This window comes from Equus asinus, chromosome 5, assembly GCF_041296235.1.
Source record: "Equus asinus isolate D_3611 breed Donkey chromosome 5, EquAss-T2T_v2, whole genome shotgun sequence".
Classification (NCBI taxonomy): domain Eukaryota; kingdom Metazoa; phylum Chordata; class Mammalia; order Perissodactyla; family Equidae; genus Equus; species Equus asinus.
In genome coordinates, this window is record NC_091794.1 from 14,500,289 (window position 1) to 14,555,696 (window position 55,408).

The 55,408-nt window shown below is 44.3% G+C and overlaps 2 protein-coding genes across 3 annotated transcripts; one reads left to right on the forward strand and one right to left on the reverse strand.

The window, feature by feature from the left end:
• Positions 1–4,859: 4,859 nt before the first annotated feature.
• Positions 4,860–30,523, forward strand: C5H3orf52 (chromosome 5 C3orf52 homolog). Its single transcript, XM_044771605.2, has 6 exons — positions 4,860–5,148; positions 10,915–11,044; positions 17,962–18,089; positions 22,053–22,123; positions 25,067–25,248; positions 29,667–30,523. The coding sequence occupies exons 1-6, from the start codon at positions 5,014–5,016 to the stop codon at positions 29,771–29,773; spliced, it is 753 nt and encodes a 250-aa protein (XP_044627540.2). The 5' UTR covers positions 4,860–5,013; the 3' UTR covers positions 29,774–30,523.
• A 2,988-nt stretch (positions 30,524–33,511) lies between these two features.
• GCSAM (germinal center associated signaling and motility) lies at positions 33,512–45,495 on the reverse strand. 2 transcript variants are annotated; one of them, XM_014842195.3, is made up of 6 exons: positions 45,310–45,495; positions 42,455–42,523; positions 39,851–39,895; positions 38,764–38,810; positions 36,999–37,027; positions 33,512–36,108 (listed from the first exon to the last, which is right to left on the reverse strand). In XM_014842195.3, the coding sequence occupies exons 1-6, from the start codon at positions 45,336–45,338 to the stop codon at positions 35,797–35,799; spliced, it is 531 nt and encodes a 176-aa protein (XP_014697681.1). In that variant the 5' UTR covers positions 45,339–45,495; the 3' UTR covers positions 33,512–35,796. The 2 variants fall into 2 exon arrangements, with proteins under 2 accessions (XP_014697681.1, XP_014697672.1); XM_014842186.3 differs by having other exon boundaries at positions 33,512–36,111; positions 45,310–45,465.
• Between the last annotated feature and the right edge of the window lie 9,913 nt (positions 45,496–55,408).

The window sequence follows — 55,408 nt, forward strand, 5'->3', positions numbered from 1 at the left end:
GAAACACCAACCTAACTTACTTGGTTATTTCATCCAAAGATGGCTTTAGAACCTGAATGATATGGGAATATCATTTTGTTCTTGCAAAGGGGTGAATGGAGGCAAATGCTAAGACTGGTTCAGTTGGCAGAGTGGAATGGCTTCCATAAACCCAGACAGGAGTCCTTCCATGTGCCAAGCTATTGGGAAGAATGGGTAGGGACTCCTGCTGTCCTTCACAGTGCCTTGAAAACTCCAAAATGAAACATCACAAGCCAACCAACTATTTCTCAGTTGTTTTCTGCTTGATTAGCCTGAGTGGCTGACCCAATCACTGATGTTCAGAGTAGCACTGCTTGCCATCTGACAATGTATGGGTACAAACTGTGTTTTCAAGAGGCACAGACCTATTTGAAGATAATGAGATGCCTTGGTGCTTTGGTGATGTTACTTTGATGATGTTACTTTATTCTTTGGTTTATACACTAACCATTTGGGAAATCATTTGCTCTTAAAGGAGATGAAGAAAGAAGAGCAAGTACTATGACAAGAAAAGCAAAATTGAAAATCTCACACAGTAATGTGTCACTTAAAGATGGAGATATGTTCTGAGAAATGCGTTGTTAGGTGACTTTGTCATTGCGTGAACATCATAGAGTGTACTTACACAAACCTGGATGACACAGCCTTCTACACACCTAGGCTATACGATATTAATCTTATATGCATTCTGTAGTTGACCGAAATGTCATTACGTGGTTCGTGACTGTACTGGTCAGCTACACCAAGGACATTTGGTAACAAGAATGTTTCAATTTTTTAATGTTACTTAAATTTGGCTCTTTGAACAAACTAAACAATTGAGTTGATAATAATTCTAAATTATATTAAAAATAAATATTTGTGCAAGAACAGTACACTTTTAAAAAAGCATGTTTAAAGAACTATTTATGAAAGAATAATGCACTTTAAAAAGCTACCCCTACAGAAATGGATTTTGAAAAAATTACAAAAACAAATCTAGGTAGAATTTGGTTCCTCATTCACAAATCCTTAACTTTCCTCAGGAGTTGATTCATCTAAATCTGGTTCTACCTCCAGAGAGAAGCACTTTTTCTCTAACTCATTCTGAATCCTTAGTTTGGAGTCAGACTGGCAGGATGAAGAAACTTCTCAAGTAGAGGTTGGAACATTCATCTCCATTCTAGGTCAGCTGTATGGAGATTAAGAAATTTACAGTTACCAGAAATTAGGAACAGGTTGCAGGTAAGAATTTAAGTAGTTCAGGTAACATTGGGAGGTGTCAGCAAGCGTCAGTGATCAAGAAAATGTGACAGGACAGGAAGACAAATCAATATCAAAAGAAAATATATTGAATCAAAGCTTATCACTGGGTGCAAAGGGTTGGGGTAGTTGGGTATTAGTTATAAGACACTGATAGTCATTGAAAACATGGGGATACTTATTGAGATTCTGCTTTGTCAGGCACAGAAATAAATAAAAATACATTTGCTTTAATTACTTTACCTAATCCTCCTAACTCCACTGAGTAGGAATCATTTTACAATAAGGAAAGAAGCTCATGGACAGTAAACAACTTGCCCAAGAACACACAGATAGTGAGAGTCTAAATTTGATCCTAACTCTGCTTGTCTTCAAAACCTATTCTGCCATAGGCATGTCAACAGTGTACAACGGCTGAGCTTATGGAATTCTGGAAATGCATCCGAATCCAGATTAAAGGATGCATCGACCTTGCTTTATGGTGCTCAGAGGGCACCAGGAGAGCTGGTGTAGAATGTGCTTGCGACAGGAAACAGTAGCTTTTTGGTCCTCTGGAGAGTGAAGGAGATTTTGGACATCTGTTCATGGAGAAACCAGGCTGGAACATAGCTGCAACCCATCTGACTTGACGAGGGACTCTCTCAGTGAGACTGAGCTCCTGCAGTCCAACGAGGGCACTATGGGAAAGGTTGTCTGGGCTCTGGGTAAGGGTGGAGTCAGATTCTGAGAGGTCTTGGTGCATCTAGTCGGGGTCTCAGGCCCTGGGCCTGCCAAACCGTCATTGCTGAGAACATCATTGGAGTTCATCAGCACTCACAGAGGGCACTGGGCTAAACGCAGAGCTAAGTACCGGGAATACAGAACTACCTCAAGGAGTTTAAAGAAATAATGACAGACAAAGACAAAGATTACTGCTCATCCTCCGCTTCAGCCGTTCTGGCCTCTTTATGGATTCTCAGACAGTAAAAGTCAAGCAGGCTCCACTCTCAGGTCCTCTGTCCGGGAGTTCCCTCTTCTTTCAGAGATCTGTACAGCCAGTTGCCTCCTACCTTTAAATCCTTGCTCAAATTTCACCTTCTTAATGAGGCCTAAGTTGGTCCTTCTACTAATAATTGCAACTTCCCCCCTCCCCCACCCTTTACCACTCAGCACTCCGTCCTCCCTGTCTCGGCTTTACGTTTTTTTCTACAGCACACGTCCCCTTCTAATATTTTGGAAATGTTGTTTATTAAGTTTCTTCCCCTCATTAAATGTAAGCCACCCAATGGCAGTGGTTCTTTTTTATTCGGTGCCTCTTTAGACATATCTCAAGCGCCCAGAAGAATGCCTAAGACGTAGCAAGCACTCAGTACTACTTTTTGGATGAAACTGGACTGAATAAGTGATGTATGTAGCACAGATACAACATGCACCAGTAGCAGGGAAGAGTGTGGATAACTTCCGGTGGAGGAGGGGAGTCTGGGAAGGTTTAGTAGGAAAAATCTGCTTCTATTAGAATTTAAAGGATGAATGGGAGTTGTCCATGCAGAAGGTGGGGTGGGAGGAAAAACATTCCAAGCAGAGGGAACAGCATATACAAAGCAGTGGGGGGCCATACAATGGGACTGGTCAGGTCCAGTCAGGAAGAGGAATGTGGTCAGACCAGAGGGGTCTCCCGACTAGGGAACACCTGAGAAAGAAGACTAGATGTCAGTTATTGCAGGGAATGGTCTGTGTGCAGGTTCCTCCTCTTTGCAACCCAGATTCGTTCTCTGCTCTGCTCTGAGCCCCGGGAGGCTGACCCCCAGTCCCCATCACCAGTTTCCAATGGGAGTGATGGGCAGGAGACTGGCAGGTCGGGAGAGAGGTCAGAGTACGTCTTCCTCTCTGCTTCCTCCCTGCTGGGCCACAGTCTTGGCAGTGGCTGCATCTTTTTGTGACTACAGAGCCTGTCAGGGGGCCCATCCTGAGAGGCTCCAGTTTTTACTCATGCTCCAGTCCCATTTAGATGCAGAAAGCAGATGGCCTTCTGCTGTTGCTAGTCTTTGGGTGCCTTAGCACCCCTTCTTGCTTCTCTTAACCCTTACTCCTTCATTTAAAAGCCTCTTAAAAATTTCAGCCAAAGGGCCAGCCCGGTGGTGCAGTGAGTGGTAAGTTCACACGTTCTGCTTTGGCGGCTCAGGCTTCGCCGGTTTGGATCCCAGGCGGGACCTGTGAACCATTTGTCAAACCATGCTGTGGCAGGCATCCCACATATAAAGTAGAGGAAGATGGGCATGGACGTTAGCTCAGGGCCAGTCTTCCTCAGCAAAAAGAGGAGGATTTGTGGCAGATGTTAGCTCAGGGCTAATCTTCCTCAAAAAAAAAAAAGAAAAAAAGAAACAAACAAACAAAAAAGAGAGAAAAAAAATTCCAGCCGAAAGTGGAGCGTGATTCCTACAGGATCTGCCTGTGGAAGCAGAGAAAGCAGAAGTCAGTGCAGGCAGGCGGTTGAGTGGCTGCAGTGAGCACAACCCCATCCAGCATGTAGGAGGAGTCCAAAGGCCAGATGATCTGGCAGCAGGCAAGAGACAACTAGAGATCCTACATCTAGGCAGTATCTGAACAGTAGGCATTGATGGGCCGGACTTTTGGACACAAGTCAACATGTTCTGAAGTGGAGCTTATTTATATGCACCCTATCCACACTTCAGACTGGTCTCAATATATGTGTGTGTTGGGAGCAGGGGTGAGAAGCAGGGGCAAGGCTGCTCTGAGCAGAAGCTTGAGATGGTCAGACACACTGTGCTTAGCAAACAACGCTGGGCTCATGAAACTAGAAATTCTGAACTCTGGATTGTGTGGGGGTCGACGTGCTTTTTCCTCAGGTTGCGCAGTGAGGGTCTATGACTCCTCCCCCTAAAGGTAAACAATAATAGCCAACATATATGAACGTTGGCTAGCTGTCAGTCACCATTCTGAGTGTTTTACTGACATCCACTCTTTTAATCCTGGCAACAAGTCCATTAGGTGGGTACTAACATTATGCCAACTTTTCAGATGAGGAAACTCTGGCACAGAGAGATGAAGCCCAAGGTCCCACAGTTAGGAACCCTCCGAGAGAGGATTAAACTGGGCAGCGTGCTTCTAGAGCCTGCTGTGTCCTCCACCATTCAATACTGTCTTTTTGCCTGACGCTTGACTTGTAAAAGGAAGGAGTGTGTTCGTGGGTATTATTCATCTTCAGATGCTCAAAATCTCGCACAATGCCTGGCATGCAGGAGACGCATAATTATTTGTTGATTATATGCAAGCTGGGGCAAGCCCTGGCAACAGACAGCTCCTTGGGGTGGAATGCCAACTTTCTACCGTGGCATGGCTCTGCTGGGCCCATCCAAGCCTCAGCCCGTCACCCATCTAGGCCCCCGGCTCAGCTTCTGCTTTGTATCTGCACCGACAGGGAAAGGCAGAGCAGACGGTTCCCAGAACAAACCAGAAAAACAGCCCTCATCTGCTTTGCTCTGGAGCCCACGACCGGCGACCGGCCGGGCACTGCGGCCGTACCCTGCACGAGCCCGGGCTGCCTCCCCCGCCCCACCCCGCCCCGCTCGCCCCGCCTCCCCGCCCCGCCCCCCATCGGCCCGCTCTGCCCCTCCCGCCTCGGGAGGTCTCCCCCGCCCCGCCCTCCTCACAGTTGAAGGGTGAGCCACCCGGGAGGCCAGTTTGGACTCTGCACCCTCGGGTGCGTTCGTTCTGCTGCCCGCGGGCTGGCTAGTCCTCCTCTGCCCCGTCATGGAAGGGGCCAGACCCCCATCGCCGGGCGATGAATTGGAGCTTTCGGTGCTCGAGGGGCAGCCGGACGAGCAGACCCCTCTCAATGGAGCCGTAGGGAAGATCACTTCACCCGAGGAGCCCTACCCAGCCCAGGTAAGGTCTCCTTGGCGCTGGCGGCGTGATCCGAGCGCACTCTGAGCCAGGCTGCCGGCCAGGACCCGGGCCTGGCACTCGGAGTTGCGGGTTCCAGCCAGCGCTCCGCGCGCGCCGACGCCAGGCGCGGGTGCAGGTGCGCGCTGGAAGATTCGGAGTGGAGCGCTCCAGCCTGAGCCTGCCCGAGCTTCTCGGCCCCTCTGGCCCCCAGGGAGCGTGGGGAATCCTACTTGTGAGGTGTGCCGCTCCCCTCTTCAGAGAGAGAACTCTCAGAGGTAGAAGTGATTTTAAAAAGTTCTGTAACTTTCAGTTTTTCTAAGTAGGGAGGACTAGAGTGATCGCTGGAGGCTTCTCCTTTTCTTCGGAATCTCTTTACCGCCTTGCTACTTCCACCCATCCTCCACCCTATCCTACCCCTCGCTCACCGACCCCCCTCTCTCTCGCCCCTCCCCCCCACGTCCCCATCCCGGCTCACCATCCCCTAGACACACACTTTCTTTTTCCAACCTGGTCATTTGATTTTGCAGGAAAAGAGACGGGAGAGGGGAGAAGGCAGCAAGAACGAGAAGGGCTGCTGGGTGAACTTCCCCTACTCAACTGAAGGGAAATAATTTCAAAGTTCTTGTCCCAAAGAGCTAGCTACGCATGGTCTCAGTCTCTAAAGAAGATGATGTTTAGGCTAAGCTCTTTTCTGATTCAGCCCTAGCAGTGACAGGAGCATTATCCGTTTTCGTCAAATGCTTGTAGAACACTAGAGACTTTGAATTCTGAGCCGTCTACCTTCTGATTAACCCCTGAGACTGGCCAGAGGTTTACTGGTACATGGAACTCCCCATATATGTAGGGTTCCATCCTGATCTTTCTAGGTCATCTCCCACCCCTTTGGTTGCTCAACTGTTAATGTCAGGGCTAAGCGGGAAATTCAAAAGTTGGGAGCATTGCTTTTGCCTCTGCATTGATTCCTGTGTGCTTTTATGGGTACCTACAGGTACTTGGAGAGTAGTTGAGGGCCTTATATTTGAATAAAAGATGAACCCCACAGAAGAACAGAAGTTGGAGGGAGATGGTCTGATCCCTGTGCAAGCGGCCACAACCGTGGACTTGCTGTGTGGCTCCTCCAAGGCAGTGTCTAGGAGTGGGAATTGGGAATACCTACCTCATGTTAGACAAGCCCAGGACACCCCAAAGACTCCACGGTTTAGGACGGAACCCAGAGATCTGAGTTCTGGTGATGCTTTTCACTGCTAAAACGTGGGTCCTGGCACAAGGCACTAAGGTCTGTATTTTCTGAGCCGTCAAATGTTGCTGATGCAAAGTGGCCGGGGAATGCCTCCTCTAAAACAGTGAGGAGTGGAGCCTGCCAAGCACACGTAGGGTATCAGTATTTTGTCATTGTTTAGCACCTGCCCAGGAGAGATTGCTCTTTCATGTTCTAATGACTTCCTCCTTGGTCAGCTGTGTACAGATGTCCTAGACTTCCTTGTGAACTCGCTTTGTAGGTCACCCGGTAGGAAAGCTGTGGTGACTAACAGAATGGCATGAAGGTAAAAGGTTACATTCTAGAAAGGCTTGAACAGGAAAAACTTTAAGAAAGAGGAAAAAACCCCTCATCTGAGGTGTTAATCATTCTCTTTGGTTCCACAGAATAAGTAGAAGTGTATTTTAAATTGAAAAGCCCATTAACGTAGCATCCTTCAAAGCGTTGGCTAGCACAATTACAGATTCAGACTCAAGCATTTTGTGTGTAGGTCGCCTTTATCTGTTAAGATTTCCAATTTTGAAATGTAGCTTAAGTCCCTGGTTTTTATTAGCCACGTGTTTTGTACCTATCATGTGCCAAATATTTCTCATACATAAATGCATTTCATTATCACCACAAACTTAAGAGGAAGGTGTCGGTATTCTGAGCTGACAGAAGAAGAAACTGAGTGAAGAAGCTGAGGCTCAGAGGAGTTACCAGAATACTCAGGTTCCCTCAGGGGTGGCTCTGAGATTTGAACTTAGGCTTTTTAGGTTTCAAACCTATGGTGTTTTTCTTGATTTAGTTTATATGTATTAACATATCATTTAAATATATAAATATATAATTTATACTCATTTATGTATAATTGTCTAAGTTATGTGTTACTAATTTCTGTAAGTTGAGGAACTGAAGTGAATATGAGGCGCTGAGTGGTGTATCTGAAATGGTGAGAGAGTGGCAGGTGGATGGGTGGACAGCTGAGAGTTTTGGATCATTGGGAAGAAGACATGCCATCTCCTGGGTCTCTTCCTGCTTGGAAGGGCCATCATGGCAGTGGAAAGAACTTCTTTCTCTTTCTTTATCTGGGTTTGGTGCTTGAGGGACAGGAATGTAAGCCAGTGAACTTCACTTGCTTTCCGTTATTGTAAACATGGCAGTATAGATGGGTCAAAAGTGAAAAAGGAATTGAGCATAATAGAGTGAGACTGGTTTTCTTTTTTATGGCTCATTACACGGGCTCAGACCTCAGTTTCCAAACAGAAGTCACAGAGACATGGTAGCATCATTATAATAATAATCATCCAGTACATTGATAGTTTTGAGGCAGGCCAAGACTTATATGAATGGGCTGGCTAAAAATTAGCCCCATTGCCACTTGTTGTTCAGAATTTAGGACAAGAGTCAACTGCCTTTTTTGTGCTTGGACCAAGAAGTGGATTAAACCCCACAATGAATATTACAAAGTCTTCATTGTAAGAAGCTTTTACTACATGCTTACAAATTTTTCCGTGATCTGTGTAGTATCTGCTCATGATTGAGCCAAAGCGAAGAAGACCTTTTTGTATCTAAGAGATGGGTAGTCCTGTCATTGTTGTAGGACTTTGTGTTGTGTATTTAGATCTTTATCTGAGGAGGGATGTGAATACCTGGGGGATTGTTTAGAGAAAAGCCACAAAAATTCTTGAGCCATATGATGCAGTCATAGAATGAAAGATGCAGTTTGCAAAACTCTTTGGAAGGCACCCTGAAGGAGACCCCCTGTGGCTTCTCCTCATGACCTGGAATTTGGGCAAGAGAGAACGAGGAAACCAGTGGAGGAGGCCGTGTGTGTTCATGACCCAGTGTGCACAGGTAGCAGACATCTGCTGTATTAGAGGCTCCCCACCCTGAAGGCACAGTGAGGCAAAGCACTCCTGGGGCGCTTCTAAAAAATGCTGAGTCCTCGGTTGACTCTAATGTACAGACAACTGAGGAGCCCTGTAGTCTATCGTTAGGTTGAGAGGACAGACTGCTTACAATGACTAAAGTCTGGGAAGAGTAATCATGCAAAGGACAGTGGTCTCTGCAATTGGGCTGATGACAGGACAGTGAAGGGAGCCAGGGTGTAGGGTGGGAGCTTGGCGCTGGACAGGAAGAGGCATTTCCTACAGATGAGGGCTGTGTGATTCTGAGCTCAGTTCCCCCAGGAAGTCACAGAGTGGGGGTCTCCTCAAACCACCAGGGTCCCAGTTTATGGTCTGTGAGGGTCAACGTATATGAAGGCACAAGAGGCCAAAGAGTCCGGTGGACCCTCATTCTGCGGCTCATTTGAGACTCCAGACCTTTTCATTTTGTACTCATTTTAATCGTCCCCACTGTCTCTTGTATAAGGACTGAAAATGGCACGTGTCTTGGGAGCTCTGTAAATAGGAAGCTCTGTTTCTGTCCCGAGAAGTTAAAGCGTCCTTGTACTGAGACTTTCCCCCATGTGCCTTCTTAAGCCCCTGGCTTTGGTGACTTTGGAGCAGTTCTCAGTCTTCAGCTGTGGGTGAGAGGTGGCTCCAACCCTGGACTCCAGAGACACTTACTTGAGAGGGTTTCCTCTGTCCAGATATTTCTGGGGCCTTCACCGTGCCCCCCACACCCAACCTGAAGGGCTAGTGTAAGGTGCATGCAGGGGCTCCAGTGTGACCTCTACTCTAGATTTTCTCACAGTACATTCTTAAAATTTTTGGAGTCCTCTGTAACTAAGCAACACGCATTCATTAATTGCCTATTATCTGTATGAGGCCCAAGTGTGGGATATAAGAATGGGAAGTTTAAGAACCGCCCTTCTGCCTATGCTGTCACTTTGCCTGGGAAGATAAGGCCAGTATCAGTTTCTATTTGAACATGAAACCAGATAAGGCAGGGGGGTGGTTGGGGGCCCCCACAAAAGGAGAGATTGGACATGGCTTCTGAAGAGTGAAAGGCTTCCGACCAGAGGTCGCAGCTCTGGGCAAGCAATTGATTTACTTTGGGAGGCTGAAAATGACAGGCTGGGCCTGTCCCCACCTCCCCTCCAATCTGGTCCCCGCCGTCCAAGTAGGGCCTAGGTATGTGGAGTTCACGTTCCTCCCTGGGTGATTCTGATAGGCGGCCAGCCTTGGGAACGTCTCACTGAGAAAGTCTGAACCGTAGTCCTTTGCACTGTGGACAGTTTCCTTTTCTGATGGCCACCACCAGCGTCACGTTAGGAGAGAAAGTAAACTAGGTGTCGATGCAGGGGTGAGCCTTGGGAACTGCCTGTTCCTGCTTTGTGGGACAAGTGAACACTCTGAGTAACGATTGCTCCCGTTTCTTGAGTTCCTAGTATTTGTTTAGCAAGTGGTTCGTGCACCTGATCTCTGGTTTTTACCACAGCCCTGTGAGCTAGATTTGTTATTTAGATGTTGTACAGTTGAGGACTTTGGGGCTGGTGAATTTCGGTGGCTTGCTGATAGTCACCCTACTTTTAAGTGGTATAACTGGAATTGGAATCCTGATACAGAAACACGCTTTTCCCCATCGTAGTCTGTTGTTTCCCATGGTCTCCATGTTGGAATTGCCTAACAGCTCAGTGGGAAACAGGAGAAGAGTCATGGAACCTTTTAGGGGCAGGTGGTGGCACTGAGAGTGGAGGCCCCCCACGGCAGCCAGGCATGTTTGTAACCTGGAGCTGTGCACAGTGATGCCAGAGGCTGTGGACAAGAGGGAGAGTGCTCTAGCTTTGCTGCGATGCACAGCTGGTATTAGTTCTGGCTAAGCTCTCTGAACTGCGTCTTTGAAATAGACAAATGGCTCCCTTGCAGGGCAGTCAGAATGAGGTGAAATGGTGTTGGTGTTCAATAAACCATGGTGGTTGTAATTACTTCCTCTAACTCCACACTCCGCCTCACTATGCCCCTTGCAGCTTGTTTCCTGGTGTCTCTACCGTCCTTCCCTTCATTTCCCTTCCCAGGCCCTTATTACATAGAGTGTGGGCCACAGCAGTAGGTTCTTAGCTTTTTCTTGGTGTGTCCATTCTAAACTGCACATCGTTTTTCTGTTAATCTTCAGTTTAGCTCCTGTGTTCCAGAACCTTCAACAGGTTCCCAGTACACACCAAATTAAGCCCAAACTGCTCTGGCAACATTCAGAACTCTCAAATATGCTCCAATCTTCCACTCTCTCTAATCCTAACTCTCATTACTTGCTTCTGAAACCCAGATTCCCATCAGACCAGTCTCTTGGCCAATTCCATTGTGAGTTAACATTGAGGATGCTCTTTCCCAGGTTTGGAATGCCTTTCTCTGTCCATCCTTAAATCTTGCCTATTCTTCCCACCTCAGAGCCCCCAGAGCATTTTCTGGCTAACTCCTTTGTGGGGTTCCATTTTGCTCCTTTGTAAACCTGACTCAGTAGACTGTGGCCTCTTGAGGTCAGGATCCTGCTGCCCTCATTTCTGTATCACTGGCCCGTAGTAAGTATTCAGAAATGCTTGTTGAAAGCAAATGACTGCCTCACCATCTCCCTCTGCTCTCTAGGCTAACAAGGAAAGCCCTTGGAGCTCCTGTAATAAGAATTTGATTGGAAGGTGCAAACTGTGGATGGTCATCACCTCTATTTTCCTAGGTCTCATTTTAGTAATCATCGTAAGCTTATGTCTTATTGGAGGTAAGAGGATTTAAACATGGCTAAGTTGATGCATTTTAAGAATTTGTTTAACGCTTATGGCTTACACTGAAATGGAAGATGTACTCATTACTATTTCACTATTTATAATATGAATTTAAAACTGGTTTGGAATATGTTGTATGGGTGGGAGGTATACATAATTCTTGTTTTTTGGTTTTATTTCATTTTTTATTTGTTTGTTTTATAAACTCTAGAAGAAGTATGGACACTATTGGTTTCCTTTAAATTCTACCCATTGGATCTTGAAGGTTTCTTAAAATTTTTAATTTACTTAAATGCTAATTTATGTTGTATTGTATCTCTACACCTGCTTGTTTGAAAAATTGTCTTGTAGAATTTGTTTACTAAAGATAATTATTGTGCATCATCTGATATACATGGTATATTATCATAATGATAATATGAATAATGTATTTGAAAGAGTTTTTAAAACTTTACGGAACATGTATCTGTAAGCTGTCATTATTTTAACTTATTTTAGAAATAACTATTATATTTATGTTGTATGTGTGTACAAAACAAAAACTTACATGGTGCTAAGTATACACTTTAATTATTATCTCATTTTATTTATTTTTTATTATGAATATGAAAATAATACATGTTCAGTTACTCAGAAAGCCCATACATATTATTAATGTTTTGCTATGTTTTCCTCTAGTCTTTTACTTACTTGCATTTTAAAAATAATTTGAGATCCCGGGTGCGGACATGGCACCGCTTGGCAAGCCATGCTGTGGTAGGCGTCCCACATATAAAGTAGAGGAAGATGGGCTTGGATGTTAGCTCAGCGCCGGTCTTCCTCAGCAAAAAGAGGAGGATTGGCAATAGTTAGCTCAGGGCTAATCTTCCTCAAAAAAATAAAAAATAAATAAATAAAATAATTTGAAATCAGATTTTTTTAATTGTCTTGTGGCTTACCTTTTGGATTTTAATGGTATATTGAGACCATTTTGCCAATTTATTAAAAATTATTTGTGGATATCTTTTTAATACTACATGATGTATTCTTCCACACCATTTTAAAGCTTTTTAGGTCGTTGCTAATTTTTTATCATTTTCAGTATTATTAAGGTTTTTATGATGCATAACTATAGCACCCTCCTGTGGGCAATCATTTCAATTTCAAAACAGGAAAGAAAAAAATTGTTCTTATTTGTATGTTGGGGTGATTGCAGGGAGGGCTCTTCTGGACCTGGGATAGTCTTGAGGGTGGTCTGGTCTTCATAAGAATTTGGGTTGAGTCGGGCTTTCCATAACAAACCCAGTCATTGGATGAGAGCAAGAATGGGGAGTCCTTGAGTCTCTCCAGAGGGGGTCCTGGGAATTTTCCTCAGGAGCTAAATTTGCCATTCGCTTCGTGTTCCTCCATCACCCCACCCCTTCATCTCCTGTCTCAAGATTTTATAGTCTCTGAAGGAACAGTAAAACTTTGAAGACAGGTGCCAACCTCCAGCGTGAGTGTCTCGGACGGGCACCATGTTCACTTAGTGACTTAGGGCATTGTTGAGGTGGCCTGGGTGATTCTTTGAGGCCATGGGCTGGTTTTGAGGTAGGGAGAAGTTAATAAGAGGTGCTGCACCTCCTCGATCTTGCTGAGGACAGTAGTTTTGTTGTGAGCATTGATAACTTCCTCTTCCCATCAACTCCCACGTCTGGATGTTGAAAGTGAAGTTGAGTCACACAGTCTTGTCCTATCATAGCTACTTGGTGCTTTCCTCCTCCCCTTCCTCCCAACTCCTCGCTCTCCTGTCTCAGGCTCTGTAGTCCCCAGACTGAGGCTTGGGGACGGGGGCTTGAATAACTGTGGAGTTGGAGTGGACGTAGAAGGGAACAGTAAACACGTCTCAGAACAGAAAGGGTAACTAGTTGGGGACAGGAAAATGGGGCATCCAGGGCGAGGTGCCCTGTGGGGAGGTGTATCATGTCACTGACATCGTTAAGAACTGCTGCCACTTGATAATTTGAGCAGACCAACCTGTGGTTGGTTTTCTTATTGTCAATTTTCTACAGACTGTGCACCTTTGTTGCCTGCACTGGGGGTGGGCTCTCCCCCTACTCTGCCCTTAGTGTGCCACTGAAGTGATGACAAATTCAGGATCATGGCTCAGCTGAAGTCATTGAACTGGGGCTGCCTACACTCTATGGGGAAGAGGCTAGTACTCAGCCAGTCTCACAGGAGACAATGAAATCTTTTTAAAATGGACAATTCTGTGGGCAGAGTCCGGGGAATCCTGTTGAGTCTGGAGGCCTGGTTTTGTCCCAGCTTTTTAGGAAAAGGTATTAATGAATTCTCTCCTTCTCCTTAAGGAATTATAAATTCCTTGGTGTGAAGGGTAGTGGGAAAGAAGCCTTCCTCTCTCTCTCAAAGTTGTTTTCTTTCTGGATAATTTGGCGAATCAGTTAAGCATCCTCAAGGGTTCGACTTTCTTTACTAATTTGCCCCAACCAGGGAGGGGAGAGACCCTGAGTAACACCTTACTAATGAAACCCTTCCTTGGTTTGGGCAAAATATTTGAAATGTTACAAAGATCAAACTGTGACAAGTAGGTGGGTGATTAGAAATATGATTTAAAAGTGGTCAGTTTTAACACTCTAGGGACCCCTATATGATTTGCCCCAGCCTTATGGATATCTACCTGACCACTTAGCTGTCTTAATACACAGGCTTTTCCATGAGTAGGGAAAGTAGCAAGGTGTAAGTGGGGACTTCCTAAGTAATGCTGTATTGTATGGATTTGTTTTGCCTTTGAATTGAGAATAAGAGCTACGTCTTAGGATATCACATGGTCCTGGCAGACAGACAGGTTGCACAGGGCAATGCTCTCTGGTGTAGGATGACTCATGGGAAAATCCTGGGCAGACAGCATGAACAAGCTACAAGCTACCAAGGTCCTTGAGAGCAGGAAGTTAATAGCAAATCTGTAGGCCCAGGACCTTCAAATTTCTTTGCATTTTCACTTGTTTCTCTTTCCCTCAAGTCTCCTGTGTTTCTCCACCTTCCGAAGACTGACTTCTTCACCTGTGTTCTCCACAGAATCCTCTCCAGCTTCCTCTGACCCAAGGACCTTCAGATAGCTCCATCTCTCTCTAAATATCCTCAGGCTCTTCTCAACTTGGGCCTCTTGAAATGTGTCGGCGTTCTCTCTCCTTCAAAACAATCTTCTGTCAGAATCTGCTCCTTCATTTAGATAATTTTTCTCTCTTTCACTGGCAGATTTCTAGAAAGAGAAGTCTACATTTGGATCTTACCTCCTGCTCACTCCTAAACCATTGGTCCCAAATTGTTCTTCCCAAGGTCACCACCAATTGCTTGATCATGAAACCCAATGGCCTTTCTCCGTCCCCTGCAAATAGGAGGAAGGCTTCGGCTCTGTTACTCTCGTGTGCTCTTCTCCATCTACAGAACCCCTGGACTTTAGGTCTCTTGCTATTTTAGCCTTCAGCCTCTCATTGTGGTGCGTGAGGCTTGTCTTCAGCCTTCTTACTTTTCACGTTCTTCATTGTTTCCCTTGAGAAAGTCATTTAGTCCCAAAGCAGCAGCCATCCCCTCCAGGAGGTGACTCCTAGATCTGCTTCTACACATTTTTCCTGAGTTTTAGTCATAGTCTGCTAGAGAGCTCTGCCTGGAAATAACTCATCTTCTCAATCATTATCTATGTGAAACTACGATTTGTGTGTGTCCCTTCCCCAGTTAGCTTACCTGTTATAGTTTCATGGGGAGTCATGAGACCAGATTAATTCCAGCTCTGCCACCATCCTGTTGTGTAACTTTAGGCAAATTCTTCAACCCTCTTGGCCTCAGTTTCCACATTTGTAAAATATAAATGATTTCTGAGTCTGAGTCGATAAATGTATCCTTACCCTACTACTTACTAGCTCAATTCTTGTGAACAAATTCCGCATGTTCTCTAAACTTCAATGTCTTCATTTTAAGCTCAGGTCGCATGGCTAATATTGGCCAAAACTTGGGTTCAACCTAAGTCTGCCTCCCTTTAAAGCCAGCTTTGTTTCCACTGTCCTGGGCTTTCTCCCTCCCACCTTCCTTCCAGTTCCCACTGCTGTCTGTCAAAATTGGTCTCTCCCAATCTCATGTCCAGTGGGCTCTCTGCCGCCCCTTCTGCCCGTCCACCATCAGCAGATTCACCTCCACCTCCTTCCCGTGAGACACTTAACAACCCTCCATTAACTTCTGAAGACATCTGGCATTTAAGGCCTCCCTCTCCAGTCACATGTCTTATATTCCAGCCAAAAAGCAGTTTTCATGTACCTCCAATGTTCTTTGTATGTATTGCGATTTTTTTAAACCCGTTTTTTCTACATGGAAAATACTGCCCAGTTGAAGTCTCATTAGTGACATAAAAACTTCGGACTGGGTAAACTCATTTTTATTGTTATTTTAACAAATACAGCTATTTAGCCAGGTCTGGGTTCAGATTCGTTATTCAGATGATTCAAGTTAAGTACATGTCATTAGAGCTGATTGTAGAGACCTCTTTTAGAACTTGGCGTCTGTTCTCAGGGCCCTTGAGCTCAGCAGTCGTGTGAACCCTGTATCCATCCTCCGGCATCCCCTCTTCCTTTCCAAGGCCCTGATATCTGCTATGGAAATGTACCTAGTGGGTGTAACACTCAAAGATGTATCCATTGCAGCATCATTACAGTGGAAAGCTCAAAACACTGAAAGTGAGATTTAAGTAAATGGAGCCAATTATGAACATTTATGTAGCCGTTAAAATAATCTTTGCAAGGAATTTCAAACATGTGGGGAATGGCTTCTGATATGTTAACAACAACAACAACAACAGAACCAAGACAAATAAGCAATGACAACAACAAACAACAAAAAGTAGGGTACAAATTATCTGCTCATTAAGACCTCAACTATATGATATAACATGTGGGGGAAAATCCTTTTGATTAAAGGATTATTGGTATTTTTTTCTTGCTTTGCTACAATTTCCTGTACTTTGCAAGTTTTCTGCTATGAGGGCTTAACTTTTATTGTCAGACAGCGTAATGTAGTGATTTACAACAAATAAGGAGGCAGGGATAATTCCCTGCGTTTGGGGTCCCCAGGATCACCCCTAGATTCAGTGATTTGCTGGGTGAACTCACAGGATGCAGCATATAGTCACTGAGATGACGATGACTTATTACAGCCAAAAGATATAAAGCGAAATCTGGAGGAAACCAGGCACAAATTTCAGGACACGATTCCTCCAGCAATGAATTGCGACATCACACGTGAAATGTTATCTACAAGAAGCTCATTAGAGACTCAGTACCCAGGGTTTTTACTGGTGCTGGTCACATAGGCAGCCTCTGCCTGGCACATAATAAAATTGCAGACTGAGAAGGAAAAGAGATGTTCGCATAAGCCACGTTGTTTGTACAAACACTTGAGGCACAGTGAGCCACTCTTATCAGGGAATGGTGGAACCCTCCGGAAATCCCAGTTCCGGGAGGCCAGCCCCAGCGCCAGCCTCGAGCAGGCCTTTCTAAGCCAGCAGTCTCAGGCCTGCTCTGTACCTCTTTATTTATTTATTTATTTTTATTTTTAAAGATTTTATTTTTTCCTTTTTCTCCCCAAAGCCCCCCCGGTACATAGTTGTATATTCTTCGTTGTGGGTCCTTCCAGTTGTGGTATGTGGGACGCCGCCACAGCGTGGTTTGATGAGCAGTGTCATGTCCGCGCCCAGGACTCGAACCAATGAAACACTGGGCCGCCTGCAGCGGAGCGCGTGAACTTAACCACTCGGCCACGGGGCCAGCCCCTGCTCTGTACCTCTTTCCTGCACCTTCCCTTGCTCCTAATGCCTCACATTTCCAGACTTTCTCCGGGAATGCTTCTCAGGATTCTTACTTCTTTTCACCTGCCCTTCTTTCATAAACTGAAATTATTCCATTCTGGCCTTTTCAGAGTCCAATAAAAGAGGCTGATTATGTTACATTTGAAGCATGGGCTTTGAGAGAAAAGTCTACCGCAACATGAGCACCTGGTTCTGTCCACCCACGCCTTTCTCAGGGCCAGGGAGCTGGTCCCTGTGTGGGCCCAGTGGTGAGGCTGGCAGCCAGCCGGGGGAGCAGAGTTAGCACCGTGAGTGCCAGCTCCCAGCGTCTGGCTCCTGACTTTGTGTGCTTTTCCATGAGCTCTAACTGCTTACACATCAATTAGCTCACAGTCGTTAGAACACACGCAGCCACACGGAACTCAGTGACCCAGGAATGTAAGTCCTGTGTGCCCTGGGGATCCTGGTGCAGTTTGGTCTCCCTTCCTCAAACAGTGTGTCAACATTCCTCTCCTGTGGGAAATACTCCAGAGTGATGGCTTCCAGCCTGTCCCCATCCTCCTGGGGAGATTTCAAGACATGGGCTCACGTGTTCATTTCTTGTCCCCTCTCTGTTCTGATGGATGATGACACTTCCTCATCATATGCACAGAACTGAAGGTGATTCAGTGAGGTCGCTTGCTCTCTCTCTGTTCCCCATCACCCACTGTTCACCCCCTAGACTGTCTCCCAGCGCTTTTCTCGACACCCGTGTACATAGCTAAGCTGCACGTTCAGTTTAACAAAGAAATTCATGTTCTCCCTACTCCCTGCTGACAGCCCTTCCCCAAGTCTGTATTCAGTGGAGTCTGAGACCTCTTATGGCATAAAGCAAACAATCAAAATTTTTATCATGATGGGGGCAACACTGGGTCTTTATTTGGTCTTACTGAGAGCAGAAAGCATTTCTGCTTGTCCTTGCTTATTGTGTCCAGGCTTTAACCTCGATAAATGCTCATTGTATTTTTTTTAATGTATAGCAGCCAATGAAAGGAATAAATTTATTATTTTATACATGCATTTACTTTACTTTTGCTTTCTATTCCCACCCCTCATTCTCTTTAGTAACTTACATCGATGAAGATGAAAACGAAATACTTGAATTATCATCAAATAAAACATTCTTGGTCAGGCTAAAGATTCCAGAAGAGTGTGTTCCTGAAGAGGAGCTGCCTCACTTGCTCACCAAAAGGGTAATGGTGTCTTACACATCGTTTACTGATTTCTTCACATTGGAATATGAATTCTGCTAGAACAGTTGGCTTAGAACAATGGAGCAAGTAGCTTCAAGTTCAGATTCTGTGTGGATTTCGGCAGGAACCGATGCTTCGAAATGTGTTTTCTGTAGCACAAAGCCAGAGGGAAGAATTCTGGCCTCTGGCTACCCACATCCTGGAGGACACCATTCTGTTCCCTCACTCTGGTCTTCTATTTCATTCACCCTGTAGCTTCACTGAGGATCTAGGGTGCACTAAATAACACACCGAGTGCCAGGGCCACAAAGTCTGTGCCCTCACTGGGGCTCACTGTCCAAGTAGGGGAAGCAATTAAATAGATAGTTATGAACCGGAGCGACATGTTCCATCATTGAGATACGTACAGTGTGTTTTACAATCACAAAGGAGGGGCATCTAAACAATCTGAGGTGGGTTGGAGTGGCATCTAAACAAGCCGGGGTGGAGGCTTGGAGGGCCTCTTTGAGGAAGTGGTATTCAGGATGAGTCTTGAAGTCTGAGGTGGGAGTGTTCTAGATAAGACAGCAGAGAAGGGGATCTGCTTGCAGTGTCCTGTGGCCTCAGCTCTCTGTGTGGTGGGGACTTGCGGAGGTGAGGCTGAACAGGAAGGGAGGAGTCAGATCATGAAGGTTTCCCCACTCTTTGGTAAGGGATTCAAAGACTTTAATGTGCAGGTGGACGTGGTCAGCTTTTCGTTTTAGGCTTTCTGTGCGATGATGGAGAAACCCTGGAGGCAGAGAGCTGAGTTAGAAGGTATTGTAGTAGCTTAGGTGAGGGGGCCTTGAACTCGGGCAGCACCAGGGGGAATAAGGAGGAGCCAAGTGAGATTTCAGAGGTCTTCTCACTCAAAAGGACTTAATGGCTGGGTGGATGTTGGGGTGAGGGAGAGCGTGGCGCCAGTGTCCTGGTTGGGTGGCCGCGGCGTGGGTGGATGATGACATCATTCATGGAGTGGGAAATGCAGGAGAATGTTCTCTGTGCAATGTAAGCACTCTGTAGCCAGACCATGAGAATTGGTTTGGACAGTCTAGTCATCCTGTCAAGGTGGTTCACAGGCAGTAAAGTTTTGATAATATCTGAGCAAGACCAACCTGCTGTCCATTCCACTCTTCTCTGCAGCTGGTAGGTTGAATGGGGTGAGTCCTCTTCATTTGGCTTTCATTTGATTCCTACAAAAGCTTCTGAAGGAGGCAATTCCATCTAGGTCACTCCAGGGTCAGTTTCTGGGTCCCCAAATGCAAGACATTTCATGGCTCCTTTGATCACAGAAGTTTGTACTCTGGGATGATTATTCCAGGTTTTCTGTGAGTGGCTGAGTGAGTAGCCTCTGGCTACTTCTCTCTTGGCTGCTTTTTGAATCGGGGGATTTGCATTTGCTGAGCACAAATGAAATGAGTTAACATCCACATGGGTGAGCTGTTACAGACTGGACTCTCCATGTCCAAGAGAAGTGGGTGTTAATCATTCATCTTCAGGCCTTAGCTCTTGCACAGAGCTGGACATGGGCAGATTCCGCAGGTGTTTTTAGCTCATCACTGTGCCCTGATATCAGTTTCCTCTAACGATCTCAGCAATAATGACAAGATTTGGGGAGTATAAGCTGTAGGTGCCCTCATCCTCTTGGCTCTACCTTTGAGAGACTGAATTGTCACCAGGTGGATTAAGTTGGGGTGTGTTGTGGAAATGCAACCTCCTTGAGATTCCATTTGGAGTCTGGTGGGAGACAAGATGGGCAGAGCTCCCTCAGGGCACTGCTGTTTTGGGTATTTGCTGCTGCTTGCTCCTGGATAAAATCATGGGGCACTGAGCTGTAATGGCTGCAGCTGAGCACACTGGTCTCAGCACAAGGGTGCCCTTGGATGCTGTGAGGTTTCCAGAACAACGTCAGGGCTGAGGCTTCAGGCTGGGAAGGAGTGGGTCTGGCTGGGCTCTATTTTTTTTTTTTAAGATTGGCACCTGAGCTAACAACCGTTGCCAATCTTTTGTTTTTCTGCTTTTTTCTCCCCGAATCTCCCCAGTATATAGTTGTATATTTTAGTTGTGGGTCCTTCTAGTTGTGGCATGTGGGACGCCGCCTCAATGTGGCCTGACGAGCGGTGGCACGTCCGCGCCCAGGATCGGAATCAGCAAAACCCTGGGCCGCTGAAGCGGAGTGAGTGAACTTAACAACTCGGACACGGGGCTGGCCCCCTGGCTGGGCTCTTGAAGGCCTGGCCATGGGCTCACTCCAGCCCCAGAGCTGTGTCCGTTTGGAAGAGTATGACAAGATCCCAGCGCAGTCCTTCTGCTTTATGCTACAACCTGTCTGCTAAAGAACAAGCCATTTAGCCTACAAATGTAAATTTAAAAGAAGTACAACATAAATATGTTCAGCCCCATGGTCTTGAGTACTGCTCGGTTAGGATTCACATCTCTGAAACTTGATGAAAAGACTAATCAAAGACTGGGAGAAGATATTTATAACCTAAATCCAACAGCTAGTATCCAGAATATAACACCAATCACTTCAGACAGATAAGAAAAAGACATCCCAAGAGAGACAGGAAACCAATAGGCAATCCAAAGGTGAGAAATCTTAAAGAGTTAAGCACACGAAAAGATACTCAACCTCACTAGAAAGCAAGACAATGCAAATTAAAACAATGGAAAGCACAATGTTATAGCCCTCAGATTGGCAAAAATCTAAAAATCTGGTAACACTAAGTGCTGACAAAGCTGTGGGAAATGGACCACTTCTGCATTGCTGGGAGGAGAGTAAAATGGAGAACGATTTGGCAAGACTTAGTTAAGTTGGAGATGCACCTGCTCTTGGACCCAGCAAGTCCATTTCGTGGTGGATGCCCAAGGGAAGCTCTTACATGTGTAAGAAGAGAGGTGCAGAGATGGTCAAGGATGGTAACTTCAGCATAGTTTGTAATAGGGAAAAACTGGAAACAACGTGATTGACCATTAGTAGGGGAATGGATAAGTCGATGCAATCGCTGAACGAGGTCTGTGCAGGAGTCAGGAGTTAGGTTGAGTGACCTCAGTCTAGATGGACCATTATGGGTAAATCTCAAACGAGATTTTGAGTGAAAAAAAACAAGTCTTAGAAGATTATGTAGAATATGGTACTTTTTATTTGAATAAAAACACAAATTATATATTGATGTGATTACACGAAGAAGTATTACATTTGTAAAAACGTGCATGAGAAGGATCCCTGCCAACTTCAGGACAATGGTTAGTATCAGGGGAGGGGGAGGAAAACCGGAATAGTGTGTAGGAGGAGCTTTAGCTTCGTTCTGTTTCTTAAAGTAAAGGGCTGAACTCAATATGGTAATATGTGAAGACATGAGACCTAGGTAGTGGGAAGACAAATGTCATTATTTTTTATGATTGCAATGTTTCATGTATAAAAGAAGAACTCCATGTCTTTGTAACTATAGACCAGCCCACTTGGTCCCATCATCCAGGGGAAAGTGCTGTACCTCTGTCTTAGTAAGGCTGTTTCTCCTTATAGTGAAGCCCTGGAGAAAGAAGAGAAGGGGCCCTTGTCCAGTGACGTCCCAGGCCCCGAGTGGCCTGTTCTACAGTCTTCCCAGCCACTGGGTGTTCTCTCCTTCTCTTGAGTCTGTGTGGGCTCGGGCTGCTGACCACTCTCACCATGAAGGCCACAAGGTGTCAGCGAAACATAGAAGAGATGTTGAAAATCCTGGCCTGATCCTTATAAATGAGGTTCTTTTATGTGAGTGTGAACTTGAGTTTTGGTTGGCGGAAGGCCCACCCCTTCCTATTTCTCGATCCAGAGCCTCTGGATGAGGCAATTCCCAGCTGGAGTGTAATCCCCTGTGTCTAGGAGCAGTTCTGCTTTGTCAGGTGATGTGCAACATGATTCAGCAATGATGAGTGTGGTGGTTTTATTTTTCCTGTCTGTTTTAGCTCACAGATGTGTACAGTTCATCCCCATCGCTGAGTCGTTATTTTACTTCGGTGGAAATAGTGGACTTCAGGTAAGACTGTGGAGGATTCCGTGTTGGTCTCTTTCTCTGGAAAATGACACCCATCACCGTTGACCTAGAAGGACTCTCCAAGTCTCAAAGCATGAAGGGAACCAGTGACAGATAGAATCATAGTGTCAGCGCTGGGAGGGTCTTTGGAGACCAACTAGCTCAACTCTCTTATTTTACAAAGGAGAAAAATGAAGCCCAGGTTAATTATATGACTCAACAAGGTCCCAGGGAAGAGAGGAAAGGCCAGTCCCAGGTACACCAGTCCTGTTTACCAGCAGATCCCAAATAAGCTAAGGGTAGAAATAGAGATAGATCTCAGATAATGGTGGGATATACATAATATGATCCATGCTTGTGCTTTTGAGGAACACAAGTAATGCAGGAGGCCATGCTCTTTGTATAATATTGCAAATATAAAGCTAGATACTGCAGGAAAAGTATACCCTCTGCCCCCCTGCCCCTGGACACTATGTGTGCCAGTCAATTCCAGACGCAGAGTGAATTCCGCTCCCTACTGTGAAATGAACAACCATCCACAGTTTGGTGTGATTTCTTCTATACATATATTTACCGTATATACTTTACATACTATACATGTATAGCATATGTACATACATATGTATTTTTTGTTTTTAAATTTCCTCCTAATCTTTAATGTTTTTGTATATGTCTATGGACACTTAGGTAAAAGGATATATGTGTGTAGAGCAGTCAGTCATTGATTATCTTTTTGTATTGTTAGGACAAGATTTACATGGCAAAGCTTTATTATCCACTGTTCCTAAGATATCCCTGGAATGTGACCATCAAAGGCAGTATTATATTGAGGTTTCCCTCTCAAGCCATACATTTCCCAAACCATAATATGAGTAGGCCTGGGAGGGGAAGCATGTAAAGCCGGTGGTAGCACAATGAGGCGGGAGCACGATGGACCTGAAGTCTGGAAATGTGTATGGTGGTAGGTTGCCTTGGCAACAACTCTATTCCTCGTTCCTTATGGATCCCCAATGTGCATGTTACTTTATGGTGACTCCTTTGACATTGCTCATTTTAATCATAAACCACTAGTATTAAAATGCCAGTGAAATTTAGGGGGAGAAATGAATAATCAGACCCAACACCTTTTCCTCTGTGCACTCGCCCCAACTTGAAACTCAAGGACTGAGACAGAATTGAGAGAGGAAAGCCGCTCAGAGCCTGAAGGGTCTTTCTGAGAATCCAGCCTCACGTTATGGGTCGAGAGGAGGTAGGATTGCATAATGGGTTGGGGTAGACATTGGGAAAAACCCATCAGACAACTGAGTAAAACGTGGCTAGAAACCTGAAGACTTGATGTTAGAGAATCTGTTTTTAAAAGTTATTTGGAAGAAAAACTCAAGTATTTGTGGGCAAGAGACAGCGAAATCCCTGGCAGATGCGTTTGTGTCTCCAAGGGGATCCTGGTCTCAGCCCTGGACCAGCCCGACAGGAACCTGGGAAAATGCCCATTGGTTCATCAGCTGCTGCACCCACTCTAGTGGAGGCAGCTGGGGCAAAGCCCACAGCGTTCTCCACTTCCCTGAAAATCCATGTCTTCCCCTCAAGATTCAGCCTTATGCGAATTCACTCAGTGACCTGACTTGGTGGGACGAGGATGGGCTGGCCAGGCCAGGTCAGGCAGCGCAATCCTCTCATTCAGCTTCCAGCCTGGTCTTCTGAAGGTCAGCTTCTGGTCCTTTCTGTGAGCCAATCCTAGTCCCTGTCCGTAGGAGTGCAGGGTGGCTGTGTGTCAAGATGTTGCCATCATTAGCGATAATTCGAAGGTGGAGCACAGGTAATGTCACTTGCAAACCAGAGTACCTGGCATAGAGTTTGAAAGTGCATTTTTAAGCCTGTCCCAAGTGGCATCCTTGAAACTGTGGGTTTCTTCAGAGTGCTGACCGTGTATTATTCATTTGAACCACAAAGTTTGGCATACTTCTTGGCTGTGGTAGAGTTTAGTGTAGTGTGAGAGTCTGGGCCTGTGTGACCTGTGGCCACGAGAGGGAGCCCTCTCCCTGTCCTTGGCAGGAACAGTGTTCTGATTCAGGCTCCTGGGACTGGTGTGTCTATAAAACTTGCCCCAGGGTGAGAGTCTCAGATGTGACCGCCTCTTCATTATTTTATTGCTGGCTCTTAATCTAGACCTTCTTGAACCAAGGTAATAGGATAACTGTGAAAAGACTAAATGTTGAGGCAGCATTTAACAAGTGGGATAAGCTACTAATTTTAGCTGAGGATAGCCCTATGATTATTTTTATTTTGGAAATGGGAGAAATATGTTCTAGGAAGATGAAAACTCTCCTTCCTTAGGTCCCCCTCCTGAGAGTTGCAAAGCTGGATCCTCGGGAGTGGAAATGGGGCAGAAAAAGTTTCTTACTTTGGGGACAAACTGGGAAGGCGTGATTTGCTGCTGGTGCTCAGGCAGCCTGTGGGAGTTCAGGAGTTCTGCACCCGGCTGATGACAGGGAGCTTTGGACCCTGAGCTGGCTAAACTGAATAGCCCTGACACACACTTGTAGGGGCAAGGAGATACATGTAGTGTGAGAACTTGGAGAAGGGGATACATGAGGAGAACCGGCTTGCCTGGCCCGCCTTGGGGATATAAGGCTGGTGTTGGAGCAGACCGCATGCCGGCCCTTGGATCATCCTTAACAATAGCTGGGTCATGTCCCTCCCTTCGATGGCTTCTCCCAGTAGACTCCAGGGGATGGGTTCTGGGTGGAAGGAGGAGGTTAGGTTCACCTGGACTTTTGTGATGGACTCATGGAGGGGGTTCTTCTAGGACAGTACACTCTTTGCTATTTTGTACCTGGAAGAACGTGCAGAACAAAAAAAAAAAAATGTTATTGCGAAAATCAATTTCGTGAGTTGTGGTGCAATCCTATTGTTATGTTTACTGTGTCTGTTTGGTTTGACTTTCAGTGGTGAAAATGCCACGATAACCTACCACCTGCAGTTTGGGGTTCCATCGGAAGATGATGGTTTTATGAAGTACATGATGAGCCAGGAGCTGGTGCTGGGCGTTTTGCTGCAGAATTTCCACGATCAGAACGTGTCTGGTTGTGAGACTCTGGGGCTTGATCCAGCGTCCCTCTTGCTCTTCGGTAAGTTGAGCTAGTCAAGAAGCCAGAGCTATGACAGTGGACCAGAGAGCCAGGCTGGGGATGGGGGCGCAGGGTGACTTCTGGCCAGGTGATGCTCCATGCTCTGTGGAGGTTGCACAGTCCCTGCCCGCCATGAGCCCACGGAGGAGTTTGGAGAAAAATCATGAAAAAAATAATTAAGCTGTAAAGACGAGGATTGCTAAAAGTTTCACCCAGGTGCGAAGCTCCGTATCCCACTTCACAGCATCATTAGTAACCTTTGTGGGAACGCTGTGGTTTCACGAGAAGAAAGTGTTGCAGAGTTTGAAATAAATGAGATAGCTAAATCGTTGAAAAATTATCTCAATATGGGGAACGTATCTCTTCTCTTGAAGGCCCCTGAGTCCATTAAGAAATTAATAGAGTGGCATAAAAAGACAAATTAGCCTCTTTAGAAAATTATAATAAATTTATTCATCTACTTCTAAAACGAAGAACAGAACAAGGAAATTGACATGTTATTTAAGAAGCATAGAAATCAGGATCTGAGAACTTTTAACACTTGGTGCAAAACCTGACAAAAAGGAAGGTGGGAAGGTGAAGTGACCCCAGGCCTATGCCATATCCTTCTGCTGCATCTGCGCTGAAGCTTCAACCTTGGCTGGCCTTGACTTCCCTCTCCTCTCGTTTCCCCCTTGATTCTTTGCTTGGAGATACGTTGGCTCCTGATAGCCCATAGGCCAACCATCTCGGATGTTTTCTTTTCTCATCCACATTCCATCAGATGCACTTTCTGTACATTAATAGTAGTAAATACTAGTCGAATGAATGAAAAAGGCAAATAAGGAGGAGATGTGGTTGGCAACAGGCACAGTGCCAGCAGCCTCGAATGGGAAGAGTGGAACAGATTATAAAGGCCGCGTGTCACTAGGTAGCACGAGAAGGGGCAATTATGAGGATATTCAATTTCTTGATGACTGGAGGTGAAAGTAGACTAATCTTGGCCTAAGAAGGCAGAGAGTTATATAAAGCACTTCTTAAAGCTTCCTTTTCCTCAAATTAATTTAAAAAAATGACAGTCAGAAGGCTACATTTTAGCTCATTGGGAAAGTCTCATAAATGAATAATTTCCTCACAGAGCATCTGAATAAATGGAGTGAAGAGGTTATGCCCCCTGTACAGGAATTTGAAAAAGAAAGAAAGGTGAGAAAGAAAGGAAGGAAGGGGAAGGGGAAAGAGAAGTTAAGGAAAGGGAAGAGAGGAAGCAAGGAAAGGAAGAAAGGAAGGAAGGAAGGAAGAAGCCCTTCGACCTCCTCCCGTGTAAAGAGCTGAGGGAAGGGAGGTCCACCTTGCTGAGATGCCTGTGGTGGGCTGCCACGGTGGGACTGGTCTTAGTTTTCGGCACCCCCCTGTAATACTGTGTTACCAGCTCTTTCCAAATGGAGGCGAGGGAGGTGGAGGAGGAAAAGCTTTAAGAGCATTAGGAGGTTGGGAGGGCCATACAGAGTCCATGAAGGGCAGGTTGCTTGTGAGGCCTGAGGAGAGTGGAGAAGACCTTGAACTCCGTGCCTCAGCCTTGGAGACATTTCCTCAGGGCCAGACTGCAGCAGGCCCTGGATGCAGCCGTGAGCTATATGGCTTCTGCTCCTCAGGAGATTGTACTCTTTCAGACATTTCTGCTGGGGGCCAGGGTGGGGGTTCTGTGACCCCACATCCACTTTCCAGAGCATGCATGTGGAGTATTTGAGCCATTTGATATTTTCAGGAATATGAGTGTCAGCGCCCTCTCAGATGGAGGGGTACAGTGAGCTTGTGGGAAGTGAGGAAGGAAGAAGAGAGACTTGGAGAGGCAGGCAGGCTGAGGGAGGGGACACACCCAGAGGCAAACTCCATAGAAAGGGACGAGATGGACGTGGCGGGGATAGGCACGGGGCCCTGAGAGGGACTGAGTGAGACCCAGTGAATCCTTAGGCCAGTTTCCCATGTTCGCATGTGCTGCGGGCCTGGTGGTTTACCCCCACCCTCGCTGTGATGAGCTGGGCAACTAGTTTCCCACTGAGATAATGTTCAGTTCTTCAAAGAGCAAAGATTCTTAACATTGTTTGCTTCGTATACTCCTTAGAAAATTTGAAGATAATCATGCAGTTTCTTTCCAGAAAAAAATGCACATACTCTTCTTCCTACACAAAATTTTACAATTTCAGGGATTCCCTGAGGCCAGTCTGGTTCCTTTGGGGTTCATATGTGTGTACGTGAGTCAGAACCTGAAATTAGATTGTAATTTGGATTCCTGAGGTATTTTGTCTGTATGTATATCTCATCCTTTTTTTTTTTTTTTTTTTGCTGGGAAAGATTTGCCCTGAGCCAACATCTCTTGCCAATCTTTCCCTCTTTTCTTTTTCCCACTCCCCAAAGCCCCAGTACATAGTTATATATTCTAGTTGTAGTCCTTCTAGTTCTTCTGTGTGAGCTGCCATGGCAGCATGGCACTGACAGATGAGTGGTGTGGTTCCACGCCCAGGAACCGAACCCTGGCCGCTGAAGTGGAGCGTGCCAAACTTTAACTGCTAGGCCATCAGGGTTGGCCTTGTATTTCATTCTTTAATTTGGAAGCACACCAACTATTTGACCCAGCTGTGGGCATATTTCGACGCCCTGTAAAAAGAAAAACACACAATATTATAATCATAAGGAATTTTTTTTTTATTTTTTCTTCCAGTTTTACTGAGATATAATTGACATATAACACTGTGTAAGTTTAAAGTGTACAGCATAATGGCTTGACACACATACATTGTGAAATGATTACCACAGTAAATTTAGTTAATATCCATTACCTTATATAGTTACAAATTTTTGTTTTCCTGGGAAAGAACTTTTAGGATCCACTCTTAGCAACTTGCAGATGTGCCATCCCACGTTGTTAACTGTAGTCATCATGTTGTACATGACATCCCCAGGATTTATAACTGGAGGTTTGTACCTTTTGACTACTGTCATCCAAGTCCCTTATCCACCCCCCCCCCCGCCCCGACCTCTGACAACCACAAATTTGATCTCTTTTTCTGTGAGTTTGGGTTTTTTTAGATTCTACATGTAAGTGAGATCATGCAGTATTTATCTTCCTCTGTCTGACTTACATCACTTAGCATAATACCCTCAAGGTTAAGGGAATTCTTTTAATGAATCACCATCCCCCCCCCCCCCCCCCCGCCACCCCCGCCACTCCCCCACCCTGTGTCTTTGAGCTTCTTCACTTTATGGATGGATGGGGCCTGGGGATAAGGAGGGGAAGTCTGGTTTACAAATATGAAAGAGCAGGAGTTATTTTGGACATCATGGGTTATTTTGGACATCATGAGTTATTTTGGACATGAGTTAGTTATTTTGTACTGTTTTCTCACATGCGAAGGAGTCAGCTAGTAGACCAAGTGAGGAACAAAGGCAAAAACTGGATTTATGTGAGAGAGAAGAGAAAAAGCTCCAGGCAATGAGAATAGTGAATCTTGTTTGCACATTTTTGAGGTAAACTGTTGAGCTGGCTGCTGACAGAGGCCAGTGTGTGCCTTCTGTCCTTGAAAGGACTGCCTGGGGAGTAGAGGAAAACCATTTTGGTTGTTTAAAGATTCTCCAGGAAACATGGAGAGTTTAGCCAAAGAGCACTAGTTTTCAACCACGGGCAATTTTGCGCCCCCCCCCCCCACCCCCTTCCCCCACCAACCGCCCCGGGATGTTTGGCAATGTCTGGAGACGTTTTTAGTTATCACAACTGGGAATGTCTGTGGGATACTGGCATCTAGTGCGTAGAGCCAGGGCTTCTTGTAAACATCCTACAACACACATGACATCTCTCTACAACAAAGAATGATCCAGAACCAAACATCAACCCTGAGAACACGGCTGTGGAGCCTATGGGCTCTCTGTGTAGTGTCCCCACGTCCTTGCATGGTCACCTCCCCCTCAGTCAGGCCAGGTCCACACCATTTCTGTCGTCAGAATTTCTCAAGATATATTGCACACGTTTTAAAAAACTGAAAATTTAGAGATATTTTATGGTTAGATCATGAAAAAGAACTAAATGTTAAAATGTCCTCAGCATCCGGAAGGCCTCGTGAAAATGTTATCATGAATTATACCAGAACAGATGAGCAAACAACGTGTTATTTCCCTTTTGAAAAGTATTCAGAGTTGTGGGTGTGTCTGTGTGTCTGTGTGTGTGTTGACTGAAGAATAAACTTCCTCTGTTAGGAATTTACAAACATTCCAATTTTACTTAAGAGTTTATATTCAAACCCAGTGAAATTAAATAAAAACCCAAATGTTTAAAAGGCGAAAGATTTATACGATCTGAAGAGAAACTAGAGTATAAAAACCCAAATGTTTAAAATAATCATGATCTTAAAAAATTAGTGACTTTTATTTGTCTGCACTTTTTTCAGAATGGAGTGGTGGAGGCTGGTCTTCGTCTGAAAGCAGCACTCCCCTCAGTTTGGAGATGGAGAGTATTCATCCCATTCTATGGACAATGTCCGGTGAATTAACGTAGGACTTGCATTGACTAGAGGGGTGGAGATGGTCCTGTTTCTCCTGTTTCTGCAGCTGTGATGTCCAGTGAAACAGCGCCCAAGCGCTGCCCCGGCTGGGTCCAGTCCTGACAAAGGCAGGAATCCAGATGGGGTGGGGGTGATGTGATGGGGTGGGTGGACCTTGCAGTGTGAGGTCACTGCTGTTCCTGAAGCACTAGCTGCCTCCACCCACACGTGGGCGCTTTCTCTTTAGTGCAAGGGTGGCTTTTAGGCAGAATTCTAACCTGTGCTGGTGGAGAGAGAAGAGGGAGAGGCAGGCAGCTTGGTGAGGGAGAACTGAGCCAATCTCTCCCTGAACCCGCCCCCCCCCCCTTCCATCCATTGTATTGGTTGTACCTCTGAGCAAGGCTGTGAGGAAAGGGAAGGCACGTTAAAGACCTAAGCGGCCTAGTGCGGCGCTACTTCCATGACCACTAGCTGCATCTCTCAGGCAGCCAGCCTTGGTGCATCACCCAGTGTTACTGTGTTGTATATAGATACAGAAATAAGATGTGTAGGGGCTGGCCCCGTGGCTGGGTGGTTAAGTTTGCGTGCTCTGCTGCAACGGCCCAGGGTTTCGCTGGTTCGAATCCTGGGCGTGGACATGGCACTGTTCATCAAGCCATGCTGAGGTGGCGTCCCACGTGCCACAACTAGAAGGACCCACAACTAAAAACATGCAACTATGTACCGGGGGGCTTTGGAGAGAAAAAGGAAAAATAAAATCTTTAAAAAAAAAAATGAAAGGAGATGTGTTTCTTTAATTATTTTGCATCTCCTCATTGTTCCTGTGACTCCTGGACACACACCTCTTTTGGAAACCTCCTTTTGGGTCCTTGCAAGTTTTGAGTACAATGTCATCATTTTGGATAGTGTCCCCACTTATATTTTCACAAACTTCCATTGGCAAGTCCCTGAGACTGCTTCCCATCTGTTGTGGATTCTACCCCTTGCGTTTTTATTGTCCAGACTTGCTAGCCTTCCTGTTGGACTCTGAGTCTTCAGGCATTGATTGTGTATCTGATTGAAGGTGGCTGAGCAACAGGAAGAACCTCTGTTTGAAATAAACTGTTGGAAGCTTAGTGCCCACTCATTTGCAGGGCGGGGGGAATGTTAGTGACTGTATTGGTCATCTGTGGATATAGGATTTCCTGTCATGAGGGAACAGAGTCTTTGTTGGGAAAATTGTTTCCCTGGAAATTTTTCAGGAGAAAGAGTTTTGTGGCCCTGTGATGAGAGACCCTTAGCCCCAATATCTCAGTTAACTTGGCCTTGGGTGGAAGTCAGTGCTGGGGGCAGCTGTGTATCGGGATGTGCCCCAGCATGTGTCTCAGGCTACGTTTGCCTTGAGCGCTTTACGATACAGGACTCTGGATAATGTGACTTTCTTATTTAACTAGAAGATACATTTATTGTAACTCGATGTCTCATTTTAAGGATAGTTCCTCAAACTAGGGTAATAGGTGAATTTCCCCTCTTCCTCTTTATTTTTTATGTGTCAAATGTAAACTTTAGTGTATCTGTGCTTTTTACAAAATAATGAAGAACTTTCAGGGAGAAGGATTTAAAAATATTTACGGTAAATTATTTTTGCCTCTGCATTGTCGCATTCATTGTTGCTTCGTAGATGTTGACTCTCCAGGGCCGTGATCTGGGCTGGTATTTTCTTGCAGTAAATAGTGCTGAAAGTGATCTTTTCGTTTCTCTGAAAGCAGCTTCCTGTTCTGAATGAGTAAGATTCAGCTGGGTGGGCTGGGGTGGGCTGGGGTGGGCTGTGTCCTCCTGTGTGTCCTGAGGGCAGGGAGGGGCCTTTGGTCCTGTCCACTTCCTCCCAGGCCCTCTGGCAGGACCAGGTGCCCAAAGGGCCTGGGGCTAGAAGGAAGGGCCGGTTCACATCTGGACACAGGACAGGGTGTGGTCTTGATCTGCCCTTCTCTTTTGGAAAGCACCAAGATGCACCGATCTTGTCTTGGGTTTTGACCACTTGTGAGTCATAGAGAGGATTTTCCATGGGTTTGATTCTTTGGCCCAAGGGGTGTGTAAAGACCTGAACTTTGTGCCTGAAGCATTTTGAGGTGTTTGGAAAAAATGGCACTTCCATATACACTGTTCTGCTGGAGGAGATGAATTTATGGGTCATCACACATCTTAATGACGAGTGTAACACCTGGTGCATAATCAGGTTTCAACAAATGTCTGTGAGATACTTAAAAGAGTGGTCAGTACAGTTTAATTGATGAAGGCTTTGCCTAGGAAGCAGGACTCAAGCTGAACCCAGAAGCAATGGTGGGATTTGGATAAGCAGATTTGTCCTCCTTCACACACATTTGTGTTTTATTTGGGTGAGGTGCATATTCTCGCCTTTCCCTTCTAGGTGTGGACTCTGGACATAGACTCCTGCCCTATTCAGAGTCTGATCAGCACTGAGAAAAACAGGAGAAATCTAAATCTTCTCTTCTGTGTTCCCATTACTGTTTCATTGCTTTAAAATAAGTTAATTCACACTATTGCTGCGTAGCTGGCAGCCGTATCTACAGACATCCTTTAATCTTTCCTTTATCGTTAGAGCTCATATACTCTTAGGGTTAGAAGGCAGTCCCCTCACCTTATACTTAGGAAACCAAGGTCTGGAAAGGTGGAAGGGCAAGCTCAGAGTTCCACAGTTTTGGGGAGTAAAGCTCAGCTCACTGGACAACCACACACCGTCAATGGCCTCCAACCCTGATGGGCATCCCAGGGTCATGCTCAGTTCAGGTTTGGCTGATATCTGGGAATCCACAAGGAGCACAAGTGGTGAGGGGGAAAAGATGAGTTGAGAAGTATGATCATCAGACCTAGAAGACTCTCTGGGATGATAATGCCCACTCAATGCTTCCAAGTGCCTTGCAAAGAACCCTCTGCAGGAAAGTGGGAGGGACTTATGCTGATCCATTTCACAGTTGGCGGAACTGAGGTGCCCTCAGATCAAGTGGCTTTCAAGTTGCTTTCTGAACACAAGAAGCTGGCTTGGAAAAGAAGAGTCAGATAAACGTAAACAGAATCCCCTTTCTCTGACGGCTCGTGTGGAGTTCTGGGGATTCCTCTCTCCTGCTCTGCCTGTGCCCTTCCATCCCTGAGAATATTTGAAGCACCTGTCACCCAAAGTTGTCCTCAAAACATCAGCATTTGAATTTATTTGTTGTCAACGGTAGTTTTTCCTGACCTATCTTTGCCCTTTTTTTGTGCCTATCTTGTATTCTAAATAAGAATTTACTCAAGACTAAGGGATTATTTATAGATGTATTTACTAGTGTGAACATAAAACGGAAACCACAGAGACTGCAGTTGCTGCATAAAATGTACCTCTGTGAACTATGGCTACTTACAGGTTTATGACCAGCATGGGAACGGGGGTTTTCTGATTATACTTGTGGCTTGAGGGGACAATTTACATCCTCAGCTTCATTTTTTTTTTTTTATTAAGAACAGAAATCTTTAGCTGAGGGGTTGCACCCCGAACCCCTTGAAATTGCATACAAATGTGTTGTGTGTGTGTGTGAGAGAATGTACACTTTCTGTGAAGAGGGTGCACAGCTTTCATCAGAAATCCTGAAATCTATGGAAAACGGGATCACCGCTATCTACAGACATATTAGGTAGTTCAAAGCACTCTCAGAGGGCTCTCCCGCTCGCAAATAATTCCCTTCCATGATCCCTCTAAATTTCATTATCAGAACAACTTTCTTTGGTTAAGCATTTATATTTAATATGGTCCTGCTAAAAGGCATGTACTATTTGAGACAGGTAATACTTTCATGTGATAAGAGTCAAACAGGTATAACTTATTAGGTTGTACTGAGAGTATTTAAACCAAGCAGTTTCCGCGATGGTCCGGTGTCTGAGTGGACAATTCCAGCCTAGCGCCTAGCGTTCCGTGTTTCTGTCTCACTGGAAGACTGCTGGGTAACCCCGGATCACCAGGCACATCAGCACATGTTTTTCTCCATACATCATAAAGATTTCTGTTCCCTTTTGCTCTTTGCTATCATTTATTCAAGGTCTGTGATGGATGATTTACATACATTAGATGTAATCCTCCCGTTCACGGGGGAAAAGGCTGGGCCTTCATGTCACCTGCTCAAGGTCACAGAGGGAGGAAGAGACACAACCAGGCCTTGAATCACCGCTGATCTGACTCTGGTGTCACATTGTTTCCCTAAAGTGAATCCTGGCCAAGGGTCAAAGTGAGGGTCCCTTGTGAAAGAATTTGGCTAAAAACAGGAAGTTAGCAGAGGACATGATACCAAGATGTGCTTGGTTCTTTGGTTGAAGACCAACTGCCTGAAGTCTCAGCAAACCTGTGTGATGCATCCATCCTCAAGTCACTGATTTATCCTCAACGGGCGCTTGGCACATTTTATATAGCAAAGTTATTTAACTTTGGTTAGTTTGGGGAACAAAACAGCAATTAAACTCATCATACATCTACTGCTTGTCAACAAACCTCTTACTATTTTAACATCCCTAAAATTAATATAATGGCCATGGGTTCAACAAAACAGGAAGTTGAGAACACAGGTGTGGATATAGAAATAGTCTAATTTGCTAATCCTTGGTCTCATCTAATTTGTGGTTTAAAATTTTCATACCATTTTATTGGTACCTGCTCTTATGAGTTACATCAATACCCAAACATATTTCTGTTAAGTTTATCTCCAAGTATGATGGTTTAGGGTGGGGGTCTACAAACTTTTTTTTCTGAAATGAGCCCCCAAATAAATATTTGTGTATTTACAGGACCCATAGTGTATATCACCACTGCTGAACTCTCTGGTGGTTGAGCAGCCAGAGAGCCTGTAAACAAGTGAGTGGGGCTGTATTCCAATAACATTTTATTTATAAAAACAAGCAGAGGGTCAGATTTGGCCTGTGGGCTATAGTTTGCTGATCCCTATTTTAGGATATTATATCCTAGACATAATTCTAGGAACAAGGAAGAAAAGATGAGGGAAAATAAATAATCAGGGCATACAGAGAAATGCTCATTAGTGAAGGAGTCTGTGCATGTGTGTGTTATTTTTCCAATGTGGACATTTTACTCATATTTTATAAATGACGTGTTAATACACACATACAGCATACAGCAAAGGCTTGTCTATGTAGTATGTTGGAAGAGCACTGAATTCGAAGCCAAGAAATCAGCCTCTGGATAAAGTTCTGCCAGTAACTTACAACATCACGTTGGGCTTATTATCCTCCCGGAGCCAAAAAAGGAAAGTGGGATTAGAGGATTGCCAAAGGACTCTCTATCAGTCTCTGAAGCTATGATTTTCTTCTTAAGATTTCTAGGGAAAAATACAAGATTAAAAAATAAGGATTAAAATTGTATTAAAAATTATATAAAAACCTGGCCTGGACCTTACTGATTCAACTCATGAAACCAACCAAGCCACCAGGGCTGACGAGTCAAAGGACACTATGCAAAGGACACCATTTAGAGGCATGGAGTGAAAGGATTGCACAGGCATCCGCCTAGAAGCCTGCGAGTGAGGAGTTGGCCCCACAAACACTTGTGGAGCAAGTGGACTCCCCCTGGGTACACTTAATATGATGGCTAAAGCTTCTGTGACTTCAGAGGGCAATCATACGGACATTTTATGAGAAGAACCCAGACGGAGAAGCAGAGCCTTTGTGATGTGCATAGCTATAGGGGACCAGGGAGCCCCCCTCCTGCCACTGAGTAAAGCAGTCCATTTCCAAAGCCACTTACAAGCAATAATGGCCAGTCCCTTCTGAAAGAGTGGTGTTGAAGATGGTTGGTTAATCTTTTGATGTTGGATGTTGAGCAGGATCTGAGAGGCCCTGTGGTTTGTAAACCATGTTCTGCCGAGCCCCCTGTAGAAGGGGCTGTTAGGCAGGGGGAGGTCAGCCAGAAAGACTTTGTGCCCCATGCCTGCTTTAACCAGAGCCCCCACCCTCAGCTTTTATTTGCTGGTGTTAAGCAAATGCTGGTCCAATCACTTCATTATAAATGCACAAACTGATTCTCAGGAGGGAGCCTAAGGGGACGTGGTTGGTGCAGGGAGTGAGAGGAGACTCTGGGCATGAGAAGTTCATATTCGTCTTCTGCGGAAGGTGGATGCCTAGGGGTGGGAGGCACGTGGACAAGTGAGTACTCCGTCTCTGTTCCTCCTGAGGCCTCTCTGGGTGTCTCGGCCTCCTGGGAAATGTTCTCATACCACCCCTCAGCAGACTTCTCTGATGGCCTTCTCCTGAGGACGCTGTGATTGATGAGGGAGTAGCACAGCTCCTCCGAGGAGTTGTGGTCAACATGGTCCTGCTGGTCAAAGGACAGCCGTCGGTAAGAATTGGCCTCCTGCGATCCTCTTTACACTTCAGTCTCAACACAGACCCGACCCTGGGCAAAATCTCTCTTCCACAGCTACTTCCCTTCCATGTCTTGGCTGTTTTCCCTAAATGGCTGCTCCCATCTCAACCACTGGCCCAGGCAGCCGGAGTGCTGATGCTGCCCAGAGTATTCAGCCCTCCCATGCATGTCCTCTCTGCCCCATGTTCCAGGGTGACCCCCAACCACTCTGTATGATTCCCAAAGTCTCAGGGCCCTTCTTATATAAGGAAGACACCTTAGTGTGATTGGATTATGATTGCATTATGATATTTAACCATTCTAGAGATTCTAGAGATATTTGCATTATTAAAAGGGGAAACCACTCAGGAGAAGCTCTCTTTTAGTGAAATCTCAGGAGATAAAAAGCCAAGCAGCAAAGTACAGGGGAAAGCATAGATTTGAGAGGGAGACTTGGTTTTGAATCACGCCCCTGCCATCTTGCTGGCTGCCTGGCTTTGGGGGAATATCACTTGATCTCTCAGTTTTATCATCTGCAAAATGGAGGAAATAAGAGTACCAATCTTATAGGGTCGTTGTGACAGTTACATGAGATGGTTCATGCAAAGCCCTCAGCACACTTCCTGGCATAGTCTAAGTGCTCAATAACTGTTCGTTCCTTTCACTAAGCCGTACAACAGAGGTGGCTGCTGCCTCTGCCACCAGGGCTGCATATGGGTCCCGGGCTCACAAGCACTGTCTTCTAAAGACTTTTTTTCATATTAAAGTCAGAAGAGATCTTGGAGGCCAACTTCTCCTGCCATCTGGGGTGTCTGCGTTTCTATGTTATCTCAGAAAAGGCCCTGAGATGTTTGCATTACCTGGATGGGAGTGGATGCCGTTCCTTTATCTGGAGAAAGAAAATACACTCAATGAGTTTCAGGTCCTGGGGAGACTGGAGGGGAATGGAGAGGAGGAGGGGGCGAGGACTGGGATATAAGCAACCAGAGAGCTAAGAGGCAGTCAGGTAGCCCTTATCTGACCTGAAACACATCCTTGGGGAGTGAGTGACAGGGCCACCTAAACAAGGAACAGGAAAGCTGTGCTCAGGCTGAGGGCGAGTGGAAGGAGACAGATTTGCTGGGTCTTTGGATAGGAAATCACACTTCCCTCCCTCCCTCCCTCCAGCCTCTCTCCTTCCTTACAATAAATTCATTGCGTACCTACTCTGTACCAGGCACTCGGCAGACAAAGAAGAATCAGAAACAGTCCCTGTCCTCAAGGGGCTCACAGGCTAGCACAGAGGCAGATGGGGTCTGAGAGAGAGCCACAATGCAGAGGAGGGCTGTTATTTCTACTGTAGGTGACAAGGGATGGTGGTAGTGTGGGGGCTGGGGCTCAAGGAATGCTTTACAGAGAAGGAAACTCTCAAGCTGGGTATTCCCATTCCTGAATCTGTTGGCAGCTACGAACAGAAGCAGGCCAATTTTTCAAAAGACAACTTACTTAAAGCTGACTGGCTCTGGCCACTCAGCAGAAGTGGATGGACACACTTGCCACCCCCTTGCAACCACACCAGCAAGCATGAGCAAACACAGACTTTCCCACAGAAGCCTCATGAAGCCATCCTGCACTGGAGGTGTCTGTGCCCATGCAGCCCATCTTATTTATTATATTATGGATTGACGTCCCTCAGTACCGACATCCCAGATTCTCACATCGCCATAAGTTCTCAAGGCCGTCTAGGACTTCCCTGATTATCGCTACAAGAGGAGAGTCTGTGAGAGGTCTTATGTCTACATTGTTTTGCTCTGATGGAGATTGGGGTTTCCTGGGACCCACACTTCCCCTGGGTGAAATGGCTAGGGGTGGTAGGGCTGTATTATTCATTTGTACACTGTTCAGGGCTAGTTTTTAAGATTCAGAGGGAATGAACTAGGCTTTCCTATTTAAGCCCAGGAAGGCAAAGGCGAAACTCCTTTGCTTTTCTTCTTGAGGAAGGCGTGGCCTGTCCTCAGACCTATACTTTCTTCTCTCCTATGTGTGATACTATTCACAACCCTCTCCTTGTCGAATTCTTCTCTCTCCTTAACTTCAGTCCTGTTCCGTCACCAGAGACCATTGCATCAGCCTCCTAAGTGGTCGTCCAGCATCTGCTCTTGCCTCTCCCTGCTACAGTTTGTTTTTTGCATGCAACTTGGGTGATGTCTTTAATGCAAATGTGGTCATATATGCCTCTCTTTTAAAGCCTTTCAGTACTTCCTGTAGCTCTCAAGACAAAAACCCCAATCCTAACCTTGACCACAAGGCCTTCCCCTCCTCTGTGCTCTGTGTGCCTGTGCTGGCCTCCCTCAGTTCCTTGTAAGTGCCCCCCTTTCCACCTTCTGCATTTATCGTTCTCAGTTAAGTCCTTCAGCCTCCAGACCTCAGGGACTAAGTGAAAGATCTGAAGATCAATAAGCCAAGTCCTGCTTCAAGGAGCTTACAATCTAGTGGGGACAAAGGGACATGCAACTGGACAAATTGCAGCAAAATGTGTAAGTTTTATACTAGAAATATGCCCAAGGAGATTTGGGAGCATAGGGAAGAGGCAATTTGGAAAAATAATTTATCAAAAGTGAAAATGATGTGAAAGCAATGACTTACTTTCCTTCTGAGAATCTTGCCTTGCTTTAAAAATGTCTATTCTTTTCCTGTAAAAGAAAAGGAAAGTACACTGGTTGTTTCAATATTCCGAAACTCGCAAAGAAAATCACACTTCACTATAAAAACTTATTAACTCTTTCATTTGTTGGTTATAGGCCTTTTGTAATATCTCCTTCAGCACAGAGAAACAACAGGATAGAGAAAAGGAAAAATGAAAGATAAGACCAAGTAGAAATCTACTCTTTTGTGTGTGTCTCTCTCTTTCTCTTCCCTCTTGCTTTTCTGAGGCTGATATGGAATTGGTTTATAAGGTGGAGAACTGCAGTGATGTTATAGGCAAGTTTTCGGGGGAATTTTTTTTCTGACAAAATATCAATTTATTTTCTATCATGTGAGTTAAGGAGCCATAGTTTTCTTCAATCTCGATCCCTGTTCCAGTCTATGATTTCCAAACGAGCAAGCAAATGAGGAAACAAACACACACAACCCTCCCACATGAGCACAGAGGCAACTACACTGTATGCATGACCCCCCAGAAACACACAACATAAATATAATGGAAGCCTGTTATGGTCTCAGGAGACAAGGACAAGATCTGCTCGAAGGAGGATGACCATATGTCTTATTTGCTTGTGTGGTCTAGTTAATGTCATTATCAATCACTTAGTGACACTTAACTATTTTTAGCATCCCTTTTACTCTCCAAGGTTTCCTAATTTGGATGATAAATTATATGATCATCCTGGCTGTAAATTCTCTGTGCAAGGGACAGAAATATGTGCTTCTGTACATGGAGACCCCGGGATTTGCAGTGCGATTAAGAGGTCTTTATCTACATGGTAGCCAGTTTCATTCCTTCTTCTGAGGCTGTTTGAGGACAAGGACCACCCCTGAGACTATTGTTCCTGTTTTCCACTAAAACTTGAAGTATCGCTTCCCTGACTGACTCTCAGATGATCGTATCTGGGCTACTAGCCCAGGTTTCTGCTGTGGCCACAGACAGCGGGGAGTTCACAGGTAATTGCAGCAAATACCACAATGGAACCACATCTAGGGAAATAACCCCTCAAAACAATTCTCCACTTACCACGGAAGGCAGAAACACTCTTCAGCCATGTGGCAGTCCCAGCATCTAAAACACCCGGAGATCACACAAGTCACAAGGTTGGTTTCTGCAGCTTTGTTAGGGTGACTCCCTTCCCGTTGCTATTTCTGTGAACAACCTTTTCTTCCCCTGGAGGGTATTCCTTCTAGGTGACTTGAACACGTCTATCATGCTAGAATGCCTTTGTACTCGCAGGACATTAACTGGCTTTTTGGAAATATGAAGATGACACTATCAACTCCTAATCAGGGAGCGAACTTTCTGTTGTATTGCCAGCAAAGGAAAAGGGTGTGCTCATCCTCAGTTCCAGTGATTTACTTGACCTCTTGTGATGAAGGACACACAGGAGTTATCTCCTGGACATCAAGGTACAAGTCTGCAGACATTTTAGAAATTTATTCCAGCTACGGGAAAGGCAATATTTATATAGGATTCCACTGCCCTCTGGACTTCTCCTGTTCACACTATATTGTAATTGTCTGCTTGCTTGTCTATATCCTACATTAGAACGTGAGTTTCACAAGGTTGGGGACTATGTTTTTCTGTTCATCATGTTATATATCACCAGCATGTGCCACAGTGTCTGGCACACAAATATATTTTCAATAAATATTTGATAAATGAATGAATAGCCAAGAACAGAGCAACTCTAACTGACTCAGATCATCAAATCTGCCTCCTTGACCCCACGGTATAGCTAAATAAACAGGATATGGCAGAAAGGCTCAGGATCCCTCTGCAATCAGACATCTAGGCTGAAGTCTACGTATCATTTTGGGCATCTGTCTGAATCTGAGGCATAGTCAACTATCTACATGGTTAAATATGAAGGTCCTTTATAAAGTATTGCATGTACCAGTAATGCTATGTAAAAATGTTTGGAAAAGATCATCCAAAAATCTCTCCCACAGTGAGCTTTCCCAGGGAGTTCCCTTGGAGAGGGCAATGGAGGAGAGGCTGCTGCACATGACCTTGGCTGTGGCGCCAGCATGGCTGGGTGTTCTGACAGCCTCTTGGGTCTGTGTGCCGTTAGAGTCTTCGGGGCTGACAGGCAAGGCTGTAGTTCCTCCTCCTCTTCAGGCTGCATTCAGTGTACTTTAAGCCATTTGCTTATAGCTCCTATGTCTGTGGCTAGAGAAACCCCAGAAGGAAACCATTGAACACCACCAGTGCTAGGAAATCAGGCTCACCAAGGAGACATGGGAGTGAGATGAAAGGAGGCGGTCGGTTGTGAGTAACTGGGTCAATATCTCTGGACTCCTTGAGCCACAGTTTCCTGCTCTATAAAATGAGGGTACTTACACTGCTTTCCTCACGGACTTGTAATGGTCAAACAAAGTGAAACATGGGTAAAAGCTCCTTGTAAGTTGGCTATACCCCCCACTCAAATTTTCTGCAGTATATTCTTGCAATATCAGTTTGGATGTTTTGGTCTGGAGTGTGTTCACACAACCTCCAGGAAGGAGGCCAGATGTATCTCTATGACCCCAGGCTATGGGCCAGCAATTCCAGGTTCCTGTCTTTTCTGCAAAGGTTCCCCGGCTCTCCAGTCTGCCCAGTCTCTCCCTTGGTATTACGCCTGTGGTCCTTCTGGTCTGTTTCAGCATTTGGACTATATGCTTTAGCATATATTCAGTGATACACCCTAAATATATGATCCTTAGCTTGTTCTGAAGAAATGCACCCTGTTGGTAGAATCTCTGGGTCCCCAGCTCCTAACACAGGCTTTGGCTTAGTGGTTGCTTTTTAATTGATGCTCTTTCAAAAGCTTCTCCTGAAACCATGAGAAAAGTGCAGATAACTCTACAGGCCACGGAATAACTGGCTTTGCAGCTCTTTGGGATTCTTGGACCCTGGGACACTAGTTCTATATTTTAGCAGTTCCCTGGCACTCAAAAGGCCTGGTTGCAAAGGACTGATGAGGAAGTCTTGGTTTAACAGCATCAGGGTAATCACAAGTGTTTCTCCCCACAAACCTCTCAACAATTGCAGACATGTGGGGGATGTGGCCATGTCAGAAGTAGAAACTTAGAGCTTAAAATGAAACATAAAACAGCCATGGTGGAGCTTGAGCACAAAGATACTTGAGATAGACGAATAAAGGGACAACAAAAAATGGGGGCCTTCTTTCAGGTTGCTAGAGGTTACAATAGGCTCCTAGCAAAACGGCACGTCTCCTGTCCAAAGGTTCAAAGTGTTTTTATCTTCTGTCTTGTCTCCACATGTACTACCATTACAACTGCTGCTGTGAAGTCCAGGACCTGACAGACTTCATTCTTTTTTTTTTTTTTTTTTTTGGTGAGGAAGATTGGCTCTGAGCTAACATCTGTTGCCAATCTTCCTCTTTTTGCTGAGGAAGATTGTCGCTGAGCTAATATCTGTGCCAGTCTTCCTCTATTTTGTATGTGAGTCATCACCACAGCATATCTTGATGTGTGGTGTTGGTGTATGCCCAGGATCCAAACTCGCAAACCCAGGCTGCTGAAGTGGAGGGCACTGGACTTCACCACTATGTCACGGCGCTGGCCCCAGACTTCATTCTTCGTGAACAAAGGCTGGGAGAAGTTTTATGGGATTTACTCTTACCTGGATGTTCTCTGTTTGCGGTTTTGATTCCCCAGATTCCAGGGTGTCTCTTGAGTGGTCTGCTGCCACCTAAAACTCAGCATATCAGGAGTGAGTTAAATATTTCTTCTCCAGGCTTTCCAAATTTCCTCATTTCTGCTACTTGTGTGTAATCCTGGAATCACCTCAGCTTGCCCTTATTGCCCTCACATCTGTTAATATGCCCACACCAAAACCCATCTTTAATCTGACGTACACTCCGTTGCCACAGCAACAGCCCACCGATGTTCTCCAACACTGCTTTACGCGACACTATCAGTGTATACAGGGAGGCCTAACTGCTCGGCACAGTGTTGGGACTGTACGCAGGAACGAGGAAGGGTACTGGCCTGGTCTCATGTAAATTGCCATCTTTCACAGAAAGCACCAAGGCAGAGAACATGGGAGAAAAGGCGAGGAAAGGATTAAATAAAGAAAATAAATTGGTTCAATGTTTGGGTTGGCTTTCTGTATCATCATCTTTTCATTTGTGGGAAGTTGAGGGTATAGAGAAAAAGAAACTAACAAACACTGCTTACTATATGATTTATATGCATATACTATATATATACTACTTACTAGACTACATACATACACACTATATATAATAATTATTATATTATATACACACACACCATATGTCTACTTACTATATTATATACATATGCATTATATATTCTACTTACTAAAAGTATTTGACATGTACATGATATATGTTATATTTCATTTAATCCCAAAATAAACCGATGGGGTAGATATTATGATTCCACACTTTACCACTGAGAAAACTGAGGCCAAAAAGTCAGGCAACTCAGCTGAGGACCTACAAGCAGTAAGCAGGAGTGGCTGTGTTCTCTTCTGGCAGGTTCTTTCCTCTAAGATTCTGAGCTCATCTCAGGAAGGGATGGGTGTCACTCTGCCACATGGCTACAATTTCCCCACTTTTGTAGCAAATTTGATCTGGAGAGACCTGGTGAGGGTGTGCTGATTGGATGGTAACCAGGTGGCAGAGGGGGAAGTTGAAAATCAAATCTTGGTAAATATAAGACTTTTGAATATGTTAAGGAAGACATTTTAAAATCAGCATGGAAATGAAGATGCTGAGCCAACCGATTAACTATTTGGAAAAAAATATATTCATATCTGACACCATGTAGTGAATGTGTGGGGCTAAATGTAAGGCAATAAAATCATAAAAAATTATACTGTGGATTTGTCTTATTTTGGGATGCGGAAAGAATTTTAAGCATAAATTGGTAGAAGCAAAGGGCTTTCTAGATTTAATTCAATTATGTTTTAAATCTAATCAGCAAATCATAGAAAGTCTGGATGGCACAAGACACACAGACTGGAAAAAATATTTTCTGTAATATTTATGCAAAAGGGCTAAGTTTTTCAAAGTACAAATAGCTTTCACTATCAAGAAAACAAAGGAGACCAATAAAACAAAAATGGGCAAAAGACGTTACTGACTCTTCAAAGATGAAAAAATGCAAATGGCTGATAAATATAGACATTAAAATAAAGGTAGTGCATCTAATGTTATCAGTAGTTATAACTGTGATTTATCCGTTTATTTTCTTATTTATGCTTCACCTATTTCCATTTCTTTTTACAACTAACATGTATTAATGCCATAATCTTTCACCCCGACACTAAAGTTCTAACAAACAAAATCACAAATGGGACATCAATCATGACTTTCTCAGTCAAACCACATCTGTATTTTGTTTTATTTTTCTTCTCAAGACAGTTATTTCTTTATGTTTCCAATCATTCATCCAACACTTCTTGAGTGCCTACTCTCTGCCAGAAACAATGCCAGGATACAGGAATTCAAAGATGAGTAAGAAACACTCTACATTTGAGAAACTCGCATCTAGGCATAAAAATAGGAATTTGTAATCTGATAGGAGACGGCTGGAGTGGCAGACTGACAAAGAGCTGTGAGGATCCGGGGAGGAGAAGTCTCAGAAAACACTGACTCTCAGGAACATTCCACAGGCTCGCCAAGCCTCCTTTTGGCAGGTGGCATTTTGGGTCTTGTGTCCTAGCTCCCAGTGGCAAGAACTGAGACCTGGGACATCAAACATAATTCTGTAGAGACAGCCCCCCTACCCCGTGGCCTGCTCATTCTTCCTGGACCACCTCACTTTGTACCCCAGGGACTCCCTTGTATTGGGTGGTACTAATTTTTACAATGGCTGCTTTGATGTTAATGAAGATGATGGTCCCCCCAAAATCTTCTAATTATTGAACTCTACTCTGTGTCAGGCACTATGCTAGCATCACACATACTAGAACCCTCCAAGGTAGATTGTATTATTATTTTCATTTAAAATGAGGAAATTGAGTTCCAAAAAAGTTAAGGCCAGTTCTTTACCGATTTCAACTACCTCTGCTTACCTGTTGCAGGGAGTGTGCACCAGACGAGGCCTTGTGGTGGTAGGAAGCTTACTGTTTATTTTTAACTTAAATAGTGACTAAAAGGGTGGTGCTGTCTTGGAGCTCCTTGTGGGACATTAAGAGCTCAGGAGAGCATCCCTTCCCGGCCTCAGAAAGTTGTTCCATTTCTTAGGTGGCGGTCTATTGCATAGACCAGCCTTAGTAGAGTCTCTCCATTTTTCAGATGTTCTCCACCAGCTGCAAATTGTGTTTCCAGGGAGAAGGCCAGATCTATAAGGAACTGAACTTGGTGTCTGGCACATAGCAGGCACTTCACTCTGCTCAGTTCCTTACCCAATTCCCTCCCGCCCCACAGCAGATGTCTTTTTCTCCTTCTGGCTACATTAGCTGGACTCATCTCCTCTGCTCCCCCTCAGGGAGTCTGGACTCACCTGTTTTGCCTCAGCAGAGAGTTCCCCATCCTCTCAGTCCTTGGTGCCTCTCAGGCCGCCTTGTGCTCTGACAGGGAGTTCTTGACTTAGACACAGGCTGTGTTACTCTAGCCACCAGTGCAGAGAGAGCTGAAAGGAGAAGAGTATCTCTCTGCAAGGGGAGGAGGAGCCCAAGGGAGGAGCGTCAGAGGCTCACACGTGCGTGCACAACCTTTAAAACGTCAGAGCCTGACAGAGCCGGGCTGTGGCCTTAACCAGCAGCCATTGGTCCATGAGAGCTTTGAGTCTCTGGGGAAGCCCCATCTGCAATCACAGACAGGTCATGGAGTTTTTCCCTTCTTATATCTAAATTTATTAAACCACTTGGTAGTCTTAGAAAAGTCAGAGGGAGAAACTTGTTTTTTTTTTTTAATATTTTTTTTTTTTTTTAAAGATTTTATTTTTTCATTTTTCTCCCCAAGGCCCCCCGGTACATAGTTGTGTATTCTTCGTTGTGGGTTCTTCTAGTTGTGGCATGTGGGACGCTGCCTCAGCGTGGTCTGACGAGCAGTGCCATGTCCGCGCCCAGGATTCGAACTAACGAAACACTGGGCCGCCTGCAGCGGAGCGCACGAACTTAACCACTCGGCCACAGGGCCAGCCCCGGGAGAAACTTGTTTTAAAACAAGAAAAGGTTAAAAGAAATTAAAAGTCAAGCCACAGGCAAGTAGAAAATATTAGCAATACATAAACCTGATAAAAAGAATTTTATCCAGAATATATAAAGAACTCTAAAAACTCACTAAGAAAACATAAACTCAATAACAAAATGGGCAAAATATTTGAACCGATATTTCACCAAAGACAGTATACAGATGGCAAATAAATACATGAAAAGATGCTCAACACCATAGTCACTAGGGAAGTGTAAATCAAAACCACAGCACAGTGCTTTTTACACACCTATTGGAATGGCTAATGTTGAAACAAAAGCAAGAACTGTAAGTGCTAACAAGGAATGCACAGTGAATAGAATTCTCACACGTTGTTGATGGCAATGGGAAGTAGTTCGGCCTTTCTGGAAAACAGTACAGCAGTTTCTTATGAAGTTAAACCATATAATCTAGCAATCCCACTCCTAGGCATTTACCCAAGTGAAATAAAAATTAAAACCTCTAAGAACCTGTATGCAAATGTTTATAGCTGCTTAACTCATAATTGCCCAGTAAACACTGAAAAGAACCCGAACAATCTTTAGGGGTGAATGGCTAAGCAAATGGTATTGTATCCACACAATGGAATACTGCCCAGTGATAAAAAGGAATGGACTACTAATATCTGCAACCACATGGGTGACTCTCAAATGTGTTAGTGAAAGAAGCCAAGGTTAAAGTCTACCTTTTGTGACATTCAGGACAAGGTAAAACACAAGGGACAGAAAACACATCAGTGGTGGCCAGGGGCAAGTGGTTGGGGAAGGATTGACCTTCAAAGGGCAGGAGGGAATTTTTTTCTTGTTCTATATCTTGTGGTGGCAGCTACATGACTATATGCATTTCTCATAATTCATAGGGCTGTATGCCAAAACGGGTTCATTTTACTGTATGTAAATTGTGTCTCAATAGAAAAAAAGAGGTGAAAAAAAGAAATAAGGGAACTTGGGGAGAGGAATTATGGATTTTTTTGTATTATCTTTCTAGTTGATGGTTAGCTCTAGTGTGGTCAATCATTTCTCCCTTCATTCCTTCAACAAGTATAGGTTGAGTACCTTCTATATACTGGGCACTGTGGGTCCAAGGGTGAGCAAAGCAGATCCAGACTTGTTCTGGTGGAGCTCCTTGAAATGAAATAAAACAAAGTACAAAATACTTCACTGCTTGTCCTTGTGTAATGTAGAGGTTGTACCTACAATAGTCAGAGCAGCATGGGGAGGGAGCTTAGATGTGTTAAATAAAAATTCAACTGAGTAGGTTTTAAAGCTCTAATTGGCTTTATTGAATGATTCTTGAATCAGGCAGCATCCCATCTGGCAAGCAGAAAAGAGCTCTAAGGAGCTGTACCAAATGGAAGGCTTTTATAGGCGGAAGGGGGAAAGAGGGCGTTGTTTCAAGCTTAGGTAACCTGCCTGTGTAGGAAGAAGGGGGCTATGTGGCAGATTACCTCATTGATGCTGACCAAAAAATTCCAGACTGCCTGGTTAAGACCATATTCCTGGGGGAGATTGTAACTGTAATTAGGTTAGATACTGTTACCGAACCAGGTTCATTTTTGCCCGCCACCCAGAAAGCCAAACACCAAGACGATGAGATTGCAGCAGAGAGAGAGTTTATTCACAAGGCAGCCACGTGAGGAGACAAGAGCATGAGCCTCAAATCCACTTCCCTGAAAATAGGGACTCAGGGATATTTATGGGATAGGGGGCAAGGTGGTCTGAAATGCGGAGGTAGGTGACTGGAGATGAGGAGAAATGAGGTACTGGTGATCTGTGCAAGCGTAGTCAGACTTCACGCCTCTTCATAGGACCCATGCTCACAAAATGGTGGCATTAGTATGATCTGAGGGTGGAGTTTTTAGCCTCTTGAGGTCAAAAGTTTGCCTATCTGACATCTGTGTGGGCCCAGTTGATGAGTTGGTGGTCTCCACTAGCCTGAAGTGGACAAGGAGTTCTAATTCCTGAAAAACAGCTCACATACCCATTACTGTGGTGACCCAGGCTCCAGGGAGATGTTATCTATAGCAACCTAGTGCTATAGGTGGGAGTCAGACAGCACATTGCCTAAGCAGCACAGTTAACAGCGGGTGGGTTAAACAGCTAAAAGCTATAGTCAGTAATTGCAAAAAGAAGGAAAAACTTTAGTACCTAGATACTTAATCATCAATGGCTATTTGCCACTTGCAATATTACGTCTTGGTTTGCTGATGTGTGGCTTAGCACAAGTGACTCCATTTTGGGCCTCTTTCTTAACAGAAGAAATAGTGTTAAAGGAACTGAGGTACTAGCTGTGCAACACCAGACCCATTACACATCACTCTTGCCTCTGTAGCTGCTCTCCAGGCTTCGGTCTGTCTCTGTGGGGGATCTCCAGGAACACTTTATTACAAATGGGTGGAGAGGGGGATAGTCCTTGTCTAGGAGGAAAAAATTTTCTGGAGTGAGCGGGGCCTGTGAGGGAAAGGAGGGTAATGTCAATCTAGGAGGACTTGATACATGAAGCACAATATATTATTATTTATAATATTGTAGTATTGTAAGGTCAACTACAAATTAAAATAAGGTGCCTAACTCTCTAACTCTCCAGCCCAGTCGTGCAGTGGTTGAGTTCACACGCTTTGCTGCTCAGCGGCCCAGGGTTCGTTGGTTCGGATCCCTGGTGCGGACATGGCACCGCTTCGCAAAAGCCATGCTGTGGTAGGCATCCCACATATAAAGTAGAGGAAGATGGGCAGATGTTAGCTCAGGGCTGGTCTTCCTCAAAAAAAAAAAGTAAAAAATAAGGGCAGAGACTTCCTCCCCTCCCTTTTCTTAGGGCATTTACTTTAGAAAACTTGAAAGTTCTTTCCCTCCATCTTTGAAATGCACGTAAATCTTTTTAAGGCTGAATAAGCAACCCAGGACCTGGGAGCCATCTCTTTGAAATGTAATCATCAAGGAAGAGAGCACGCCTCTCTCCCAGTTTCCTCCGGAGGACAGGAGCAGGACTGCAGCTGCCACCTGGTTCCAAATTGCAAACCTACCTCCAGTCAAAAAAAGAAGAGGAAATTTTCTCTTTTAAGGAAAATTAGCAGACACATTACTAAATGAATTTAGGACGAATTATGCGTGGCAAACGCTGCAGTCAAATCTTCGTATTTGAGGACTGGTCATTGTTTATCTTGAGAAAATGTATGAAATGGATTGTATCTGGGGCTGGCCCGGTGGCTTACTCGCTTGATTTGCTGCACTCTGGCAGCCCGGAGTTCGTAGGTTTGGATCCCAGGCATGGATGTGCACATCACTCATCAAGTCACACTATGGTGGTGTCCCACATGCAGCATAGAGGAAGATTGGCACAGATGTTAGCCCAGCAACAATCTTCTTCAAGCAAAAAGAGGAAGATTGGCAACAGCTGTTAGCTGAGGGCTAACCTTCTTCCCCCCAAAAAAGAAAAAAATAATTATATCTGCTTGGCTACATAGAAGGGCAAGATTTCTTTGTTTTTGCAATCCCCTTAGCAGGTTGCCTGTAATTCATGTCATATTCTGGTTTAATGCTTATTTGATAATAAAACTGTTTTCTTTTTCTCCTACTTCTGTGGAGAGCTTTTCTGGGGTGGCAGGAGATTTTATTTTTAGTTACATTTCTCCAACAGTACCTCCACGCAATTTTTCATTAATCCCTCAGGTAATTAACTCTAGGAAAGATGTTAGGGTGGGATATTTTCTAATCTTGGGAATATCTAAAATTCAGAAAACCCTCTCCTTGGTAAATTATGTGAAGCAGTGAATTAAGAAAGAAAATTCTTAACAAAGCATTGTTAAAGAGGGGAAAATTTCTGCTTTACCCTCTTAGTTCTTTTGGCTGGTCCAATAATTAAAATGACATTAGAGAGATTAACAGGAGAAAAACAAATTTAATTTCATACATATGGGGAATCCACATAAGCCTGGGAGATTCCAAAGATAGTCAGGCAAAACTAGATATATATGTCATCTTGGTCTGAAGAGAAGAGGGCAGGGATCTGGGACTTCAAAGGGAAGAAAAGCAATTAACAAGAAGATGAAAAAAAGTAAATGGTTGGTAAACAAATGTTTGCTGGGCCTTACAGAAACAATGAGACAGAGAGGAATTTTAATAAATAGATGTTTCTAGGTTCCTCCCTGTCTACCATACCTAGTTCATATCATACCTGGTAGTTATCTACGGTGATAGCTCCCTTCCCGGAAGAGGTCCTGTATCTAAATTCTTTCAGACAGTTACAGGGAAGGTCAAATGTTCTTCCTGAGTCTTTTGGGTCTTGATTGTTTTCGGCTCAAAATAATCTGCATGCCAAAGTGGCACAACTTGGGGCAGCCTGCCCTGAATCTCATAAGCACATATTAAAAATTAGGGATGCCCACTCCACACAGATCTAAGAAATATGAGGCTTCCCTAGTCTGTTTCTCTCATTCTCCTCTGTTAAAACCACTTCCTTTCCCAGGCTGGATAACTACAATAAATTTTAGGGCATGTCTTCCAAGCTACCTGAAGCCTTCTTTTTTGTGTACAGGAAATCTGAGGTAACAGCCAACGGTCTGCCATTTTGTGTGTGAAGAAAGTGATGTGTGTGTGTGTGAGAGAGACTATGAAGGAGTCTTGACATACTGTTATAACTAACCTTTCTCTTCCCCATTATCTTCAGGAAAAAATGAAAAATTCAATCCAAACTAAAAGTCCCTCTCCTCAATGGCCTCTGTATCTTTTGTATGATCTAGAGGTCAGCAGCAAGGAACTGGTGTTTTTCAGCATTGTAGAGGAAAGATGAAATAGACAAGGGAGCTTTGACAGTGAGTAGGGCTGTTGTTGACTCCTGACCAGAATGAATTAAGATATCCCAGACCCTTGGTGGGGCAAACAGCCTGGATGCTGCCCCATGGATAGCTTAATTAGTCCCAATGTTGAGCAAAGTCTTCTTTGAGTCCAGAGAGTCAACACCATAGGGGTGAGGGTTGGCAATCCGTCTGCCATTGTAATGAAGGAAAGGCTGAGGATTGCTAGCTAACTTTCAAGCTTCAGTTTTACTCAGGTCACTAGAGGGAGAAGCTGAGCTGTGGAAGTGTTAGCTATCAATCATGAAAACGTCTTATGATTATGTCTCGCAGCAAGAAAGAGCTGGACATTTATAATATGTGCAGTTATTGCTGTGGAACTGACTCTGTGCTAAATAATCTACCTTCACTCCACAAACGAAAGTACAGCAACACACATCTCCACATAAAGAGGCCAATATAATAAATCTTTGAAATCATACATTCTCTCTTCATCCTTCTCAGTAGTTACCCCAGTGCCTAATAGTTATGAGAAACATACATATATTGAATGGGAAATAAAAACCTGGATATTTGTAAGCAGATGATGGTGAAATCAGAGGAAGTTTGAGCTGGAATCTTTAAATTTACTTTTCTATCCTTTGGCATTACTGTAGAGAATTAATGACCAATGCAAAAACTGTTTTATTTCCAAGATCATAAAATAATATAATCAGAATAACCATTTGTTGAGAGCTTTCTATAATCCATGCACTGTGTTAAATGCATTAGTAATTAGTTAAATTACAATTTCTCATTTGCTCCTGTAAGAATTCTATGGGATAAATACAGTTTCCTCTATTTTACAGATGATGACACTCAGGCTCATAGAAGTCAAGTGACTTGCTCAAGGACACCCCAATAGTGAGAGAGTGGATAAGTTCAAACAGAATGTGGACCGTATCTATCTATTCATTGTGTTATTTAATAAGTGCTTGTGGTAAGACAAGCTCGGCTTTGAACTCTGGTCTATATCACTATATGTCTGGAAAGGCTGAATCATATTTGCAAGTTTGGAGTGTGTTATGGCTTCCCAGTTCTTGCATGACTTTCAAACTCCCAGTTGGCCTCAGCTGCCAAGGCAGGTTAGAAGCCTTTTGGATAAGAGTGATGTTTTGAGCCCCTTCAGTCTTAAGGAGCCAGATGGAATAAACCCAGCTCTAGCCTACTCCTTTTCAGACTTCTGTGATTAGGGAAGGGAGCTGGGAGAGCTGTGTACGCATAAAGAAAATCCTTTTGGAGCACTTTATGATAGGAAAAGAACTGGTTTATTTAAGAGTTCTTGTAGAGTCAGGAATCTAATAGTTTAGCTAAGACTTCCCTCCAAAAAGTCTTATAGAAAAGGTGAAGACTGTGTGGTGGGATAATATTGAGAGATCTTTCTGAGTATTATTTATTACTATTATTTTTTATTGAGATCACATTGGTTTATAACATTGTGTAAATTTCAGGTGCATATCGTTATACTTTGGCTTCTGTATAGACTGCATTGTGTTTACCACCAAAAGTCTAGTTTCCATCCATCACCATACATATGCGCCCCTTTACTCCTTTTGCTCTCCCCCTCCCTCCTTCCCTTCTGGTAACTACAGTCTATTCTCCATATCTATGTGTTTGTTTATCTTCCACATATGAGTGAGATCATACGGTATTTGTCTTTCTCTGTCTGACATTTCACTTAGCATAATACCCTCAAGGTCCATCTATGTTGTCACAAATGATATAATTTTGTCTTTTTTTGTGGTGGAGGAGTATTCCGTTGTTTATATATACCACATCGTTTTTATCCATTCATCTGTTGATGGGCACTTGATTGCTTCTAAGTCTTGGCTATTGTGAATAATGCTGCAAGGAACATTGGGGTACATATATCTTTTTAAATTAGTGTTTTCCTATTCTTTGGAGAAATACCCAGAAGTATATCACACGGTATTTCTATTTTTAGTTTTTTTAGAAATCTCCATACTGTTTTCCATAGTGGCTGCACCGGTTACACTGAGTATCATTTTTTAACTACTTACTTCGTGGTACAGCGTATGAGCTGGTTAGGAGTCCTGGCTGCTGTCAGAGAGTCAGGCATTTGAAAGCAATGACTATTAATTGCTGATATTCCTCGGTAAGGAGTATTTGGTTTTAAAGAGGAGGAAGCAACAGAGTTCCAGTACCTCTCTAAGTGAACTTTGGGGCTGGGATTTTGCTTTCTGCTGGAGGGATGTTAGCATACAGCTCCACTGACTTGTCAGGAGCTATAATGATACAGAGGGTTATTTTAATGGTAAGGGGACTGCTGGAAACAAAATGAGAATTTGCTCAGCTCACTGAGAGGGCTCTGACAGATGTAATGGGCAGGTGGATGGGACGGCACTTTTCTGTCATTGTTTGGGCCATAAATGACCCTTAGGAAGAATGTGCCTTGATTTGTGGTTTCCTGTTCCTCATTAGTAAGACTAACATAGAATCTAAAGATTAAGTATTTGGAGGAAAACAAATACAGCTAAGTTTAAGCACTGTAAAAGTTAAAAAGCTAAGTTAAAAAAATTCCAAGAGTCAAAGGACCAAGGAAAACCTTTTATCTGAAAAATTTAAAAGCAGATGATGTTCTGGCCTTGGTAAGCAAGAAAGTGGGTTTCCTCTGAAGAGTCAAATGGAAGTGACCTCCAAGCGCCCTCCTCAGGCCAACATCTGTGCGTTACATTCCCAAAGATGAAGGAAGAGTCCAGCCACACAGGCCCCCACACCCTGCTGATGAGGGCAGGTATGCACCATGCACCGTGCTGGGATCATTTCATATCTCAGTGCCCTGTTCAGGGTTCTTGCCCCACATGGAAACGTCTACACTTCAGGACACGAACATAGTCAGACACCGACGATGACTAATATTTGTGGAGAGTATCCTTCTCTTCTCCAATGGCTTAGATTTCCAAAATAAAATCTAGAGAATTTTAAAAGCATCGCAAACTATATTGAATGGGCTTGGAAGATTTGAGTCCCGGTGTCATCACGTCTAGCTGTGACTTTGAGTAATTTATCTGAATTCCCTGATCTCCATCACTTTCTCTGTACAATGGGGTGAGGATAGACCCACCTCCTAAGGTTCATGTGATGATTGCTCGAGGGAATGAGGGAAAGCCCTTGGAAGAGTGTCTGGTGCACACAAAGCTCGCTGTAAGTGACAGCTGCAGTTGTGGAGAGCACGTGTTCCCCGTCCTGGTGTCTCATTCCAGATCGAGGGCTTCACTCGCCATTGCCCTAACAGTCCTGGCCTGTCCCCACCTCCTCATTCATTCTGCTGAGGCGGAGTGGCTTATCAGATTGATGAATCTGGAAGCAGAATCTGGACATTCTTTGTCCAGCCTCTTCTTCCTGATTTCTTTTGGTCGTGGAATTGCTCTTAGAAATCTTGTATTTTCTGCTGTTCTCAGCTACACAGTAACTCAATGATAAATGCCTACAGTGGTCAATGTGTCCAATTCTCGTGGCCAGAAGGCAACTACGTTCTCTGTGGCAGCTCAGTCACTAAGAAGGGTTTGCGTGTGGTGGTGGGGGTGTGTGTGTTTTAGTCTCTAGCTGCCTTAATCTTTTGCCTTAATTTCCAGTTGGTTCAGAACTCATTAACAGGATCCTTCAAACACAGAAACAACTGCCATGTAATTATCACAGGAAAAAAACTGGTTGAAATTAGTTTTGGAGAGAAATGATAGTAGTTTGATTTGACTTTCCCAGCAGGAGCAAACCAAATTGTCTTCTCCACAGGGATGTTGTGTGAATGGAGTCTCTACACTTGGCTTCTGAAAATGTGCTTACCACCCATTGTACAAGAACAAAGTTTGGAACAGCATTCAGATTTCCTAACCCTTGGGTGGAAGCATGATCCTAAAGACATAGATGAAAATTTTTATTAATTCTTCAGATACTTATTTAGGACTTACCATACTGGAGGTATGTATAACATAATAGCTAATCACAGTACTGTTTTCAAATCTGTGCTGTACCTCTTACTGGTTGTGAGATTTTAGGCAAATTACTCACACTCACTCTTTCAGTTTACTCATTTGTAAATTGGGAATAATAGTACCTACCTTGCGTGATTGTTGTAAAGATTAAATAAGTTCATAACCGTATAGCATTTATTATACACCAGTATACATAAAGCACATAACAACTGTTAAATGTTAAGACTATTCTGAATAATTATCTTCCAGGTGTTGTGCTCATTGTTGTAAATATAATGGTGAACAAAATGGACACTGAAAGTTTCCTTTAGGATGGAGTTATTTGGTTCAGCCTAAATCAATTTCCATTCTTTACTATTTTAGCTCACTGAGCATTCCCAAGATGAGTGAAGTACAACGCATGACAAAAATCAATACTCGGTTCAAGAGCAACATTTAAGCTGCTACTTTAATGGCATTTTATTTTTCACAAAGAGAATCAAACCATTTTGCTCCAAAAGCAATACACAAACTATCCAGGTTGCATAAGCTTATTTTCTGGCTCTAAAACTAAAACTTTTTCTAAGATTTTTGAGATGTTTTAGATATTTAAAATAATAGGTATTTTAAATCAAGGAAATTTT

Bases quoted from the DNA above. Each gene is read 5' to 3' on its own strand.
- C5H3orf52 (XM_044771605.2), top strand. From the start codon at position 5,014: ATGGAAGGGGCCAGACCCCCATCGCCGGGCGATGAATTGGAGCTTTCG. The intron at 11,045-17,961 runs GTAAGAGGATTT...CATTCTCTTTAG, and splicing joins AAGCTTATGTCTTATTGGAG to TAACTTACATCGATGAAGAT. The intron at 25,249-29,666 runs GTAAGTTGAGCT...CACTTTTTTCAG, and splicing joins AGCGTCCCTCTTGCTCTTCG to AATGGAGTGGTGGAGGCTGG.
- GCSAM (XM_014842186.3), bottom strand. From the start codon at position 45,338: ATGGGGAACTCTCTGCTGAGGCAAAACAG. The intron at 39,896-42,454 runs GTAAGAGTAAAT...CGGGTGTTTTAG, and splicing joins CGCAAACAGAGAACATCCAG to ATGCTGGGACTGCCACATGG. The intron at 38,811-39,850 runs GTAAGTGGAGAA...TTTCTTTTACAG, and splicing joins GAGTGTTTCTGCCTTCCGTG to GAAAAGAATAGACATTTTTA.